General features: G+C 43.7%; 1 long non-coding RNA gene across 1 annotated transcript; it reads left to right on the top strand.

Moving 5' to 3' along the window:
• Positions 1 to 41,477: 41,477 nt before the first annotated feature.
• Positions 41,478 to 52,179, top strand: LOC137324182 (uncharacterized). The gene is made up of 3 exons (XR_010963539.1): positions 41,478 to 41,570; positions 45,525 to 45,580; positions 50,896 to 52,179. It is a non-coding gene; the product is annotated as an uncharacterized lncRNA (long non-coding RNA).
• The last annotated feature ends 19,910 nt before the right edge of the window (positions 52,180 to 72,089 follow it).

Consider the following 72,089-nt stretch of genomic DNA (forward strand, 5'->3'; position numbering starts at 1 on the left):
CTGGAATGTTTCACTATCAGGGTGTGAGGGAAAGAAAAAACTGCTCAGATCAGACTGCCTCACCTTTAGTCCCTTTGTTGAAGGAAGATGAGAGTTTAGAAATGGCTGCGATATTAGTGTACGAATGCTTAACACAATCACAAGGCATCCATTCGTTATGTTAATGAAGGCATTAATTTGAGTGAAGATAAATGGGTTAAAACAGTGGACAAATAAATGTCATATGAATTCTTATGATCTGGAATGCACTACCTGAAAAGCTGGAAGCAGATTCAGTCGTAACCTTCAAAAGGGAATTAGATATATACTAGAAAAGGTGAAATTTGCAGGGCTATGGGCAAAAAGCAAGGCAGTGGGAATAATTGGATAGCTCTTTTAAAGAGCAGGCACAGACACGATGGGCCAAATGGCCTCCTTCGGTACTGTATGATTCTATGAATGCATTTAATAAGTAATTTTGCAAGGCCTCATTTCCAGTGCAGAGCCTCGCTAACAGTGAGCACAAGTCAGAGAATTGAGACTCCATGTCCACGAGTGCACTCGCTGTTAGTGAGTCTACCTACCGGGGACCTAAGTTTGTAAGATCACTCACTGTGTTCAGACACTAATATCATAAATAGTAACTTTTTTCTCATGGTGGCAAACAAGAAGCTCAAATGAGATTACATTGTTCAGCTTGATCAGAAGGGAAATGTTTAAATCTATGTGACTTTAACGCAAGATGTGACACTTAGGACAGGATTCGTTGTTAACCTCAGATCAGTCAAAAGATACTGCACTATGATACTTATTGGATCATCTATTTGTTTCTTATTCTTGTTGAAGTTAAGACTGCAGCAGCCTAATGAAATATAAACAATGCTTGTGTTTCAGATTGGTGGACTAGTCCACATACAGGCTCATCATTGCTACTGTCTTTTAAGATGGAAGAGGGACAGTATTACAGCCCATACTTTAATCAGCTCAAGGTAGAATATTTGTGCTTAAAAGGTACTGAAACATTAATTATAAACATAGAAGATAAATGGGACAAAACAGATATGAGCCATTAGAGGCAGCTGAAGAATGCTAGCAGTCTCGTTTCAATCTGCTCATTTCTTTCTGAGACTACAGGCTTTTATCATGTATTGATACATGCTCTTTTGACCATTCAAATCATGTGATTGTAATACTTAATCTACTGGTGTGCTATAATCTATGGATGTCAAGAATTCATCACAAGCAACTCATCTGAAATAACTCCCAACCTAAAGCTCATCTAATTTACCTCCAATTTCCAAGAGAGGTGGATGTCAACTTAGCCCACACTCTGCCGTGTTGGGGAAAGGGGGCAGCACAGAGTTAAAGATGTGTGCTTTGATTTCTGCTTCTCTCTAGTCAGTGCCACGTAGCTTGGCCTCATTTGGCTCAAAAGGTCTGAACTACATTTGAAACCATCATTTTAATATGAATAAACTTTTATTTTTTTTAATCAACAGACAACTGGCAACCGAGCAGCAGCTGAAAAGTTTGTGGTGGCCCTAAGAGGTCGATTAACAACCAAAAAATAGAGTTTGCTCATCTCATTTGAGATGACAGACGCAGTACAAGAAAGTCTTTGTGAGTTTAGTGGAATTAGTGGATTGCAGTGAAACCTCAAGACAAGGTCACTGACACAAACAGGGAGCTTACTCAGCAATTGTCGATGTACCAATTCGGCACTTCTACCTTCAAAGATTTTAACTGGAGCTAAACCTGATTCTAATAAGCAACCACCTGCCCTTAGAAGCCAATTTAGCTGAGTCCAGCAAAAGGGTGCTTAACTATATGACTGCTTATGTGGTAGAAATGTACTTGGATTTGTAGAGTGACTGATTGAAATTAGTTCTTGTTATTTTGCTGCAAGTAAATATTCTGGACATGCCTTTATTATACCTACAGCATATGTATGAAGCCTGTGTGATTGCAAAATATTAATAAAAGAAGCAGAATCTCCTCACCTGAAGATTGAGCCTCTGAGCCCCAGGACTGTGTGTTACTCCAATTCACTGGGCTCATTTAAGGATATTTTATTAGTTTTAAGTATGACCACTAGATGGAGCACTATGTGGCAGCCAGGAGGAGGTGGGGGTCTGATATCTTTCAGCTCACCCTTCTTGAACTGCACCTCGTTTTGGCAAGCATGAATCATGAAGACATTTGCAGCCCAGGTTACCCCCCTTATCTTAGCTGGATGAAAACACATGGCGATGAACTACCTACAAATATAGAGAAAGAGGAAAGAAAGAAAATAAGATTTGCGAAAACTCTCACAAAGTCAGTGGTCAAATGGACACAAAATGTCATGTAATAAATAACAGATGAAGGCCATTCAGCCCATCTTAGTTGAACCAACAAGAAAAAAAAACCTTGCAGTCCACCCAAAGATCCCATGGTCACCACCACTACCATGGTTACCGTGGGCTTTGCCGTGTAGCCTGGAATAGCCGAATGGAACGGAAATGATCTCTTATGTATTTGTGAAAATAGAGGACAATGCAGGGTGCGTGGTCTCAAGTGTTCTGCTGTAATCTTGCAGACAGCTGAGGGCTCTATTATTTTCTGATTACAACACACGAGACTGTCATTTCTATTCAAGTCCAAGCAGCTATAAACATCCCCAGTGAATTAGTCATCATTGTTTGAAAAGGACTCTGGCTTTATGATTAATGGAAGGAGAAATACAGTACACTGATAGACATGGGCAATTGTTAAAGTCTTGACAGCTTTGATGTGGAAAACAGCCATGGCTCAAAACATTAGCTCTCTTGAGTGCTTGAGTTTTGGAAACTTAGCATTAAATTTAACATACTGTCTGTTCTTATTTTTCAGATCTAGGTCTGCCTTTGTAATATGTGTATGTGCAATGGCTTTTTCTAGGCGGCTGGTTCAAAAAAGTGCTGGCTCTATCTTTATTGCACAGTGTGCAGTGGACAGCTGAGCCAAGATTAAATCCACCAAGTGACTTTCACAGGAGTGGTCGTGTATGCAAATCTGGATTCTCCATTGTAAATACGATTTGTCATCAATGGCCTTCTGCTTTTTACATTATGGATTTATGGTTCTGTAAAATAAAGATCAGAAAAAATGATACTGTCCTGACGGTTAGTATTTTCATATTATTGTGTTGTATTCTGCAATCATTTTGTACATTTTTTATAATGGCATTACTACCGCTGCATAATAAAAAGCTAGAATGGACAGGTGGCAGTTAAAAAAAGTATTATAGCTATTAATTAATTAACAAGTGTTAAAGAATTCCCCACTGGCTTACAGGGTAAATGTCACACTCAGTGTGGTACTGAAACAGAGGAAATAATTGGACCCAAATGACCATTCTTCATGCCTAAGCCTAGACAGTGATGTTGGCAAGGTGGAGGCCCTAACTGCTCGGCCCAATCCTGATGTCACCTGATGTGTACACACACACACACACACACTATACACACACACACACACAATACACACACATGCTATACACACAATATGCACACTACACACACACTATACATACATTATACACAATGTACACACACACAAACGCACACTATATACACGCACTATATACACATACAAATACACACTACATACACACACTACACACACAAAACACATGTACGCACTACAAACACACTATACACAGACGTACATACACTATACATGCACACAACATACACTACACACACTATACACACACACCACACACTATACACACACACGGACTATACGCATGCACATACTACACCAGGAGTCGCTGCAAAGTGATGGGGGGTATATTTAGCTCTGCATTTAATATTAAATTGTCATTATAAACCTCCTCAGTTTAGTAAAAGAATTATTCTTTAACTTTACACACATATCATAGTATACCCCCAGGAATGGAAATTCTTTTCCTCCTTAGCCCAAAGTGGTGAAGCCAATTGTAAGATCCCAGCTGAGATCAGGGATTGAGTCTGGGACCTACCTGACCTGTATAACTCAATACAATTCGGAGAGTTTCAAGAGAAATATCCTACGAACACTGTGTATAAACATCATTCCCATTTATACCAGTCGGCATTTCTGTATCATAGGGAATTTGTTGTGTAAGACTACTGGTAAGCTATAAAATTGTAATGACAATCCAGTTCTCAATAGGTTAAAAAAGACCCATTGGCAGGAGAAGTTAACTTGGCTGCAGCTGTATAATGAGAAATCCAGATTTATTGTGTCCTTTGTGCAGCAGAACCTCATTCCGTGTTAAGTCTAGTACCTCTGGGTTCTTTTTTAAAGCACTGTAATGGCTTTTGAGCAGTTAGTGCAGTCAGCGGGGACATTTGCATTTATTATCGTAATGCAAAGAGTACTGACATGAACAAAAAAGGAAGTTGTTCCCTGTAGAGTTTATTGTATATCTGAGTGCTTGTAATATGAGGCCTCTTTATGAGCAACTTTTCTGCTTCTACTTTATTTTTGAGGCATTTTACATGTGTTATAATTCGACACATTATGGCACAAAAATTCAGTCTGCAAAAATATATTAAAGCACTGTGCCGTGCTTCTTGTGTTATGTTAATAAGTGCTAATGGAATCGCTCAGTGTAAGAATGTTAAATGCATGAAAATGAACTGTTTCTGTTTTGTTACATCTTCTATGAATGCACAGGGTAAGTATTTCCCAATGTTGATTGTACTTTTTAAAAAAAGTAGCTTCATTGAGACAACTGCTCTAATGCAGTGTGTAAAAACAATTCATTAGGATTTGGGAATAGAGCAGAATAAGTAAAAATATCACACAGTCAAAACTGCACCCAAGGGCATTTATGGAAGTATAAGCTTGCAACCATACTGCTGATTTGGATATTTAAAATTCACTCTTTCAAAAAAAGAAGAAATACTACGGCTGGCTGTTGATTATTTTTGATCAGGACCTTTGAGAACTCTCACATTTCTGGCAATGAAAGGTTCCCTTGTTAAAGCATTGTCCTGTAACTTGTTTTGAAAAGAATGACAGCGGAGCCCAAGCCATTAGTGCTTATAGAGAGAAACTTCATAATCTCTCCTCCATCTAACCTCTTTCAGATCTGCTCATAAATCATAATGTGAGTAAAATATGAATTGGGCATTCCTGCCCTCCAGAAACCCTTCCCTAAATACCAATCTGCCGTGCAGTACGGCACTCCCAGCTTGTCAAAAAGCTTTAAAATTATAGTTGGCACAAAACACAGGAATTCTTTGTTAATGTCAAACCTTTATACAGCTTTAATTTGCTGTTACATGAACCTTCTTTTACTATTATCTGCATTCTGCATCAAGAATGTTGCTAAGCCAGCAGTGCAGAATGGAAGCATATGCTTTTACAGTGTATGTACGTAAATAGCTTCTACTCTTTCTGGTGAAAGCAGTCATGGCAGGCTACTAGATTATGTTTCATTTATTATTGTCTCTGCACCTTAACCCCTTTTCCACCTAAACATTTTACAATGTACTCCCATGGATCTTTATTCCTCACCATTCTATTTTCTAACTGAACCTTCTTCAGGGCCAGCATTGTGAACAAGTGCCTGTTTTGACTTTTGAGCTCAGTGCTATAAAAATATTTTTAGAAGTTCACAACATTTATGTTCAGAAAATATCTGGAAAGAGGAGGTGGGGAGTTGAGGGGGAGTTAAGGTTTGCATATAAAAGCTTAAGCAGTAATTTGTGCATTCTAGAGTTATCAACAGAATAAATCTTACAGACAAGTAATAAGTCAATTTTACTGCACAGTTTATGTTGCTGTGAAACAGTTTTGGCTTCACAGTGATTCAAAATGTGCAGTCTAACTGAAGCCAAGTTGGTCTCAGTTTGGGCTTGGATTTTACGTATGAGATGACCTTGATGAGGTCACCTCACATTGCTTGGACTTCACATTAGCTGTACCGTAACTCAAACCAGTGTAAAGCAAATATTCAGTTTAAAGTTTTAAAAAGTTCTCCGGCAATGTGCTGGACCACCTTAAAGTTTTAATTAACCATCAGCTCTTTGTTAACATGAAAAATATCACTGGTATCAAACACTTAGATGACAAACTCTGCTTTCCACCATTTGTGAGCAAAGTGAGTGGGCAGTATAGCTCAGGGCTGACAGCTCACACTGCTCTAAAACAAATACTAGTGTCATATTAGCAGTATAAAGAAGGCATGAGATGTATGCTTTTTTTTCCCTGGAAATTCAGATGAAATTAGCTTGCATTTTTTTGGGCATATGTGTAACACCTCAAAATCTAGGTACAGTATAGTAGAATTGAAACAATTTTGAAATGTGGGGCTCTCTGCTCAAGAAGTGAACAGTCCACTTGCAAACGATTCCAAATAATGAGATAAACACAAGGTAAAGATACATAAAATAGTTTCCCATTTTTTCTTCAGACACCTGGCAAATATTGAATTAAAGCTAAATGATATGTAAGAACTCCTACAGCACGACTTCCACTGAGAGGAAGTGGAGAAGACACGCTCCATTTAATCGGTTGACTGTTTTGACAGTGGGGCCAATATGGGGAAGGGGTTGAAATGGGAGGGGGCTTAGAAATGAGATTAAACCTGAAGACCATATGCCCCATAGACAAACAAACTCTGCATTATACTCCACTGAACGTACAATTGTATTCATCCAAGAAAAACAGTGAAACTCTATCAGAGACTGACAGTTGCAACAACTGTGTGATTAGGTTGTAGCATTGATTATGTCAAATTATCACACTCGTGTGAGTTGGCAATTACGGAAATATTTTCCATATTTCTACGGTTGCAGGGGCTTAGCAACCTCAACCAAAGGTTTGTGAATGGGGCTTCAAAAATATTACAAGCCATTAAAAAATTAATGTTTTTAAGCCAAAAAAGCATATTGACTGTGATAAGTGGACTATTCAATGCCTCCTCATAAAATGTACCTTTATTTCCAGTCGTGTGACTCACTGTAAATCATTAGTTACATATGTGCATTGGTTGAATGTTATCCAGTTATCCAGTTGTTTTTGGAGATATTGAGATATATCAATATTATTACAGTTCAGTATGAGTTGAAATTTATGTTCCCTTGATGCTTAGTGGGCAAATCCCCTGTGTAGTGTGGTAAAGAGTCATTCAGACCAGGAGGTTCCAAGCTTTGATCCGCTGTCAATGCTGAGTTTGCCGATCTCAGCCAAGGCAACAGTTGAGGTGCTTGGCTTTAATGTCCATGGGCTAGCAAAAGGAAATATCAGCCAATGTTCTTGGCCATGACTGCAATCCAGTCGTCTCCCCCTCCCCCATTCTGGAAAATACAAGCATGTGGATGCCAAGTGAGAAGAATATCTGGCGCAGCTCTGATACACTCTATGTTTGAATATCCTGATAACACCAACTGACTAAGCTTACATATATAGAAAGGTTACAGGTAATGACAGCAAAATGGCAGAAATATTAAATAATTACTTTGCCTCAATGTTTATCAGGAAGGCTTACATGGTGGGCAAGACATCAGAAGAAAGATCAAAAAAGATATAAAGACATTTAAGAATTTAAAATTGAAAGGGGGGAGATAATTGATAAACTAATCAAACTTAGAGAGGATAAAACCCCTGGTCCGGATGGATTGCATCCACGCATATTAAAAGAAGTTAGGGAAGAGATAGCAGAGGCACTATTACATATATATAAAAAATTTATTAGAAATGGGAATAGTGTCAGAGAAATGGCGGAAAACTAATGCGATTCCTATATTTAAAAAGTGAGATGGAACTAGTCCAGGGAACTATAGACCAATTAACTTAACATTGGTGGTAGGAAAGATGATGGAATCCTTACTCAAAGACCAACCTTATGGAACTCTTTGAAGAAGTAAAAGAAAGAGCAGTCAAGGGTAAAGTAGCAGATATAATATATTTGGACTTTCAAAAAGTCTTCGATGAGGTACCTCATTATAGACTCATGACTAAGGACAGAGCATGTGGAGTCAGGGGACAGGTAACAGAATGAATAGCAAGCTGGCTACAAAACAGAAAACAGAGAGTAGGGGGTGATTTTAAACCCCAAGAACTGGTGAGTTGGGGCAGGTGGGAGCTGAAAAAAGTTGTTGTTTTGGATCATAACTGCAAAATTTTCAGACTTTGCATTCCCAATGTACTTTTCCGCTCCAACGTTAAACCTGGAAATAAAGCCGGGTTGAGGTCACGACCCAAAAAAAAACTATTTTCAACACCCACCTGCCCCTAACTCACCGTTCTTGGGGTTTAAAATCACCCCCTAGGTGTTAAAGGTAGTTACTCAGACTGGCAAAAGGTGGGAAGTGGTGTTCCACCATTTACATAATGATTTGGACTCGGGAATCGGAAGTACAATTTCAAAATTTGCGGACAACACCAAATTGGGGGGGAAAAGTTAATACTGAGGAGGACTGCGATAAAATACAGGATGACATTAATAAACTTGCAGAATGGGTGTGTAATTGGTAAATGAATTTCAATATAGATAAGTGTGAAATATTACATTTTGGTAGGAAGAATAAGGGGGCCACATACTGTTTGGATAATAAGAGTCTAAATGGGGTAGAGGAGCAGAGGGATCTGGGGGTACAGATACACAAATCACTAAAAGTAGCGATGCAGGGTAATAAGGCCATAAAACAAAGCAAACCAAGCACTGGGGTTCTTTTCTAGAGGGATAGAATTGAAAAGCAGAGAAATTATGTTAAACTTGAATGGAACCTTGGCTAGACCACACTTGGTTTACTGTGAACAGTTCTAGTCTCCATATTATAAAAAGGATATAGAGGCACTGGAGAAAATGCAAAATTATTTACTAGGATGATACCAGAACTGAGAGATTATACCTATCAGGAAAGATTGAGCAGGCTGGGGCTCTTTTCTCTAGAAAAGAAAAGACTGAGGGGTGACCTGATAGAGGTCTTTATGAAAGGGTTTGATAGGGTAGGCATAGAGAGGATGTTTCCACTTGCCGGAGAGATAAGTGCTAAGGGCCATAAATATAAGATAGTCACTAATAAATCCAATAGGGAATTCAGGAGAAACTTCTTTACTCATAGGGTGGTTAGGAACATAGGAACATAGGAACAGGAGTAGGCCATTTAGCCCTTCGAGCTTGTTCCGCAATTCAATGAGATCATGACCGATCTGTGACCTAACTCCATATACCCGCCTTAGCCCCATATCTCTTAATACCTTTGGTTAACAAAAATCTATCAATCTCAGATTTAAAATTAACAATTGAGCTAACATCAACTGCCGTTAGCGGAAGAGAGTTCCAATCTTCTACCACCCTTTGCGTGTAGAAGTGTTTCCTAACTTCACTCCTGAAAGTCCTGGCTCTAATTTTTAGGTTATGTCCCCTAGTCCTAGACTCCCCAACCAGCGGAAATAGTTTCTCTCTATCTACACTATCAGATCCCCTTAATGTCTTGAAAACTTCAATCAAATCACCCCTTAATCTTCTAAATTCCAGGGAATACAACCCTAGTTTGTGTAATCTCTCCTTGTAATTTAACCCTGGGAATCCATATTCAAGTTAGAATGTGGAACTCGTTGCCACAAGGAGTATTTGAGGCGACTAGCATAGATGCATTTAAAGGGAAGCCGGATAAACACAAAAGGGAGAAAGTAATAGAAGGTTATGCTGATAAGGTTAAATGAAGTAAGGAGAAAGGAGACTTGTGTGGAGCATAAACACCAGCATGGACTGTTGGGCCGAATGGCCTGTTTCCGTGCTGTACATTCTATGTAATTCTACATAGTTATTGTAGGGTCTTTTTCCATTGTGGAACCATATGAATGGGTCAGTGCTTCCAAGAGTAGAAGAGAAAATTAAGAAAACTAATTATCATATGCTATGAAAACATGAAAACCTTTTAAATTCTGGAGCAAAACCATAATGTGTGATTGCTGCAGTTTGAACCATCGCTGACACTCTTTTGTTGTTGCATACTCTCCCTTGCCTCAAGATGCAGCCAAAGAGTATTCCCACAATGCAAATGATCCCCACTCTCAAGCACTCCTTACAAAGCAGATCATTTACCATCATTACCTAATATATGCATCAGTTTGTGCTTTGACATTAAATAACACTCCCCTCCACCAAAAATACACAAAGGGATAACTTTTAAAAGAGCAATAATGTATAAAAATATTTGTATAATAGGACTAGCTTATGATAAAGTTGCCATATACGTGTGAGTTGTGTCTATGTAACTTGTATATAAAAACACTGTACCCTTCTTATTCCCATCAATTACTCTTGGTAAATCAAACAGAGGACTACATCTATTATTATTAGAGAGAAGCATGGAACTGAACCTGAAATGCAAGCTCAGACAGGTCTCTGGAGGTCACCTGAACCAAACCAAATCCCAACAGTTGCTGGCTCAGTTGAGATTTTACCGAAATGCAACTGCTTATGCATGGGAATTCATGAATTGTGAGCTATACCTTTTGTTGATCTTTTCAAAAAATTAATACTGAGTGTCAAACAAAGCATGGCTGTACGTGCAAAGATATGTGTCCTTGGAAGCAAGTTCTGCTTCTTTAGGACTTCAGGATTTTTGTTCTATAACTTTAGTTTAAGTTTGGCTGAATGGAAGATGTTTGAATCAAAGCGACCACTTGAATGAAGCCTAAGTCACTCATCCATAGTTATGAACAGTAGCAATATAATAATACGTTGTACCACAAAGTGAGCATAGTAATTGAAAGTTGAGACCACAGATTGAGTCCATCAATTAATTGGCTTGCGGTATAGTGCAAGTATGCAACTGCTGTTCAATCATATCTTGAAACCATTGAAGAAAACTGTTCCTTTGGTGAAGAAAACAGCCGCAGATTTTGCCATTCAAAAGTATTTCTCACCTCAGGCAGGAAACTGTGTAATGTAGTGGTGTAAACATCGAAGGAATGTTAGGAGTGAAATTAATTATAAACACAAAGATAGATCACAAATCCATTTATACACATGGAGCTGTGTGCAATTTTACATTTAACATCCATAAAAATAGTGTACATTTTTAAACCAAACTGAGTGAGTTTCACTCCAAGTGGGTGAGATGTAATAGCTCTGGCACAAGGAAGGGTGCAGCAGGAGCCATGCCCATGGGAACAGCCTCAGCTGAATGAGAAAGAATGGCCAGGAGCTAATCATAATGCCAGATTGCCTGTATGTATTTATTGACTATCATACTCATAACTCCCACAAGCGCAGTAACAGTTATCACCGGTATCTGGGATTCCAACACAACATAACTCTGAGATTTGAACACTCCCATATTGTAGTAAAAGCTGTTCTCCATGCTGTAAATACTGTAAAGCTGTAAATACTGTTCTCCATTTATGCAGTTCCCACAGGGCATTTTAAATGCTAAAACTATTCAACTAGCTCAATACACTCCTTTCGAAGAATGCAATCCAACAATAACTGTGATATTTTCAAAATTGTTATAGATTTTTTTCATATAATTACAGCCCTACAATATATTATTTTTCTTGTGCATATGTTCACAAGCCTGTACAAAGAGGCTTGCCCAGCAATCATAAACACATTTCTTCATGTTGATTATGAAGTCTTTGGCAGAACTCATGAACAATGTGGGCATAACATGCAATTACCAGCCTATGGGACTCTTTTAGTGTATCAGAAATAATGCAGTGTTCAAATTACTGGAGCTCACTTATCCTGAATATACCAAGACCGTGACATTGACCAAATTTTGAGAAGAAATGCAGATTTGCCTTCATTGCCAATATACACATGGGGCCAGAGCCCCTGACTTTTTAACATTCTAAAGTAAATTTGTTATGCATCAAATGTTCCTATAGCCAATGCCAAACAAACTTGGCATATGCCATACACATAATTCTGTGCCCAAGAAATTTTTACTTTTTTGCAATCGGGCCGTTAGTCCCTTGGAGTTTTTGCGCAATGAGTTGTGGCAGGTAAACAATTCTTTGATCTCAAAAGCTTCTATTTATTGCAGTATATTTCAAAGCTAAGTTTTTGGCCACCTTTTGATAGTTTCTGTCAAAAGAGCATTGTCACTGTACTGAGTATGGAGGAAGGTAGTTTGAAGCCAGCTAAATGCCTGAAAATAAACACGAACAGTCACTCTGAGAACTCAGCTGAAGCTCTGATATGTCGGCCACTGGGAAAAGTTTGCGGAGGGGCTTCTGGGCTTGGTAGAAGATGTTACAGGGTTGAAATTTAATGTATGGACACTTCTCACAATTCATTGAAATTTATTTACCTGATATCTTACATCATTTGAAAGAAACTGGTTAATAGCCATGTATTTCACACAAATATGTTAAGCATTTGTTTGCTCTCAGGATGTCCTGAGGATGCGATAAAGTGCTTTATAAATACAAGTTTTTACCTTCTTTTCTTCTTTCTTTATATACAGTGTAATTTCTCCCCAAAATTTGCTACAGTTGAATTTTTGTAATGTACGGTTTTTTTAACATGATGTTAAGTATGGGTAGGTGCAGAGACAGTGGCCCCAATATTTACAGGGAGGCAGGGAGGGAGTGGGGGAACTCGGTAGCAGGGGGGAGGGGAGACTGGAAATCCTTGGGACGTGGATTATAATTTTTAAAATTCCTTTTCCCGCCCGGAAGCCAGCCAGATTGACAGGGGGCAGGCAACTCAAGCTCGGGGGCTGGTGAGGGGGTGGGGGTCGGCCAATTGCAGCAGCAGGAGCAGCCATGACCGGCTGAAGATTTGCCTGAGGGGCCAGGGGGGAGCATTCCTGCTTCTCCTGGCTCACAAGGAGTGCTCTAAAAAGCACTTACCTTCTGCAGCTGGCTGCTCCCATCTCCATTTCGCTGCCAGGTTTCAAAAGCCCTGGGAAACCCGGCCGGCAACCATTAAATTTAAATTAGGCTCCTAATTGCACCGTGGGAGCCTGATTTAAATATTATAATGAAGTGGCCCACCTCTCCAAGATGGGACACTCGCACGGCTCGCAATTCACTGATGTAAAAATGGCTGAAAGTTCGTTTGTGGCAGGTTGTGGTCGAGTTTCACAATTTTTAATTTTTAATCAACCCCCACCAACCCTCTGCCACCCATTGTGGGGAGGTTAATATTGATCCCTATGGTCCTGGCACTCCCCTCCCACCAGAAGTGTGCTCTGCGTATACAGGCCTCAGAGAATGCAAGTTTGCTGGAACAGTTCAGTGGCATGGCCCAGTTGCACCTAAGCACAAGCATGCCCCCCAGGCAAGGACTTGTGCCAGGAAAAGGGGGTGGAAAACAGAACCATAGCTGCAGGCCTGAGAGGCCTATTGGAAAACAGAAGCGTGAAGGCACCCATGCCGGAAAATCTGATGGGAGGTTGCAAATGAGAGGTGTCACCTTCTCTTGTAGCCTCCCTTGCCTGCAATTACAACTTGGCGTTTGCACTCCCTCGCGGATTTGCAGGAGTTGTATGTTTAAATATAGAGCTGTTAAGACTGGAACAGTGTTTTCTCTCCTGTTGCTTTGAAATAATGTATTCTGGCCACATGTTTACTCCCTCTCTCAGGAAAGGAGGAGCTGTTATTAAACTGCTTCCAGAAGCAACAGAGTTCAGGGCAGTAAAATTATTCCATTGGCTCAGTCCGACAGTCTGAGAGCGATATTCTGATCGCTCTATGCAATTAGAGAAACCCTCTGCAGGGCTGAAGCAGGTTGAAAAAAAATCCCTCCCATAAGTTTTCAGATGGGTATCTGCTTTGTTCTACACACAGAAGCCAGCCTGTTAATTGAGCCTTTACTACTTCCCTGGTGAGTCCAAAGTAGAAGTCCAAAAAGAGTTAGGGGTCCATGTACGCAGATCACTAAAATGCAAAAAATAATCAAAAAGGCAAATGGAATGTTAGCCTTTATACCTAGAGGGCTAGAATATAAAAGGGAGGATGTTTTGCTGCAGCTATAGGTTAGACCACATCTGGAGTACTGTGTACAGTTCTTGACATCGCACCTCAGAAAGAATCCCTCGGCCCCCTCCTATCACCTCCAATAACAAATGCAAGGAGTTCATGGACTACTTTGTCACTAAGATTGAGATCATCCATTTAGTTGCCTCTGCCACCTCCATCCTTCCCCTAGCCCACCAAGCCAAACTTCCCCTAAGGTTTCCTCCCTGCCCTAGCCCTGAACTCGCATCTTTCTTTAATCTCTCTCCTATCTCCCCTTTTACACTCTCTGAGTTCATCTTGATCACGAGACCCACCGCCTGCTTCCTCGACCCTATTCCCACCAAACTGCTGACCATCCAACTTCTCTTCCTGGCCCCCATGTTAGATGATATTGTTAATGGTTCCCTCTCCTCAGGTGCTGTCCCCTTGCCTTTAAATCTGCCCTCATCACTCCCCTTCTCAAAAAAAAAACACCCTTGGCCCCTCTGTCCTTGCAAACTAGAGCCCTATCTCCAACCTTCCTTTCCTCTCCAAAGTCCTTGAACGTGTTGTCGCCTCCCAAATCCGTGCCCATCTTTCCTATAGCTCCATGTTTGAATCCCTTCAATCAGGTTTCCATCCCTGCCACAGTACTGAAACGGCCCTCATCAAAGCCACAAGTTACATCCTATGTGATTGTGACAGTGGTTAAACTATCCCTCCTCATCCTACTCGACCTGTCTGCAGCTTTTGACATGATTGACTGCACCATCCTCCTCCAACGCCTCTCCTCCGTTGTCCAGCTGAGTGGGACTGCGTTCGCCTGGTTCCATTTTTATCTATTCAATCGTAGCCAGAGAATCACTTGCAATGTTTTCTCTTCCCGCTCCCGCACCGTTACCTCTGGAGCACCCCAAGAATCTAGCCTGGCCCCCTCCTGTTTCTCATCTACGTGGCGACATCATCTGAAAACACAACATCAGGTTCCACATGTACGCTGACGACACCCAGCTCTACCTCACCACCATCTCTCTCGACCCCTCCATTTGTCACACTGCTTTTCCAATTAGATGAGCAAAAATTTCCTCCAACTACATATTTGGAATACCGAAGCCATTGTTCTCGGTCCCCACCGCAAACTCCGTTCCCTAGCCATTGACTCCATTCCTCTCCCTGGCCACTGTCTGAGTCTGAACCAGACTGTTCGCAACCTTGGCACCCTATTTGACCTTGAGATGAGCTTCCGACCACATATCCGCTCCATCACCAAGACCGTCTACTTCCACCTCCGTAACATCGCCCGTCTCCACCCCTGCCTCAGTTTATCTGCTGCCGAAACCCTCATCCATGCCTTTGTTACCTCTAGAATTGACTATTCCTGGCCAGCCTCCCACCTTCCACCCTTCGTAAACTTGAGTTCATCCAAAACTATGCTGCACGTATCCTAACTCACACTAAGACCCATTCACCCATCACCTCTGTGCTCGCTGACCTACATTGGCTCCCGGTCTGGGAACGCCTCCATTTTAAATTTCTCATCCTTGTTTTCAAATCGCTCCATGGCCTCACCCCTTCCTATCTCTGTAGCCTCCAGCCTTACAACCCTCTGAGATCTCTGTGCTTCTCCAATTCTTGCCTCTTGCGCATCCTCGATTTTAATCGCTCCACCATTGGCGGCCGAGCCTTCAGCTGCTTAAGCCCTAAGTTCTGGAATTCCTTCCCTAAATCTCTCCGCCTCTCTATCCTTCTTTAAGATGCTCCCTAAAACCTACCTCTTTGACCAAGCTTTTGGTCACCTGTTATAATGTGGCTCGGTATCAAATTTTGTTTGAAAATCGCTCCTGTGAAGTGCCTTGGGACCTTTTGCCACATTAAAGGCGCTATATAAATACAAGTTGTTGTTGTTGTATTTATTGCTATATTGGCCTTGGAAGGAGTGCAGTGCAGGTGCATCAGAATGTTACCAGGGCTCCAAGGGTTAAATTATGAGGAGAGATTACATAAAGTACGCTTGTATTCCCTGGAATACAAAAGATTAAGGGGTGATTTGATTGAAGTTTTTGTGGATTTTGAATGGCATTGAAAGGGTAGATAGAGAGGAACTTTTTCTGCTGGTGGGGGAGTCTAGGACAATGGGACACGACCTTAAAATCAGAGCCTGGCCATTCAGGAGAGAAGTTAGGAAACACTTCTTCACGTGAAGGGTGGTAGAAGTGTGGAACTCTCTCTCATAAAAAGCTCAATTAATAATTTTAAATTTGAGATTGATAGATTTTTGCTAGCCAAGGGTATTGAGGGATATGGAGCCAATGCGGGTAATTGCAGTTAGGATACAGATCAGCCATGATTGTATTGAATGGTGGAACAGGCTCGAGGGGCTGAATGGCCTACTCCTGTTCCTATGTTCCTATGAGTCCGTGCAGTTCTTGATTCACCGGGGATGAAGAATATTTGGGAAGGAAATACCAATATGGTTATTGTAAATAAATCTGATTCAGTTGTTTCAAGAAAATCCACATCTGAATTCTGTTACTTGTGTTGCGTCATCTAAAATTCAGAACCTTGTGTGAAGCTGGCCCTAACTGTAACTGGCCCCAATAAGTAGACCTCTTTCCCTTACAGTTTTTTGGCATAACTGGCAGATCAATGCATATCCAACAGCTTTTAGCACAGGTGTGGAAATATGATGTAGACTGAACAAAAAGAGGAGCACTAAATGCCACTGTACAGGTATCCTGCCAGGCATAGAAGCAGACAGCAAAAGCACCAGTTATAGCACAGAGCAGCATTGAGATACTTTGAGAGAATCCATGTCCAGTAAAGAGGGTATCTAGAGTGAATAGGAGCAGATGAGGCAGGGTCAGAAATGCTCTCTCATGTTATTCCTATCCTAAAGAAGTGGAGAATGCTGAATCTCCATCAGGAATCCCAGGATTTCAGAGTGGAAGTAATAATCACTCACCTGGAAAATGTGGCACTGAGGGAGCTCTGCTTATAATACCAGAAAACCTAAGCCCAAACGTGGAAGCTATCTTGGAAAAGTGGAATACCTTGACGTAGATAAAGTGCCCCTTCTTTAACTGAGTCCAAGGGCAACAGTAAACCATCTGAGCACTTGCACTGGCCCTGTAGGATTTGTGATTCTGATATTACCACAGAGATCCCACAGAGATGACCAAGGTTAATGGTGTGCTCAAAAGTCATTTCCTTAAAATGCTGTGGCACCATCACCTGTCACAAATCCTGAAAGATCAGATGTGGACTGACAATATGTTTCCCTTTGTGTCCATAAAAGAGGAGGCCGCCCACAAGACAGATAAAGAAGATGGGGACCATGAAGGACAGGTAGCTTACCACCAACAGGTTTTGGGCAGTCCAGCCTCCAAGCCAGAGGGAAACAGTTGTAGTCCATTTCTTACTCAGTGCCTGGCCCAGGAAGAGATGGGTTTGGAGAAGATTTTTAAAGGTGGAAAAAGAGATAGAGAGTTCTATGGAGAGAATTCAAAACAGCAACTGAAGGCTGTATAACCAATGGTGGACAAAGGGAGGGAGGGATAACTAGAAGGCTAGAATCAGATGAACAGTGTTCGAGAGGGATTATAGGGTGGAGGAACTTGCAGAAGAAAGGTGGGTCAATGCCCTGGAGGGATTTGTGGACAAGGATAAGGATATTAAATTTATCATATGTGGAGTGATGAAAAGGCCAATGACAGTCATCAAGAATGGGGACGATGGACAAATGTGAGAGTGCAAAACAGGACATGAGCAGTAGGATTCTGGACAAATTGGAGACCATAAAGGGAATTGGATGGGAGGTCAGCAACAAGGGCACCAAAGTAGTTGAATCTGGAAGTGACAAAGGCATGTATAAGGGTTTCCACGGTAGAGGGGCTGAGGTGAGGGCAAAGGTGGGCAATGTTGCAGAGGGAGAAGTAAGTGGTCTTGGTGATGGATAGATAGAATGTGGAGTTTAAAGCTCAGCTCAGGATCAAAAACTATGCCAACATTACGAATGATTTGGTTCAGCTTAAGAAAATGTTTAGGGAAGGGAATGGTATTAGTGTTAAGGGAGTCTGTGACAGGGCCAAAACAAACGGTTTGGTCTTTCCCATACTGACCAATGTTGAGCTAAGGATGTTGTGGGTCATGGGGGATGTCAAACAAGCAATGCAACTGCAGGGAGGCAGTCAAAGTCAAGGGAAGCAGTAAAGAGGAAGAGTTGGGCAGCCTGCTTGCTTTATAAATATTGCATTCAATAAGCTGATACCATGTTCTGTGTTATATCACAGTTATAAACAGGTAGTTAAATTGCCTAAAATATCTTCTAAAAATATCTTTTTTTAAAGTTAAGGTAAATGAAGACAGACCTACTACAGATGAATAATATTATAAAGGGATGATACCGTCCATATTATGTAGAAATTTTTCTCAATTAAAACAATAACATATTATTAAACTGTGGACATCTTTACTAAGCTGGAAGAAAATTGTTCTTGAGTGTACCTTCATAACCTAAACGATACAATAATTTTTAAGAAGGAAATCAAATAACAGCTTAGAAATTCTGATTTTTTTTTGGGGGGGGAGGGGGCAGAAATCTGGCACAGTGGTAGAGCAGAGGCAGGAAGTTTAGGCAAAACCTATTTCTGTTAGGTTCCTCCCCCCACCCACCCCGACCATTTCTGGCAGCCTTGACTATTTCCAACGGGAAGGGGGGCATTTCATCGACCTGCCTCCAGTCATCATCACCTTTGGCCAGTTGCATCCAGCGTGCAGCCTGCATGAAGCAAGCGGGACAGCATACAGGCCCATTAATGGGGCCCACAATGTCATCTCCAAACTGCAATCGATCCAAGAAAGATTGATTGCCTTTTGGAGTCAGGCAGACCGAGGAGGGAGCACCTTTGAAGAAATTTCTGTCACTTTCCAGACATAGGCCAGCCAACTTGCAGCCTTCCCCTGAATGGATTGGCAAAGTTCTGGTGTAAGATCCTCCCAGGTGTACAGGGGAGGTGCCCCTGATGTGCTGATAATGGCAGAGGCACTTGCCCCTCATTCAAATCACTCCATCCTTGAGATTTGGGACGGGGCCAAGTTGAGGACACACAAGTAGGAAAAAGTTCTGCTCTGCCACATTTCTGGCAGTGCAACACCCAGACCATAATTTCAGGCACCTGCAGACTATATTACTGTCATTCAAATCACATGGTATGATAGAACTCAGTTGACTGCAGAAGTCTGCCATCCGTTGCTGGCAGCTTGACCACTGAACCAGCGGGAAAAAGAAGCTCGACTTAAAGTAAAATCCAACTCTGCTCCCAAGTTCCGACTGTTTGGTGGGATTGTGTTCCAGCGAGCCTGGTTGAACAAGCTGAAGATTAAACACAGGGTGAACCATCACTTGGTGAACCAGCTTGTGCCCACTGATACCAAGTACAGTTTCTCTAATTGTGTGACATTAGTAACAAGCATTAAATGTGTCTGTCTGAGCCTTAGCCTGTTTATTTCAAAATGCATTAAGGTCTTTGCTAAAATATCGGACAGAGGGATTTAATGCAAATGTATTGATGTGTTTGTTACTAATATCACAAAGTGCAAATTCAATCCATAAGTGTACTCCATCAAGCACTGGAGGCAATGTTAAGTTTCAGACTTAAGTCAAACAGATGCCTAAGCCCTACTTTTGCATTATCCAACCAAATCTGCAAAAGGTATATAGAGACATAGAACATAAAAAAATTACGGCACAGAAAGGACCATACGGCACATCATGTCCATGCCAGTCAAAAAAGAGCTATCCGGCCTAAACCCACTTTCCAGCACTTGATCCGTAGCCTTGTAGGTTATGGCACTTCAAGTGCATGTCCAAGTACTTTTTAAATGTGATGAGGGTTTGTGCCTCTACCATCCTTTTAGGCAGTGAGTTCCAGACTCCGACCACCCTCTGGGTGAAAACATTTTTCCTCAGCTCCCCTCTAATCCTTCTGCCAATTACTTTAAATCTATGCCTCCTGGTTATTGACCTCTCTGCTAAGGGAAATAGATCCTTCCTGTCCACTCTATCTGGGCCCCTCTTAATTTTATACACCTCAATTAAATTTTCTCTCAGCCTCCTTTGTTCCAAAGAAAACAACCCCAGCCTATCCAATCTTTTCTCATGGCTAAAATTCCCCAGACCTGGCATCATCCTCATAAATCTCCTCTGTACCCTCTCTAGTGCAATCACATCTTTCCTGTAATGTAATGACCAGAACTGTATGCAGTACTCAAGCTGTGGCCTAACTAGTGTTTTATACAGTTCCAGCATAATCTACCTGCTTGTATATTCTATGCCTCAGCTAATAAAGGAAAGTATATCTTATCTACCTGACCTGTTACCTTCAGGGATATGTGGGCATGCACTCCAAGGTCCCTCTTTTTCTCTACACATCTCAGTATCCTCCCATTTATTGTGTATTCCCTTGCTTTATTTGACCTCCCCAAATGCATTATCTCACACTTCTCTGGATTGAATTCCATTTGTCACTTTTCTGCCCACCTGACCAGTCCATTGATATCTTCCTGCAGTCTACAACTTTCCTCCTCACCATCAATCACACAGCCAATTTTTGTATCATCTGCAAACTTCTTAATCATGCCCCCTACATTTAAGTCTTAATCATTTATTTATACCACAAAAAGCAAGGGACCTAGTACTGAGCCCCGTGGAACCCCAGTGGAAACAGCCTTCCAGTCACAAAAACCCCCGTCGACCATTACACTTTGCTTCCTGCCACTGAGCCAATTTTGGATCCAATTTGCCACTTTCCCTTGCATCCCATGGGCTTTTACTTTTTTGATCAGCCTGCCATGTGGGACCTTGTCAAAAGCCTTGCTAAAATCCATGTAGACTACATCAAACGTGTTACCCTCATCGACCCTCCTTGTTACCTCCTCAAAGAATCCAAGCAAGTTAGTCAGACACGACCTTCCTTTAATAAATCCATGTTGACCTTTTCTCCCTTTTTAAATAACGGTACAACATTAGGAGTTCTCCAATCCTCTGGCACCATGCCTGTAGCCGGGAAGGATTGGAAAATGATGGTCAGAGCCTCTGCTATTTCCTCCCTTGCTTCTTTTAGCAAGAGAGGAAATAGCAGGGCCGGCGATTTATCTACTTTCAAAGATACTAAACCCCTAATACTTCCTCTCTCACTATGTTTATCCCATCCAATATTCACACTCCTCCTTCTTAACTACAATGTCTTCATTATCCCCCTCTTTTGTGAAGAGATTAAGAACCATGCCCACATCTCCTGCCTCCACACATAGTTTACCTTTTTGGTCTCTAATAGGCCCTACTCTTCCCTTAGTTATCTTCTTGCTCTTTATGTATTTATAAAACATCTTTGGGTTTTCCTTAATTCCTAAATATTTGCCGGTATTTTTTCATGCCCACTCTTTGCTTTCCTAATTTCCTTTTTAATTTCACCCCTGCACTTTCTATACTCCTCTAGGCTTTCTGCAGTATTGAGCTCTCGGTGTCTGACATTTTACTTCTGTTCTATCTTTGCCATTTTCTATAACTATGCTAAATCTAACTGAATTATGATCACTACCACCAAAATGCTCTCCCATACCCCTTCCACCTGCCCAGCTTCATTCCCTAAAACTAAATCCAGAACTGCCCCCACCTCTTGCTATGTACTGGCTAAAAAAGTTCTCCTGAATGCAATTTAAGAATTCTGCATCCTTTATACCTTTTGCACTGATTGTATCCCAGTTAATATTAGTGTAGTTGAAATCCCCTACTATTACTGCCCTATTGTTTTTGCACGTCTCAGAAATTTGCCTACATATTTGCTCTTCTATCTCCCTCTGACTGTCTGGGGGTCTATAGTACACTCCCAGCAGTGTGATTGCCCCTTTTTTTGTTCTTTAGCTCAACCCATATGGCCTCATTTGATGATCCTTCTAACATATCATCCCTCCTCACAGCCGTAGTTGTTTCTTTAATCAATATTGCCACCCCCCTCCTTTTTTATCCCCCTCTCTATCTCGTCTGAAAACCCTGTAACCAGGAATGTTGAGCTGCCATTCCTGCCCCTGTTTAAGCCCTGTTTCTGTAATAGCTAAGATATCATACTTCCACGTGTCTATCCGTACCCTCAGCTCATCTGCCTTATTCACTAGACTCCTTGCATTGAGGTATATACCATTAAGAACTGTCAAACTCCTTTGTTGTCTAGTTTCTAACCATTGTTTCCTCTGCCTTCCAAACTCACTTACTAATTTTCTGCCTTCCATTTCCAGCTCTGCTTCTCTCCCTTCTGAATTTATGTTCAGGTTCCCATCCCCCTGCCAAGCTAGTTTATACCCTCCCCAACTGCACTAGCAAACCTCCCCATGAGGATATTGGTCCCGGCCCTGTTGAGGTGCAACCCGTTCGGCCTGTACAGGTCCCGCCTCCCCCAGAATCAGTCCCAATACCCTCGGAATCTAAAGCCCTCCCTCCTGCATCATCTCTCCAGTCACGCATTCATCTGCACCATCCTCCTATTTCCATGCTCTTTAGCACTTGGCACCGGGAGTAATCTGGAGATTACTACCTTTGAGGTCCTGCTTACTAATTTCTTTCCTAGCTCCTTAAAATCTGCCTGCAGGACCTCATCCCTCTTTCTACCTATGTCATTGGTTCCAATATGGACCACGACCTCTGGCTGTTCATCCTCCCCCCCTCAGAATGTTCTGCAGACGCTCAGTGACATCCTTGACCCTGGTACCAGAAATGCAACATACCATCCTGGAATCACGTCTGCGGCTGCAAAAACACCTGTCTGTTCTCCTAACTATTGAATCCCCTATCACTATTGCTCTCCTGACCTTTCTTCTCCCCCTCCTCGTACAGCTGAGCCACCCATGGTGCTGTGGACTTGGCTCTGGCTGCACTCCCCAGAGGAATCCTCTCTCTCACCAATATTCATACTGGTTAGAGAGTAAGATGCACTCAGGGGACTCCTGCACGACCTGCCTGGTCCTCCTTGGCTGTCTGGTGGTCACCCAATGCCTCTCTGCCTGCATTCTCTTAAGCTGCAGGGTGACCACCTCCTGAAACGTGCTATCCACGTAGCTCCCAGCCTCATGGATGCACTGCAACGACCTGGAAGTATCCTGGAGTTCCCACATGGCACAAGATGTGCATTCAACAGGACCGAGGTGCCCTGCCATGTCTCTAATTATTATATTATGAACTAAACTTAACAAAAATAACCTTAAAGACTTAAAAAAATACTTACCAGAAAAAAAACACTCACCAGCTACTCACCAATCAGCTTCTTCTCTTGTGCTGACGAACCTTTAGTTGTTTTCTCACCTCTCTCCCGCGCTCCGCTCTCTCTCTCTCTCTCTCACTCCTCCTTTTATCGCTGATCCCGCGCTCCGCTCTCTCTCTCTCTCTCTCGCTCCTCCTTTTATCGCTGATCCTGCGTCCCACTCTATCTCTTCTCTCTCGCTGCTCCATTTATCGCCGATCCCACGCCCCGCTCTCTCTCTCTCCTCCTTTTATCGTTGATCCCGCGCTCCGCTCTCTCTCTCCTCTCACGCTCCTCCTTTTATCGCTGATCCTGCGCTCCACTCTCTCTCTCTCCTCTCTCGCTCCTCCTTTTATCGCTGATCCCGCGCTCCGCTCTCTCTCTCTCTCTCACGCTCCTCCTTTTATCGCTGATCCTGCGCTCCACTCTCTCTCTCTCCTCTCTCGCTCCTCCTTTTATCGCTGATCCTGCTCTCCGCTCTCTCTCTCTCTCTCGCTCCTCCTTTTATTGCTGATCCTGCGCTCCGCTCTCTCTCTCTCTCTCACTCCTCCTTTTATCGCTGATCCCGCGCTCCGCTCTCTCTCTCTCTCTCACTCCTCCTTTTATCGCTGATCCTGCGCTCCGCTCTCTCTCTCTCTCTCACGCTCCTCCTTTTATCGCTGATCCTGCGCTCCACTCTCTCTCTCTCTCTCTCCTCCTTTTATCGCTGATCCCGCGCTCCGCTCTCTCTCTCTCTCTCTCTCACTCCTCCTTTTATCGCTGATCCCGCGCTCCGCTCTCTCTCTCTCTCCTCTCACGCTCCTCCTTTTATCGTTGATCCCGCGCTCCGCTCTCTCTCTCTCCTCTCACGCTCCTCCTTTTATCGTTGATCCCGCGCTCCGCTCTCTCTCTCTCTCTCCTCCTTTTATCGTTGATCCCGCGCTCCGCTCTATCTCTTCTCTCTCTCTCCTCCTTTTATCGCCGATCCCACGCCCCGCTCTCTCTCTCTCTCACTCCTCCTTTTATCGCTGATCCCGCGCTCCGCTCTCTCTCACTCCTCCTTTTATCGCTGATCCCACGCCCCGCTCTCTCTCTCTCCTCCTTTTATCGCTGATCCTGCGCTCCGCTCTCTCTCTCTCTCTCTCTCCTCCTTTTATCGCTGATCCCGCGCTCCGCTCTCTCTCTCTCTCTCACTCCTCCTTTTATCGCTGATCCTGCGCTCCGCTCTCTCTCTCTCTCTCTCTCCTCCTTTTATCGCTGATCCCGCGCTCCGCTCTCTCTCTCTCTCTCTCTCCTCCTTTTATCGCTGATCCCGCGCTCCGCTCTCTCTCTCTCACTCTCTCCTCCTTTTATCGTTGATCCCGCGCTCCGCTCTCTCTCTCTCTCTCTCCTCCTTTTATCGCTGATCCCGCGCTCCGCTCTATCTCTTCTCTCTCGCTGCTCCATTTATCGCCGATCCCACGCCCCGCTCTCTCTCTCTCCTCCTTTTATCGCTGATCCCACGCCCCGCTCTCTCTCTCTCCTCCTTTTATCGCTGATCCCACGCCCCGCTCTCTCTCTCTCCTCCTTTTATCGCTGATCCCACGCCCCGCTCTCTCTCTCTCCTCCTTTTATCGCTGATCCTGCGCTCCGCTCTCTCTCTCTCTCTCTCTCACTCCTCCTTTTATCGCTGATCCTGCGCTCCGCTCTCTGTCTCTCTCACTCCTCCTTTTATCGCTGATCCTGCGCTCCGCTCTCTCTCTCTCTCTCTCCTCCTTTTATCGTTGATCCCGCGCTCCGCTCTCTCTCTCTCTCCTCCTTTTATCGCTGATCCTGCGCTCCGCTCTCTCTCTCTCTCTCTCTCCTCCTTTTATCGCTGATCCTGCGCTCCGCTCTCTCTCTCTCTCTCTCACTCCTCCTTTTATCGCTGATCCCGCGCTCCGCTCTCTCTCTCGCTCCTCCTTTTATCGCTGATCCTGCGCTCCGCTCTCTCTCTCTCTCTCTCACTCCTCCTTTTATCGCTGATCCCGCGCTCCGCTCTCTCTCTCTCTCTCTCACGCTCCTCCTTTTATCGCTGATCCCGCGCTCCGCTCTCTCTCTCTCTCTCTCTCACTCCTCCTTTTATCGCTGATCCCGCGCTCCGCTCTCTCTCTCTCTCTCTCACGCTCCTCCTTTTATCGCTGATCCTGCGCTCCGCTCTCTCTCTCTCTCTCTCTCTCACTCCTCCTTTTATCGCTGATCCCGCGCTCCGCTCTCTCTCTCTCTCTCTCTCTCTCACTCCTCCTTTTATCGCTGATCCCGCGCTCCGCTCTCTCTCTCTCTCTCTCACGCTCCTCCTTTTATCGCTGATCCTGCGCTCCGCTCTCTCTCTCTCTCTCACGCTCCTCCTTTTATCGCTGATCCTGCGCTCCACTCTCTCTCTCTCCTCTCTCGCTCCTCCTTTTATCGCTGATCCCGCGCTCCGCTCTCTCTCTCTCTCTCACGCTCCTCCTTTTATCGCTGATCCTGCGCTCCACTCTCTCTCTCTCCTCTCTCGCTCCTCCTTTTATCGCTGATCCTGCGCTCCGCTCTCTCTCTCTCTCTCTCTCCTCCTTTTATCGCTGATCCTGCGCTCCGCTCTCTCTCTCTCTCTCTCTCCTCCTTTTATCGCTGATCCTGCGCTCCGCTCTCTCTCTCTCTCTCACTCCTCCTTTTATCGCTGATCCTGCGCTCCGCTCTCTCTCTCTCTCACTCCTCCTTTTATCGCTGATCCCGCGCTCCACTCTCTCTCTCTCTCTCCTCCTTTTATCACTGATCCTGCGCTCCGCTCTCTCTCTCTCTCTCTCACTCCTCCTTTTATCACTGATCCCGCGCTCCGCTCTCTCTCTCTCTCTCTCACTCCTCCTTTTATCACTGATCCCGCGCTCCGCTCTCTCTCTCTCTCTCTCACTCCTCCTTTTATCGCTGATCCCGCGCTCCGCTCTCTCTCTCTCTCTCTCACTCCTCCTTTTATCGCTGATCCTGCGCTCCGCTCTCTCTCTCTCTCACTCCTCCTTTTATCGCTGATCCTGCGCTCCGCTCTCTCTCTCTCTCTCTCTCCTCCTTTTATCGTTGATCCCGCGCTCCGCTCTCTCTCTCTCCTCTCACGCTCCTCCTTTTATCGCTGATCCTGCGCTCCGCTCTCTCTCTCTCTCACTCCTCCTTTTATCGCCGATCCCGCGCCCCGCTCTCTCTCTCTCCTCCTTTTATCGCTGATCCCGCGCTCCGCTCTCTCTCTCTCTCTCTCCTCCTTTTATCGCTGATCCTGCGCTCCGCTCTCTCTCTCTCTCTCTCCTCCTTTTATCGCTGATCCTGCGCTCCGCTCTCTCTCTCTCTCTCCTCCTTTTATCGCTGATCCTGCGCTCCGCTCTCTCTCTCTCTCTCACTCCTCCTTTTATCGCTGATCCCACGCTCCGCTCTCTCCCTCGCTCCTCCTTTTATTGCTGATCCCGCGCTCCGCTCTCTCTCTCTCTCTCTCTCACTCCTCCTTTTATCGCTGATCCCGCGCTCCGCTCTCTCTCTCTCACGCTCCTCCTTTTATCGCTGATCCTGCGCTCCGCTCTCTCTCTCTCTCTCTCACTCCTCCTTTTATCGCTGATCCTGCGCTCCGCTCTCTCTCTCTCTCTCTCTCCTCCTTTTATCGTTGATCCTGCGCTCCGCTCTCTCTCTCTCCTCTCACGCTCCTCCTTTTATCGCTGATCCCGCGCTCCGCTCTCTCTCTCTCTCCTCTCACGCTCCTCCTTTTATCGCTGATCCCGCGCTCCGCTCTCTCTCTCCACTCTCTCTCCTCCTTTTATCGCTGATCCCGCGCTCCGCTCTCTCTCTCTCTCCTCCTTTTATCGCTGATCCTGCGCTCCGCTCTCTCTCTCTCTCCTCCTTTTATCGCTGATCCTGCGCTCCGCTCTCTCTCTCTCTCTCTCTCCTCCTTTTATCGCTGATCCTGCGCTCCGCTCTCTCTCTCTCTCTCTCGCTCCTCCTTTTATCGCTGATCCCACGCTCCGCTCTCTCTCTCTCCACTCTCGCTCATCCTTTTATCGCTGATCCCGCGCTCCGCTCTCTCTCTCTCCTCTCTCGCTCCTCCTTTTATCGCTGATCCCGCGCTCCGCTCTCTCTCTCTCTCTCTCACTCCTCCTTTTATCGCTGATCCCGCGCTCCGCTCTCTCTCTCTCTCTCGCTCCTCCTTTTATCGCTGATCCCGCGCTCCGCTCTCTCTCTCTCTCTCTCTCTCTCGCTCCTCCTTTTATCGCTGTTCCCGCGCTCCGCTCTCTCTCTCTCTCTCTCTCTCGCTCCTCCTTTTATCGTTGATCCTGCGCTCCGCTCTCTCTCTCTCTCTCTCGCTCCTCCTTTTATCGCTGATCCCGCGCTCCGCTCTCTCTCTCTCTCTCTCTCCTCCTTTTATCGTTGATCCCGCGCCCCGCTCTCTCTCTCTCCTCTCTCGCTCCTCCTTTTATCGTTGATCCCGCGCTCCGCTCTCTCTCTCTCTCTCCTCCTTTTATCGTTGATCCCGCGCCCCGCTCTCTCTCTCTCCTCTCTCGCTCCTCCTTTTATCGCTGATCCCGCGCTCCGCTCTCTCTCTCTCACTCCTCCTTTTATCGTTGATCCCGCGCTCCGCTCTCTCTCTCTCTCTCTCTCGCTCCTCCTTTTATCGCTGATCCTGCGCTCCGCTCTCTCTCTCTCTCTCTCGCTCCTCCTTTTATCGTTGATCCCGCGCTCCGCTCTCTCTCTCTCTCTCTCTCGCTCCTCCTTTTATCGCTGATCCTGCGCTCCGCTCTCTCTCTTCTCTCTCTCGCTCCCCCTTTTATCGCTGATCCCGCGCTCCGCTCTCTCTCTTCTCTCTCGCTCTTCCTTTTATCGCTGATCCCGCGCTCCGCTCTCTCTCTCTCCTCTCTCGCTCCTCCTTTTATCGTTGATCCCGCGCTCCGCTCTCTCTCTCTCTCTCGCTCCTCCTTTTATCGCTGATCCCGCGCTCCGCTCTCTCTCTCTCCTCTCTCACTCCTCCTTTTATCATTGATCCCGCGCTCCGCTCTCTCTCTCTCTCTCTCGCTCCTCCTTTTATCGCTGATCCTGCGCTCCGCTCTCTCTCTCTCCTCTCTCTCTCCTCCTTTTATCGCTGATCCTGCGCTCCGCTCTCTCTCCTCTCTTGCTCCTCCTTTTATCGTTGATCCCGCGCTCCGCTCTCGGTCTCCTCTCTCTCTCCTCCTTTTATCGCTGATCCCGCGCTCAGCTCTCTCTCTCTCCTCTCTCTCTCCTCCTTTTATCGCTGATCCCGCGCTCCGCTCTCGGTCTTCTCTCTCTCTCCTCCTTTTATCGCTGATCCCGCGCTCAGCTCTCTCTCTCTCCTCTCTCTCTCCTCCTTTTATCGCTGATCCCGCGCTCCGCTCTCTCTCTTCTCTCTCGCTCCTCCTTTTATCGCTGATCCCGCGCTCCGCTCTCGGTCTCCTCTCTCGCTCCTCCTTTTATCGCTGATCCTGCGCTCCGCTCTCTCTCCCTTCTCTCTCGCTCCTCCTTTTATCGCTGATCCTGCGCTCCATCTCTCTCTCCTCTCTCTCTCCTCCTTTTATCGCTGATCCCGCGCTCCGCTCTCTCTCTTCTCTCTCGCTCTTCCTTTTATCGCTGATCCTGCGCTCCGCTCTCTCTCTTCTCTCTTGCTCCTCCTTTTATCGCTGATCCTGCGCTCCGCTCTCTCTCTCTCCTCTCTCTTGCTCCTCCTTTTATCGCTGATCCTGCGCTCCGCTCTCTCTCTTCTCTCTCGCTCCTCCTTTTATCGCTGATCCTGCCCTCCGCTCTCGGTCTCCTCTCTTGCTCCTATATAACAATAAAGAATCACAGGTTTCACTGATCTGATATTTCATGAGACTAAGATGACTCTAATAAATTACTCAATGTCCCACCGTCAATGAGGCCATCTAAATGGAGCCATGATCCAGGATTTGTATAGGCTGAAATGAATGGATAATATTGATTGAAGTGGGCTATTTAACATGGACTATGAGTCCAAGCTAGAGGACACAAATATAAAATGAAAAAGCTTGAAGTAAGTCTTAACATTACAGGGTCAGTTTTGCTTCATGCTCCCAGCATGGAACCTCACTCAGTTTTTATTTTGGAATATTTAATAGGATGACAACAGATTGTCCAATTTGTGACATTCCCAATTTTCCGGTTGTTAAAACTAATCACCGGTAAATTGGGAGTGCTGCGAATCAGGGGCACTGACATCACCCCCACCCCCACCCCTGATTGTCTAATTTGTGCTCCCATCAAATGAGATTGCACGCTAGAAGTGGAGCATAACAAAACTTACCCTTAGGGAGAGAATGTTCCTCCCTAAGGTAGTGGTTATGTGGAATAGAATCTAGTTAGAATAATTAATGCTGTATTGATTAAGATTTTTTTTAAAAAGAACTGGATACATAGCAACTGAATTGAGGATAGAAGGATAAGTGCAGCTGGAAACGATTTAAATGCTGTGTAGACTGTGATGGTTCCTAAGCTAAACCCTTGATGTAGTTGCTACCTTATAACCCACAGCTCTATGTGTTACCCTCTGTGTATTGAGCGAGTGCTTAGGTGAAATCATCTATACAAGCACAATACTACAGTGTGCATTCTTTCACATTTGTTTTCATATCGATCTTTTTTTTTGCTGAGTTGTTCAAAAGCTTTTGAAAGTTCACAAAAAAACTTTGCAAAACTCAAATCTGCACAACATTACCTTATGAACATTTGCCAATGTTGTTTAAATTGAGCACGTTCTCCTTTTTAAAAATTTCAGCCGAATAATATGGTTTAACTTTTATGGTCCAATAAAATAAGACGGTAGCCTTTATCCAGGGCTGCCGTCATCTTCTTTGAGTTAATTTATTTCAAACACATTGTGAGTTTTACGAGAAGCCTCTACTTTGGTAGCATTTTTTGTATATGATCACAATCAACAGACCTTACCTGCCAGCCGGCTGTGTGCATTAGCCGGGCGATTTTCCTCCCCACCAGAATGGCAAGCTGCAGCATGGTGCCCGCAGCATGGGGTGCCCATTCTTGACTGCCATGGTGGACGGGCGTCGCAGGTTCACCGCCAATGTCACGCTCATTCGGCGCCAAACCCAAAAACCTCTCCCATCGAGGCTCCAAAATAATAAATGATTGAATGAGTAGATACTCTGTTTGTGGTGATACTGAATGAGGGAAGAATGTTGGCATGATATCGGGAGAACTCAAGTATTACCATCTTTTGCATTTATCTCAACCAACAGAACAGGTAGATAGGATCTCAGTTTAACATCTCATCTGAAAGAGGATACCTCCTCAGTATTGCACTGATGTGAAGTGCAGAGCATTCTGAAGGGTGAGGATCCTCCCTGGATACAGGCGTGGTGCCAGAGGATTGGAGGACTGGTAACATTGTACTGTTGTTTAAAAAGGGAGAAAAGGATAGACCGAGTAATTATAGGCCAATCAGTCTAACCTCGGTGGTGGGCAAATTATTGGAATCGATTCTGAGGGACAGCATAAATCGTCATTTAGAAAGGCACAGGTTAATCAAGGACAGTCAGCATGGATTTGTTATGGAAAGGTCGTGTCTGACTAACTTGATTGAATTTTTTGAGGCGGTAACAAGGAGGGTCGATGAGGGTAACGCGTTTGATATAGTCTACATGGATTTTAGCAAGGCTTTTGACAAGGTCCCACATGGCAGGCTGGTCAAAAAAGTAAAAGCCAATGGGATGTAAGGGAAAATGACAAATTGGATCCAAAATTGGCTCAGTGGCAGGAACCCAAGGGTAATGGTCGATGGGTGTTTTTGTGACTGGAAGACTGTTTCCAGTGAAGTTCTGCAGGGCTCAGTAGTAGGTCCCTTGCTTTTTGTGGTATACGTTAACGATTCAGACTTGAACATAGGGGGCATGATCAAGAAGTTTGTAAATGATACAAAAATTGGCCATGTGGTTGATAGTGAGGAAGAAAGCTGTAGACTGCAGGAAGATATCAATGGATTGGTCAGGTGGGCAGAAAAGTGGCAAATGGAATTCAATCTGGAGACGTGTGAGGTGAAGCATGCTGGGAGGGCAAACAAGGCAAGGGAATACATAATAAATGGGAGGATGCTGAGAGGTGTAGAGGAACAGGGGGACCTTGGAGTGCATGTCCACAGATCCCTGAAGGTAGCAGGACAGGTAGATAAGGTGGTTAAGAAGATGTATGGTATACTTTCCTTTATTAGATGAGGCACAGAATATAAGACCAGGGAGGTTATGCTAGAACTGTATAAAACACGAGTTAAGCCACAGCTTGAGTATTGCGTACAGTTCTGGTCACCACATTACAGGAAAGATGTGATTGCACTAGCGAGGGTACAGAGGTGATTTATGAGGATGTTGCTAGGGCTGGAGAATTTTAGCTATGAGAAAAGATTAGATCGGCTGGGGTTGTTTTCTTTGGAACAAAGGAGTCTGAGGGTAGATTTAACTGAGGTGTATAAAATTATGAGGGGCCTAGATAGAGTGGATAGGAAGGACCTATTTCCTTTAGCAGCGGGATCAGTGACCAGGGGCATAGATTAAAGTAATTGGTAAAAGGATTAGAGGGGAGCTGAGGAGAATTTTTTTCACTCAGAGAGTGGTGGGGGTCTGGAACTCACTGCCTGAAAGGGTGGTAGAGGCAGAAACCTTCAACTCATTGAAAAAGTACATGGCTGTGCACTTGAAGAGTCGTAACCTACAGGATTACGGACCAAGTGCTGGAAAGTGGGATTAAGCTGGATAGCTCTTTATGACCGGCACAGACACGTTGGGCCGAATTGACTCCTTCTGTGCCGTAACTTTCTTTGATTCTATGTGTCCTCTTAGATATTGTGCTCAAATCCTACAGTGGGAATTATAGCCATATTACCCATCATATTTATTCATTATTCTATTAATCATAACAGTAACAGTGTTACTACCGCCCTCCCTCAGCTGACGAATCAGTACTCCTTCATGTTGAGCACCACTTGGAGGAGGCACTGAGGGTAGCCGGGGCACAGAATGTACTCTGGGTGGGGGACTTCAATGTCCATCACCAAGATTGACTCGGTAGCACCTACTGACCGAGCTGGCTGAGCCCTGAAGGACACAACTGCCAGACTGGGCCTGCAGCAGGTGGTGAGAGAACCAACATGAGGGAAAAACCTACTTGACCTCGTCCTCACCAATCTACCTGTCGCAGGTGCATCTGTCCACGACAGTATTGGTAGGAGTGACCACCGCACAGTTCTTGTGGAGACAAAGTCCCATCTTCACACTGAGGACACCAGTGGAATTAATTCAGAACAGATCTGGAAGCTCAAAACTGGGTATCCATGAGGTGCTGTGGGCCATCAGCAGCAGCAGAATTGTATTCCACCACAATCTGTAACCTCATGGTCTGGCATATCCCTCACTCTACCATTACCAACAAGCCAGGGTATCAACCCTGGTTCAATGAGGAGTGTAGACGAGCATGCTTGGAGCAGCACCAGGCGTACCTAAAAATGATGTGCCAACCTGGTGAAGCAACGACAGCATGCTAAACATCAGAAGCAGTATGCTATAGACAGAGCTAAGTGATCCCACAACCAACGGATCAGATCAAAGCTCTGCAGTTGTGAATGGTGGTGGACAATTAAACAATTAACTGGAGGTGGAGGCTCTGTGAACATCCCCGTCCTCAATGATGGCAGAGTCCAGCACGTGAGTGCAAAAAACAAGGCTGAAGCATTTGCAACCATCTTCAGCCAGAAGTGCCGAGTGGATGATCCAACTTGGCCTCCTCCCGATATCCCCACCATCACAGAAGCCAGTCTTCAGCCAATTTAATTCACTCCACATGATATCAAGAAAAGGCTGAGTGCACTGGATACAAAGAGTGCAAAGGCTATAGGCCCCGACAACATCCCGGCTGTAGTGCTGAAAAGTTGTGCTCCAGAACTAGCCGTGCCTCTAGCCAAACTGTTCCAGTACAGCTACAACACTGGCATCTACCCAACAAAGTGGAAAATTGCCCAGGTATGTCCTGCCCACAAAAAGCAGGACAAATCAAATCCGGCCAATTACCGCCCCATCAGTCTACTCTCAATCATCAGCAAAGTGATGGAAGGTGTCGTCGACAGTGCTATCAAGTGGCACTTACTCACCAATAACCTGCTCACCGATGCTCAGTTTGGGTTCCGCCAGGACCACTCGGCTCCAGACCTCATTACAGCCTTGGTCCAAACATGGACAAAAGAGCTGAATTCCAGAGGTGAGGTGAGAGTGACCGCCCTTGACATCAAGGCAGCATTTGACCGAGTGTGGCATCAAGGAGCCCGAATAAAATTGAAGTCAATGGGAATCAGGGGGAAAACTCTCCAGTGGCTGGAGTCATACCTAGCACAAAGGAAGATGGTCGTGGTTGTTGGTGGCCAACTATCTCGGTCCCAGGACATTGCTGCAGGAGTTCCTCAGGGCAGTGTCCTAGGCCCAAGCATCTTCAGCAGCTTCATCAATAACCCTCTCTCCATCATAAGGCCAGACGTGGGGATGTTTGCTGATGATTGCACAGTGTTCAGTTCCATTCGCAATCCCTCAGATAATGAAGCAGTCCGTGCCCGCATGCAGCAAGACATGCACAACATCCAGGCTTGGGCTGATAAGTGGCAAGTAACATTCGCGCCAGACAAGTGCCAGGCAATGACCATCACCAACAAGAGAGAGTCTAACCACCTTCCCTTGACATTCAACGGCATTACCATCACCGAATCCCTCACCATCAGCATCCTTGGGGTCACCATTGACCTTAAGTAAATTGAACCAGCCACATAAATACTATGGCTACAAGAGCAGATAAGAGGCTAGGTATTCTGCGGCGAGTGACTCACCCCCTGACTACTCAAAGCCTTTCCACCATCTACAAGGCATAAGTCAGGAGTGTGATGGAATACTCTCCATTTGCCTGGATGAATGCAACTTCAACAACACTCAAGAAGCTCGACACCATCCAGGACAAAGCATCCCACTTGATTGGCACCCCATTCACCACCCTAAACATTCACTCCCTCCACCACTGACGCACCATGGCTGCAGTGTGTACCATCTACAAGATGCAGTGCAGCAACTCGCCAAGACTTCTTCAACAGCACCTCCCAAATCTGCAACCTCTACCACCTAGAAGGACAAGGGCAGCAGACGCAAGGGAACACTACTACCTGCACATTCCCCTCCAAGTCACACACCATCCCGACTTGGAAATATATCGCCGTTCCTTCATTGTCACTGGTTCAAAATCCTGGAACTTCCTACCTAACAGCATTGTGGGAGAACCTTCACCACATGGACGGCAGCAGTTCAAGAAGGCGGCTCACCACCACCTTCTCAAGGGCAATTAGGGATGGGTAATAAATGCTGGCCTTGCCAGCGACGCCCACACCCCTTGAATGAATTTTTAAAAAGTCTTCCTATGTTAAAACAGCTCTCGAGAACATGGCCAAGATTCTCCTCCTTGGGAGGAGGTCGCTTCTGATGCACAATGAGTTCCCAGTGAGATTCCTGCTGCCAAGTAGGAGTCAGCCAGTGTGAAGAGGACCATCACAATAGTGCTGCAGTGAGAACACAAGTGCAGCAACAGAAAAGGCAGTGAAGGCAGAGTCACACTGACGATGACATCAAGACTCTCATGGAAGGGAAATCATCTGGGGACTTGGCCCCCGCTTCCCACCACCTCCACTACCATTTGTATGTGGTAAGCAGAAAAAGTGCAGCCAATAGCAGTCCCAGTGGAGGTAGGAAATCACAGTTGGGGCAATGGGGCTGTGGAAGGCCTCACCACGCAAATTTTCTGTCATTCTTTGCCACAAACCATCTGACTTTGGGCGGGATGGTGCAGGAGATTTCAGCCCTTTAACTCTTCATGATGGTTGTTCTCACTGACGGCATTGACAAGAATGAAGAATTCTCTTTGTTGTTGGTGAGCTCCTAAACTCATAAACTGAAAAAAAATGACTTAAGTATTCCACAAGCTTTCATTCCAAAAGTGAATCATAATTCCATGCACCACTATAAATATTGTAATATTTCCTGTTTTTAGGTCTCTTTATGTAATACACCTGTCCAAATGCATGTTATTGCTCACCATCTCTGTTAAAAGGTTCTTTTCCCCCCAAATGCTTATTAAATCTAAAGATGGGCTGGAATTTCCTTGTTCCGACTGGTCTCCTGCAGAAGGTGGAGCTATGTTAATGAGCTAAGTAGGATTTTGGTGGATATAACTCTTGAGCAGCACAATTGATCGAGGAAATTCGTGCAGACCAATGTTTCAATGTAAAACCGTCATAAATCATTTACACGTGAATTTCCTTGGAAAAAAACCATCGCAACTCTGCTCTGACACAGCAGTCATGCCAAAACTTTCCATGAAATTCTGGGCTATTATATTAAAAATCTTGTGTATGTTCACAATTCCTATCCACAAACTTCACTTCCTGTTGTCATAATTTTGATCACGCTTTTTACGTCGATGTTTAACATTAAGTATGACTATTTAATCAGTTACAATGGGAATTTCCAATGTAAGGAAGTTCCAGTGATGCTGTAGTTACAGGCTGTAGCCATTAGATCGTATTGTAGCTCTAAAGTATCGTGTACCATTCTAGCCTCTGACGTCATGAGCAATGCCATGGGATATCCACTAGTATTAAACTCGAAGTATGGAATTGCTCTTAATTTGTGTGCTTTCGTTAGTTTGCACAGTACAGTTTGTAGTGCACTGGCACTAGCATTGGCACAGAATCTTAATCTTAAAGCACACCATACAGATTTGTTGGACATGCCGATGATCCCCAGTGTTGTAGCTGTTCCAGTACAGCTACAACACTGGCATCTACCCGAAAATGTGGAAAATTGCCCAGGTATGTCCTGTCCACAAAAAGCAGGACAAATCCAATCCGGCCAATTACCGCCCCATCAGTCTACTCTCAAACATCAGCAAAATGATGGAAGGTGTCATCGACAATGCTATCAAGCGGCACTTACTCACCAATAACCTGCTCACCGATGCTCAGTTTGGGTTCCGCCAGGACCACTCGGCTCCAGATCTCATTACAGCCTTGGTCCAAACATGGACAAAAGAGCTGAATTCCAGAGGTGAGGTGAGAGTGACTGCCCTTGACAACAATGCAGCATTTGACCGAGTGTGGCACCAAGGAGCCCTAGTAAAATTGAAGTCAATGGGAATCAGGGGGAAAACTCTCCAGTGGCTGGAGTCATACTTAGCACAAAGGAAGATGGTAGTGGTTGTTGGTGGCCAATCATCTCAGCCCCAGGACATTGCTGCAGGAGTTCCTCAGGGCAGTGTCCGAGGCCAAACCATCTTCAGCTGCTTCATCAATGACCTTCCCTCCATCATAAGGTCAGAAATGGGGATGTTCGCTGATGACTGCACAGTGTTCAGTTCCATTCGCAACCCCTCAAATAATGAAGCAGTCCGAGCCCGCATGCAGCAAGACCTGGACAACATCCAGGCTTGGGCTCATAAGTGGCAAGTAACATTCATGCCAGACAAGTGCCAGGCAATGACCATCTCTAACAAGAGAGAGTCTAACCACCTCCCCTTGACATTCAATGGCATTACCATCACCGAATCCCCCACCATCAACTTCCTGGGGGTCACATTGACCGGAAACTTAACTGGACCAGCCATATAAATACTGTGGCTACAAAAGCAGATCAGAGGCTGGGTATTCTGTGGCGAGTGACTCACCTCCTCACTCCCCAAAGCCATTCCACCATCTACAAGGCACAAGTCAGGAGTGTGATGGAATACTCTCCACTTGCCTGGATGAGTGCAGCTCCAACAACACTCAAGAAGCTCGACACCATCCAGGACAAAGCAGCCCGCTTGATTGGCACCCTATCCACCACCCTAAACATTCACTCCCTTCACCACCGGCGCACAGTGGCTGCAGTGTGTACCATCCACAGGATGCACTGCAGCAACTCGCCAAGGCTTCTTCAACAGCACCTCCCAAACCCGCGACCTCTACCACCTAGAAGGACAAGAGCAGCACGTACATGGGAATAACACCACCTGCACGTTCCCCTCCAAGTCACACACCATTATGACTTGGAAATATATCGCCGTTCCTTCATTGTCGCTGGGTCAAAATCCTGGAACTCCCTTCCTAACAGCACTGTGGGAGAACCTTCACCACACGGACTGCAGCGGTTCAAGAAGGCGGCTCACCACCACCTTCTAAAGGGCAATTAGGGATGGGCAATAAATGCTGGCCTTGCCAGCGATGCCCAGATCCCATGAACGAATAAAAAAAAAAGCACGTTCCTGATTTCAACCCTGCTGTGGAGTTAGGCAGTGAATGGGAGCCAAGTGTTTCTGCCCAGATAGGAGGGGAAGAATCAGAGAGTGAGTGACCTGGACCTTATCTCACATGCATCCTAATAACTTACTTCAGAATAGCATAAGCAGAGGCCTGAGAGAATGTTACCTGGCCTCAGCAGGCCTAAAGCAGTATAAAAATATATTTAAAAAATGAGAAGAAAAAGAGAAAAATTCCCTTGGTTCACAGTCTTTGATACCAATTAACAAGCATGTACTTGATTCAGATGCCACATGTATTTCTTAATGTGGACTGCCTTGTGCCAAGTGACACAATCGTTTACAGCTTATTTTGTGTCTCTGCCATTATATTGGAATCTTATTGCAGATTTTTCTCCAGGACCGTGGGCCAGTTCTTATACACTGTCTCTAGAACATTGAGGACAGGGAGGACAAAAATGAGCCATGTTCTGTCTGCTTCCTGGTCACAAAATTCACTGCCAGCAAATCAAAGAATTTGCTTTCTTGGCATTTGTAGTTTTGTGTTGAGTGGTGGGGTACACAGACAAGAGTCTCGGAATATAAAGTCCTGACTCACACTTTTACCAACTCTTCTGATATTTCGCCATAGACTTCCAGCAAGTTCAGCTACTCCTTTCCCAGAATATTTCCTTTTTTTCCCAGAAGCTGGAATAAATTTTCCTTTTAAAAGTAGCTTTCCGTTGCAGATTATTATTCTTAAACATTTTGTTTCTAAATAGCTTTCTTATGCATGAGATTCTGCTTCAAATAATAATCTTCAAAGCTAAGACTTTTTAATTCGATGGGTCATAATTTGCTATGGCAGGGCATCTAACGGCATCTGCCGTTCTTTAGACTTGCCCTTGCACGTTAAAGTTTAAAACGTTTTTTTTGCGTGGCAAGTTGCTGAAAGTGTGAGCTGATAACGTCGCAGCGAGAGAATCCGAGACCTGAGTGAACGGGCAAGCAGCTGTGCATCTCCTTAACCAATCAGACTGAAGGATTGTGAAATTAACAGCACAAGGACTGAGAAGGAAGTGTAAATTACAGTGGGTGAATTCAACGTCAAATCAGGTACAGAAAGAGAAATAAAGAGAGGGAAAGAAAGATTGGATTAAGAGAGAGAAAAAAGAGACAGAAAGGAAAAGTAAAAAAAAATAATTTTAAATTTTACATTTTTAAAATCTTCAGCAGCAATTAAAATCTGAAGGGATGAGACTCCACATTTGTAATAGCTAATTTTCAGTGCCAGAGAGGGTGACTGGCAGTAATTAACACGTACCGCATTGTTATAAGGCTGCTTAGGCTGAAATGGACAAGACTTAACTTCCTGCGGCAGGTTTAGTGCATATCTACATGAAAATACAGCCACTTCACTCCATTCAATGCATTTCAATGGTGAGGCAGACAGCGAGATCCCGTTTTCGTGAAGCTAACAGCAGAGCAGTGCATCTCGGACAGCAACTTTTGGAATTCCGTGTTTAACCGCGCATCTGCCCTCGTCTGAAGTTGCTGTAGCATTTGCGCATAAGTAACGGTGAGCGCCATTAACCTCACCGTTATTTTGACAGCAAATTCTAGCTCATTATCTTTTATTGTTCTAAGTTCCAACCTAGGCCTATTTCAGACCAAAGGACATAATAGGACTGCTTTAATAAATGTCAGTTTGTTTTATAGTCTAATGTAAACTCAACTGAATAAAGTATGTTGATCATAGCCTCAGTTTTTAATATTTGGCTTGATTTTATATTCATCATGAGGATGATGCCAACAGTGTGTTTTTACAATCATTCAGAAGCTGGTATTAAATCTGCCTGTTGCTGTTATTTCATTTGATGGGATAAATGAAGTTGTGCTTTCTACCACACTGTGCACTAAAGCTGCCTTGTTTTTTCAGAGTTTGAGAAGAATGCCTTGCCGTAATGCAGGTAAGTTTGCAGTTTGCCCAGCTCCCAGTGTTTTGTATATTTTTCTTACTGTGATGTATTTTTATATTTGTTATGAAAGGTGGCACAGTACAGCGATTATAACATACCAGAATAGTAATTGAGATAGTGGGTCACAAATTTTCTCAAGGCCAGAGGCACACTCCCGGCGTTAGTCAACCGGGAGCACAGTGTAGTCGGAGGAAATTCTGGCAGGACCTGGATAAGCGAGAACCCAGCCCAGGCAACCAGTTCCTGGGTTGATGAGGCCTAGGGCAGGGGTAGTCTCCATCCCTCCCAAACATGGCTAATAACGTTGGAGAGGGTGGGATTGAGGGGGGGAATTTCCCATGCCCCAAACTCAACACCACCCAGCGACGCGAATGCCGGGATGAACCTGGCATACAAGTCAGCTAAGAAGTAAATGTGTGGCCCAACTTGGTCTCCAGACTGAGCTCATGGCCTGGAAGTCCCTGGAAGTCTTTGTTGCCACTGGTTGGATCAGCTATCCTATAAAGGAGGCTGATCCGCTTCTCTGCCAGCACTTCTTTGGGAGGCCCATCAGTGACCACCCAAGTAGTCACCTGGCACTGCATTTCCCACCCCCTCTCTTACAGCAGGTCCCAAAGATGCACTCACAGTGGTATGGGTTCTCGCCAATTTCATTATAATTATCTGACTCCACCGGGACCCCAGATAGTCTGGTGGGGCCAGGAGAGGAAGTCAGCGGCACCCACTCTGCTGCACTTATGCTGGCAGAGTGGGGCTAAGAAATTCGGGTCTAGTGAACATAAAAATATTAGCGCCAAGTCTCCCCACCCATAAAATTAATATTGTGCTGTAATGTTATCAATAGCTTCTCTTCGGCAATTCAAATAGTAAACTGCCTCTTCTGAGTGCTCAGTGCCAATGTCCTTTGCCTCCGCACTGAAAACTATAACATAGGTTGTTTCTTTATGGTGATGCTGCACTGAGTGTAATGGTATGAAGCCATTTTGGTATCAAAGTTCCTTCACATCATTATATTCAGTGCAGCATTGCCACAAAGGCTAAGTCTGGGAGTTATCCCAATGGTTCTGTGGGGAAATTCTCCATCTACTGTGGCACTGAGTCATACAGGCTACTAAAGTTACAGTTTCAATCCCTGGCCTGTATTAAGTTACTTCCCTCAGCTGGGTCAGCATTGGAGCTGCTATATTCGGGCCTCAGTGTCCCTTATCGAGGGAGATAAATCATCCAGGGCTGTTGCTCCTGATTGCTAGCCAGTGACCCAGCTGGAAGTGTACATCTGTGGGCATGGGGTGAAGACGGGTCAGGCTCAGCTGTATTCCCCTGCCACTTCCCACCATCATTGAATAGCCTGCCAACATTCACTGCCCAAGCTCACTCATGTTGATTGAGATACCGGATGGCTGACAGTGCAAGCAGAACCATACGCCAGCATGATAGAAATGAAAAATTAGCATCACCCTTATCTTGCCATCCAAAGCCAACAAGTTAAGTCTGTCTCACTCTTCTTGTACGATTGTCAGCTGAGAACATCCAGATAGATCAGCTCTTGTTTTCTCAGTGGTGTAAAAATGAATGTTCAGAAGGGTGAAATAGTTCCTGTAGTAATTAATATTGGAGCGTAAAATTTTCTGTGGTTTGGGACAGGATTTTTATTTTTAATTTTTTCATGGTTTTTCAAGCATTTGTTATTTGGGGCAAAAACAAGTCTGCTGAGGTGAGTTGAGGCGAGTGCATTGCGAGCTCTTTGTCCATTAGCTGCCTTTGTGCATAAGTGCACAGACTTTTTTCTTCTTGATGTGTCTTCTGGAGCTCTGACCACAAGTGAGTATTTTTCTTTTTGTGTGAACTGGCAGCCAAGTTTTTTTTCTATGAGCTTGATCAGTGCCAATGTTTTTTTGGGCTTGTTTTGTGTATGAGTTTGGCTGCTGTTGGGTTTTCTGTTCTTGTGAGTGAAGTCTGGAGGAGGGAGCAGGGAGGGAGGGGAAACTTACCCATGATCCTTAGAGAAGGTGCAACCAGGCAGTTTCTCCAATGCTAAGACATCTTACTGCACTTGGGATAATTCCACTGTCTCTTCTGGGGAAAGTGAGAATGAGGCAACCAACAGCTGCAGGGAAAACCAGAAAAGGTAGGAAAATGATCAAGAAGTTAAGAAAAAGAGCGAAACCACAAAAGAAAATGAGAAGTAGAGGGAAGCCAGGAAAGAGAACCAATTTAACGGGGAACCATGAAATACCCACTTTGAAAAGAAGAGAATCTTACAGCTGAGAGCATTAGCATGGTATGTAGCCAGGGAAACTTCACAGCCGGCAGTCAAGCACAACTTTCAGTTGAAGTATATATTGTGGAGACATCAGTATAGGTAAACAAAATTTTCTTCCTCCTATCGGAGGATTTTTTAAGTTCATGGTTTCAATGATATACTCCTTGAATCACATACATTGCCGACCAGCAAGACCATGTAAAATGCCAGGGAGGGAGAAAGATGATAGGCTCACCAGCCTGATTATAGCCGGAACACACTAATACTTTCATTTCCTGTAGTTTGTGAGCATCTCTGGGATCCTTATTGACTTAACTAGTGAATTTAAATAAATCAGAAACCTATGATGTGAGTAGCAAGTCTCAGGGATGAATTTCACTGAGGTTATAGGTCAAGATAGATGAAACCCTAGCATGGAATTTCCAATGCAAGCCAGCTACTGTTGCGGGGTCCAGTTTTGGAAAACGTACATTCCACTTCACCTGAAATATATTGAGTTTGCATCCCAACACATTTCCTAGTGAGTGGGACGAGCAGCGGCTGAAGTGACCTCCTCATTCTATATCCTCACAACCTTTTGCATGAAGAAAAGTTTTGTGGATTCAATTTTCTTCTTTAATTTAAATATCTGTCAGGTCATCCTTTAAACTCTTCATCTCAAAGAAATTCAACCCAAGTTTAGAAAGAAAGAACTTGCCTTTATGTAGTTTACGACAACCTGCAATAAGCAGAGGAGTTTTGTGGATTTAATATAAGTAGGAATATGGTAGTGGAGAAAATAATGCAACATACCATGGGAACATAGGAACAGGAGGAGACGAGAATCAGAAGCGGTGGGCAAGCCGCTCAGGTAAGTTAAAAAATCTTTCTAATTACTTAATCTGTCGCAGGTAAAGTTCCTTAAGTACCTCAATGAGGTACATTTGGCTCTTTAACTGTCATCCCGCCGGCTTTAATTGCCGGTGGGACTTCCATTTTCAGGTCGCCCGCGCGCACACAAGAGGGTCCCTGGGAAACTTGGAAGTCGGCGGGTTGGAGCCGGTTTCCGAACCCGAACGGGATTTCTGTGATCTTCGGAGCCCCCCCCCCCAACGCACCCACAATTGCCTCCTAAAATCACCCCCTCGGACTCTAAGGGAATCAAGGGATATGGCGATCGGGCAGGAAAGTGGAGTTGATGTCGAAGATCAGCCATGGTCTTATTGAATGGCGGAGTAGGCTCGAGGGGCCGTATGGCCCGCTCCTGCTCTTATTTCTTATGTTCTTACGTTTTCATGTGTAATCTTAAAATCAGAGCTAAGCCAGTTAGGGATGAAATCAGGAAGCAATTTTTCACACAAAGGGTAGCAGAAATCTGGAACTCTCTCCCCCTAAAAGCTGTGGGTGCTGAGTCAATTGAAGTTTTCAAGACTGAGATGGATAGATTTTTGTTAGGTAAGGGTATCAAGAGACGTGGAGTTAAGGTATCGACCAGCCATGATCTATTGGACTGCAGAATAGGTTCGAGGGGCTGAATGGCCTCCTCCTGTTCCTATGTTCCTAAATATATATACTGTTCATTTTCCCAGCAATCAGGAATAAGACTGCTGGCTGATTTTTTTGCTCCTTCTTTTACTTATTGCAGTAGCTCCTGTGCGGAGAAAAGCACAAACCAAGAATTGGCCAATACCACACCTTGGTGATTTTACTGTCTAAGCCTATCTAAGCATCCGTATATATTTCATAAGATTGATTATTCTGGATATCTGCAGTGTAGTTTGTAACTGAGAAGCACTCTTCAGTGTAAGCATGTGCAGAGACTCCAGTCAGATCCAATAGCAGGAATTTGATAAATACATACTATGAAGTCTGAGCTGATGACTGGTATTATGCATGTTAAAGTTTGTCTGTCATCACTTCCCACAAACGTGGTTTAATAATTTGTTGTGTAATTATAAATCTAACACTTCTGGCAGGCAGACAAAAGCAGGACAGATATGACAGGAGTACTCCAGGCAAAAAAAATGTTAAATGGCATCTCCGACCATGTGAAAATGGGACATCTGGGCAGATTTGGCTCATTCACTCAGCCAGAATAAATGATCTTTCACACTGGCTAACCAGCATACCATGTAAACTCACATTGTATGAGTCAGAGCGAAAGCCAGGGTTTAAGGTACCTTCTTCACCCTACACTCCTTGTAGGTTTGAGCCCCAGCAGCAGATACCACCGTATCCAGGCAACTAAAGTGTACAGTTAGTGTCATCCATTTCCAAATGGGTTTCTAAACATTTTAGGCAATCTGTTCCACCATTGGGGAGCAGATGTCAGTTGACTGTGAACTCTGACCTCCATCTGCTGGCTGATTTGGGCCCCACTGATACTGACAACCCATGAAAGACAGCGATGTGTAGGTGAATTGTTGTGAAATGTTGAGAAAAGCTTAATATTTTCCATTTTTAAAGGGAAAATATAATTTTTTGTCCTCTAATGACATTTATGGATCGTTATGCAGATGTGCCACAGATGCAATAGATCTAAACTTCACCCATTAATCAGGAAATATCTGACTGAGCACAAGTGAGACTGGCAGATGCCTGTCACACACGTTCGGGTTGTTGTTGATCTTCTGAATGATAATGGGTATTTTATTTGTAGATTCCAATCAGGTAGAGGTATGGTTCTGATTGCTGATGGGTGTCAAAGAATGCAAGCTTACAGACAAATTCATTATCTCCTATCTGACCCATCAGGGATCATCTCATAAGGAAGACAAGAATTATCTCAAGTTTTAACACCTGTGACATAAAAGGTTCCTATTAGCATAAAGGCACCTTATCGTTAGCTATCCTCAGTTCATTTTCGGTTGGGTGCATATAGTGACACCCATCAATTCCGCTAATTCCCCCGTCAATCATGCCTGGAGACCGCACTGCAGTAAGTGACTGGGATTGATTTTGCACACATGAGTTCTGTTGGTTGTAGTTTATAGACTCTTTTTAAATAGACTGTAAATAGACTTTGTTTGCTTTGCTTTAACGACATGGTCCTTCACAAGCTCCATGGTCTCTACTTGATCCACATTGAGACCAGCTTCTGCAGTCCCTCCCAATCCTGTAACCCGGCAATAAAGTCTGTAGAGAGGTACAGCAGCCTACAACATGCCAATCTTACCAATTGCTGTTGCCGCTATATACATGAGCACAGTTTTATTCCTTGCTGAATAAATAAACTTTGTTTGCTTTGCTGCTTGCTTTGTTTGCTGTAAGGTACACTGTTTGGCTGCAAATTCATAAGTCCCACCCCACTTCCAACTCATTGGCTGACACAGTGGTGTCAATAGGCCGTTTTCAGTTGAGTCTAAAATGATGGCTTGATGCCTTGCAGTGGGTGGAAACGTTGCATCGACCAGATAAAACAAAGTTGTCGATTTTAACTGTTCTCGCCGGGCGGGAATCAGATGGCAGCGGGTCGGCCTCACGTTTTACACCCCGCAAAATTTCCCTCTCTATTGACAATGGTCGGCCAGCTCTCTGTTGTCCATTTCTCACCCGACAGAAACAGTTAAAATAGACACAAATTGTCGGGAAATGTACAAAAGTCTGTTTTCTCCATAAGTCATGCTGATTATTGGACTATGTAACAGATAAATTTTGAAAAAAGACAAATAAACTCTCATGGACTGATTCAATCTTTGTTGTTTTATAAATTTTCATACTATCATTAACTTGCTGCATTCTTCTGCTTCTGTTTATTTATAAATTCTTGTAAATAAATTTGACTGCTAGTTTTAGTCTGACCAATATGATCCGACTGATGTGGTGTTTACTGCTTTTCAGAGTGGACAGGAATGCACAGTGGACAGCCCCCGAGATCTCTAGTGCGAGATATCTTGGTAAATATTGTTCATCCTGTTGCATGCTACTGCCTTCACATCACATGCAAAATTGCAAGTTTCAGATTATAGGAGATTGGATATGCTTAGGGCCACTGCCTCTTTCTCTGAACACTAGTCAAGAGAGTTGGGAGTTAGCCCAAATTGTAACATACTCGTCTAGTATCTAGTCCTCAACACCAATTGGTTTTGATCATTTAATCTTCACATGAAAAGCAAGTTTCAAAGTGAACGTTTTCCACTTTCCTGAGTTCAGCCATTTACTAATTGGAGCAACTGTTACAGCCGCCTTTTGTCAGCAGATAATGATGTCACACTGCTTGCTGCTGCTGGCGAAAATACAGAGGGAAACTATAAATGTCAACATAGGAGGCCATTTTAATTAGGAGATTTCATAAACACAGGTTTTTACCAGTGACTAAACAGAAAAGGAGTTTACTGAGTGTTAATGGCTATCCTGCGTGCTGGTGGAAGAAAAAAAAATAATTTAAAACACACAAAACTCCTACATTTCCATGCAGATTCAGCCAGAAGCAAGCAGTGCTCTTTGCTGCTGGCTGAACTTATGTGGAAATGTAGGAGTACAGTGTGTTTTAAATTATATATTTTTTCTTTCACAGCATGCAGGATAGACATTGTGATCCCTAGATAAAAGGTCGCTAACAATCTCTCCATGGCAATTACTGGCTGCTCACATTAAGTGGAAAACACTGACTACTTTGAAACTCACTTTTAACTGTGTGTTTGAAATTCTAAAAAAAGAATTACCATAGTACCTGGTGTACAGGTCACATCTTTATTAGGTTGTCGTGATCTGCAGTCCTGGATAGAAGGTTTTAACTTATGTACCAACATGATCCATAAATGTTATCACTTGGTCAGTTAATTGTGTCTCCAACTTTTACTGAGGATATGTGAGATCTAACAGTAACTAGCTGTGGAGGAGCTGTCTGTGCATTAAATATAAGTTGCTCCCTTAAATGCATTTTTGATTTTTGATTTCTCATTTTCTCTCCTCCTCTCCTGAAGACACTGACTCATATTGGAATACAGAGCTGGCAATAATGTGTAAGCTTAGACAGTGAGCATTAACAGGCTATTTGACTGTGGGGGAACGTTGTCCAACATCTACATGCTCAAACTTTCCAGCACAGATTTCTCGATAGTGATCAGGAGCTGGAACTTGGTTGAATTTTCCCTCCCTCCCCGGCCTAGGAGCACTGAAGCCAATTGCATGTCTTTACCACTAGTGCAGATGAACTAACTTAGCAAAGAGCAGACTTTGATTTGGGGACCTTTCAGATGTGTGTGGTTAAGTACCACATCAGGTGGTATATTTTGCCCACCATCTCGCAGAGGAATCGAGATGCATTTTTTTAAAATTGAGAAACCTAGATGAAGAGCCAAATCCTATCATGCAGGACATTGCCAAAGTTGAAAGGAGTAGGAAAATAAATGAAATAATTCAAGGGAGTTGAGTTTAGGTGACACTAAACTTGGGTATTAAAACCTGAAGATTATAGAAGGAAAGGGAGATTGAAGTAGGTAAGGAGTTACACAGTTTTGAGATTGTGCATGTGATGGGTCTTCAGTTCAATACACTGAGGATGTAGGTAATAGGAAGACAATAGAATGGCATATTTGGAGCTCTGGAGGAAGAAAAGAGGAGACTTCACTGACCACTGGCAACATTGACCATAATAGTATCACTGAAATAGGAAAAGGTTAGAAAGCTTGTGACAGAGAGATTGGAGGCCAGAGATGGAAGGCATTGTGAAAGAGGAGTGTGAGAACGGTACTAGAAGAGCCTCCCTGAATATGGGAGCGATATTCAAGTCCTTACTTTCTTAAAAAAACAGGTTAATCTGGGTATCTACAACACAGTTTACTGAGCTTATAACTGAGAAGCACTCTTCAGTGTAAGTATGTGCAGTGACTCCAGTCAGATCCAATAGCAGGAATTAGATAAATGTGTGCTATGAAGTCCGAGCTGATGACTGTTTGGTATTATGCATGTTACAATTTGTCTGTCATCGCTTCCCACAAATGTGGTTTAATAATTTGTTACGTAATTATAAATCTAATACTTCTGGCAGGCAGACAAAAGCAGGACAGATATGACAGAGGCACTCCAGGCAAAATTGTAAAAAAAGAAATGGTGTCTCGACAAAATGATTAAAAAGTAATTTAAAATATATACATGAAAGAAAAATAAAACAGCTGATCCTAATCAGTCTGCCCTATACAATGTTCACATTCTCTTATATCCAAGCTTGTCCCACTGTTACCATTACCATTCCCAGGGCACTGCTAACTTCCATTACACGCTCATTCAAATAAAATTGATAATAAAAAAAAGCCTCTGTGTCTATGAAGATGCTGTAAAATGCTGAAAGTGCACCTGTGCATAATGAGAAATACATCAGCTATAATCTAGCGATGTGCTTATTTAAGTCAAAAACATTGCCGTTAAACCTCACAAGTCTGCATTAATAGCACAAGTTTTACTCTTGTGGTCTATAAGATAATTATATCTGTTTTATTAAATTCCAGCCTTGCAACTTACTGCCAATGAATTAATTGTGCTATGTATAATTGACTACAAATGTAATTATTTATAGTTGATTAATCAAAAGTAATTTTTTTACCTAAACAGTCCTACGAGCTCATGTCTTAGCCCAAACATTATGTGGCCATGCTTTTAAGAAGTATTTTTATAAACTCTACTATTTCTATTGAAAACAAAACAGAAATGAAGCAAGGGAGAAAAAAACAGAAAATATAGGCCTGATTTTAACCCCCGGCCTGGCGGGAACGGTGCAGGCAGGGGATTAAGATGACGGGGAATTGGACTTGCTCAAACTTATTTTACTGAGGACCTTTACAGGCACCAAACAACTTTCATCACATCAGTCTGAACTGGAATCAAACCAGACCCTACAGGTAAAAGGACAGTGTTCTGACCTGCTCTCCCATCAAATTCCCTTTATAAAAACATATACCTTTTTATTTTAGCAGGCTGTTAGTGGGAGAATTATACAATTACCAATTCACTAACTCATTTTTTTTTGGGGGGGTGGTGGTAAATCTACAACCACAAGCAAAGTTTTTCTAAAATTGGAAAATTCATGAGTCTTTCTTTGCTGCCCATTAATTTTCTACTACACTTCATCAAGGAGTGACTCGATGTAGGTCTGCAACCACAATTCTCCACTGTGCTTAATAAGCAACAACATTAGAAATGTTGGTGGGGTGGGTGTTGAGGGTGAAGGCAAGATTAGATTGGAAATTACCCATGGCCCCATGCTTGTATCTTATGATGGTTTATTATACAGTAGCATCAATGGAATATGTCTGCAATCCTTCCACTCTGATGAAGAAAATGCATATCAGAGAAAATGTAGAGGCATAATATATTAGCAAGGGGCCATGGGTACTTTCCTACTTAATCTTCCTCCCACCCCACCCCCAGTCAATGAGATATGGCTGGTTTCCACTTGGCAACACCCCACATCAATAATGTTGAGATCAAAGGCTTACAATGGGGGAAGATTTCCTCTGTGCACTACTTGTAGCAAAATTGCAAGTACTTTCTTTACAAATGGTTTCTAATGTTGTTACTCATTGAGCACAGTGGAGATCTGTGGTCACAAACCTACATCGAGTCACTCCTGGATGAAGTGTGGTGAAAAATGCGTAGCAAAGAAAGACTCATTAGTTGTCCAATTTTAGAAAAACACTGGTTGTAGATTCGTCCCAAAAAAATAACGAGTTAGTGAATTGGTAATTGTACAATTCTCCTACTAACTGCCTGCTAAAATAAAAGGTATATATTTTTATAAAGGGAACTGGGTGGGACATCAGGTCAGAACATTGTCGTTTTGCCTGTAGGGTCCGGTTTGATTCCAGCTCAGACTGATGTGATGAAAATTCTTTGGTGCCTGTAAAGGTCCTCAGTAAAAAAAAGTTTAAGCAAGTCCAATTCCTACTGAATGCAATTCCACAGTGCTAAACTATCTATAATTCAGGATTAATCACCATTCAAATTGGCAGCCTCACTCAAAGCATAAAAATGGCTGGCGTGGGAAGTGGAAAAATTCACACTGATGCAGTAGGGTTTGGTGTTCTGAGGTTATAGTTAAAGGAACAGTTTGGAGAAGAATACTGCAGAGGGAGCTTTATTCTACATCTGGTCATATTATACCTGACCTGGCAGGACGTGATGCTGACAGTAGGTGCCAAAAGTGGAAAAGTATTCCATTCTCCAGTACTGACATTCCTTGTCTTGATGACCACAAAAATGCATACAAGACAGTTTAAACCAAATATTTTATATATATATATAATGAAATGAGGGTAAAATAACGTTTTCTTGACTGCAAATGAGTTACCATATGTGCACTTGTGTTGCTAGTGCTTTCGATCGACTTACTTGTCCAGCAGTAATGCATCTCCATTTGGAAGCTTCAAATTGACATCAAAGATTTACCTGTCCAACCCGCTGTGACTATATTAAACATCAGAGGTTTACATATTAATTGGCTGGAAAAACTGGTCTGTCAAAGCCAGTTTCTAGCCTATCAGAGGCCAATTTTCTCATTGTTGCCATCATCTCCAAAATGGATGTTAGGAGCCAGGAGGCAGAGGAAGACAGATGAAGAAAGCATTTTGAACTTTTATGTTTTTAGGAAAAATAAGTTACGCAATAGGTAAAATTATACTAGAGAGATAAAGTAAAAGTGAAGTTAAAATAATAAAAATAGAAGGGAGAGAGATTTTAAAAAAGAGACTAAGGGGAAAAGGAAAGACGTGGGAAGAAGTGGTTTGCTTCCCATGTGAAGCAACATTGTAAATTGTATTCAAAGAGAACATGTTTACAGTGTCATAGTGACCACAGCAATTCTTCCCCAGGATGATCCAGAAATAACATTTTTAAAAGAAATAAATTTTATTCTAATAAATGAGTATTTTAGTATTGTAGGCTTAAATATTACTGTCATAAATATGTGAATTCATGTCTTCGCAGATTTATGTAAAGGCAAGAATTTCATCCTCAAAGTCAATACTGACTCTAAGTAGCATTAATACTGTCGAATTAGAATTAGTTTCAACCACACAGTGTATGAATGGAAAACTTAAAATCTGTCCAGTCCTGGGAGGCCTGGTATTTTCCGGATCTTGCCAGCCGTCTAAGGGTTAAAATTATAGTTAAAGAAATGCAGAATCTGACTCTTTTAAGCTCCTTGTCAGTCTTACTATTATTTACTGAGGGGCAGTGGAGTCGGGAGACTGATTTTTTTATTTGTTCACACCAGCTGATTCATCATGGTGAATCCGACCACAGACCACCAGAAGGAGACAAGACATGGTTTATTTTTTCACGAGCAGTTACTCAGAAAGAAAATACCCCATGGAAATAGAACTCCTCAAACCCCATTCATCTGCCTTTTCATGTTGGATGCTATTGATTGTCGAGGAAGCCGCTGAAACATACTCAAAGCCCTTGAACGAAAGCTTTGTGCTGCACTCCTGTGACTGTGGAACCCTAGCAAGCTACAGTGAATCATATTTCTGTGTCGACACCTGTGCTTCCACTAGTCAAACTCAACTTACAGAATGAAAGCCATTTAAATATCTGTGACTGAGCTGTGTACCAAAAATTTGGGATCTGACATGGACAGATGTTCCAGTGTGGGATTTTAAGGAATAGGACCATATCTCATTATTTTATGCGCATGGAAAGTGTTCTTTTTTAATCAGAGGAAACTGAGTCATCTCCACAAGCATGCTGTTACTGTTTTCAAACTACAAGGCGTGGGGTGGTGTGGGAGGGAGGGGGCTTGACACTTGGTCCTGCTCCCAATCCCCCTCAGTGCTCTGATTTATTTTTTCAGTTTGATTATAATCTCCTTTTGAAATTCATCAGATAGGTCAGTTCCATTCATCAGTTGTAGTAAAAGTCATGGTGTACTATATCAGGGCTGAGATAAAGATTACTTTCGTAACCCTTTGACCTCTAACAGAAACAGTCGCACCTTATTACCAATTCCCTCATAATGCAACTTCTCTTCTCACAAGCACCTCATGCATACTTTTTCCCACTGAACAAAATCATATTTGAATGGGGGTTACATTTCCGATGGATCAATATGCCAGAGCATTAGGACACAGCACTGAAATAGTGCAAGATTTGTGAAAGCAAAGAAAGTGAACATTAGCTTCTGATGATGTTCACATGACGGGAAAAACAAATGATCTTTCCAGGTTTATATCACCCTAGGCTTTATTCCAGAACTTTTTTGAAATGTTTCAAATTCATAGTCTGTTATCTCTGCTCCAAATTCTACCTCCAGGCAAGATTTTGTGAAAGTAAATATGCTATTGCTGAGGTGAAGGGATGTTAAAATAATGTATTTCCACAAACTTAGTGGTTTAAATGAGAACTAACTAAATTCATCACCCAGACTGGCAGATATATTTGAGTATTGTCTTGAGCCAATAATCTAAGTCGCTGTAACCAATTGGCTTCTGGCCTATTCCATTCTTTAAATAATGGATCATACAGATCATATCTAATTGTTATCAATTAAAGTATAATAAATGGGTATTTACCTTCACATTCATTTTTTCCCTCGCTGAAAGAACAAAATGCCTGCATTCAATCATCTCTATTTGCTGGCCACTTAGATCTAACAATTTGAGGGCAACCGAGACAATTAAGAGAACTCCAGGGGAGATTATGTAGGCAACAGAGAGAGGAATTCTTGTGTGGGTGCAATGGAATGAATGTGGTAAATGGAGCAGAGGTGATGTGTGGAATGGAAGACTTTAAAAGCTTGCATCTCTTCAAATATTGTTACATTCCTAACAATTTTTCTCCCCACTTTGTAATGTTCCTTTGTATCACATACCATTCCTTGACCAGGTGAGTGATCAAGCATCCTGTTTCCAAACCCCTGCCTCTGTACAATGCAACTGGTCAGAATCATGTGCATGGGTTGTAAACTTAGTTTAATGTTCTGGAGTTTCATTTGATCACCTCTGAGGGTTGGGGAGAAATTTCAATAGAGTTTTACTTCCATGCAGGTTATTGCCTCTGGTCCATCACCCTGCCTCTCTCAGGAGATTGAGAGGGTTAGGTACAGTACACAATAGAGCAATCTATACCTCGTCAGTAAAGTGAACAGGCCTGATAGAGTGAGTAAATAGAAATAATTCAATAAAGAATAACTTGAAGAGAATTTCTATTGGCTTAAATATATAAATAGATATTTCAGGATTAGAGTATGGAGCAAAGTGTGTGGCATTTGCATGCCATGCAGGATGAATACACATGTATGAACTATGCTAAAGTTGCACTTCTCAAGCAGAAAGTTGTACAGCTTGAGAGTCAGCTGGAAACACTCCGCAACATTCTGAAGGGGAGAAAGTTTTCTGGAGCAGACGTTCCAGAGGGTGGTCACAGGTGAGGGTAGAAAGGGGATCATCTGTGGAGATCAATTTGCCTAATAGGTACATCTGTTTAGGTACTAGTGATGTGAATAAAAAGGGTAACACAGAGAAGGGTAACCATATGCGACCATAAGGCACTGAGGAGCAAGTGGCTACCCATGGGGATAAAGGGGGAAGGGGGGATTGAGGACTGGCACAGGACAAAGACATCATGACATCTGCCAGGAAACCAGAGACAGACCTGCATTATTCGCTGCCTGTGGTCACACACCAGCTGAACACTCGAGGAGTGGAAGCCCCTCCTGCTCACAAATAGTCCCGGGTCTTCATATGGAGCATGCAGGGCAATGTGTGTGCAATTAACAATGCCCTGGACCTTGGGAAGCTTGCAATTCTGATGAAGACCAGAGGCCTTTCCTCTTGTTCAGCTGCATCCATCGGAAAGGCGATATTGCTAATGTCAAATGTTGCAGCCTGGAATTCCCCGGAGACATAGAAATTTAGGGCCACAGTGACCTTAACAGCCATAAGCAGTGATGTACATGACCTGGTGCTGGGCTGCAGCTGGTGCAGGTGAAGTGGAGCTGTCGGACACCCCGTTGCTCACTGAAATTGAGGTAGGATATTCTGTTGTGGAAGATCCATGTGGTGTAAGACCTCCTGTGTCCTCCCCTTCTTTACCCTCTTCTATCAGCTGCTGCCAGTTTCTGCTCTCTCCTTTGCTGTTCCTCCTCATCTTCCAGCCCTAATGGCAGATCAAGCAACACACCCATTTTTCACTAACCTGCACTGAAATAGTGCTGAAGCTCCCAAAAGTTAGGAACATAGGAACAGGAATAGGCCATTCAGCCCCTCAAGCCTGTTCCTCCATTCAATTAGATCATGGCTGATCTGTATCGGAGCTCCATTTACCCACCTTGGTTCCGTAACACTTAATAGCCTTGCCTAACAAAAATCTAGCAATCTCTGTTCTGAAAGTTGGTTTTCCTCAGGTTTTGCAAACAGATATGGCGGCCAACACAGCCAAAAAAGGCCTCCAAGCCCACTAGCAGCCTAAAAAGGGTAACCAGAGACTTACCTAAGTGCAGCTGAGGAAGCCTTTAAATGTCGCTGATTCAGCCTGCCTGCTGACTGTTAGGGCTAAGAATTACTCAGCACATTTAGGAATCCGCGAATCCAGCAGTTGCACATTTCAATTTGGGAAAAGGATCCTTCAGTATGTCTTATTTTAATATTTAATGAGGCCCCCCATTTGGGTCAAGTGACTTTTAGTCATCCCTGGCAGCTGGCACACTTCCAGGGGAGATCAAGCATGGGAGATCATGACCTAAAGTTCAACCTCTCAAAGTTGATTTTATGCCCCAAAAACCGCATGCAACATTGTTGAATTTCTCCCCCAATATGTTTTAGAACCGACAAGAGAACTAGATTTAGTGATGAGTAAAGAACCAGAATCTGACGGTAAGGGAACATAGTGAGAATAGTGATCATAATATGATTGAATTTGATATTAGGTTTGAAAGGGAGAAGAGAGAGAGTAACAAAGCAGGGTTTTAAATTTAAGTAAGACAAACTTTAAAGGGATGAACAATTAATTGACCATGGTAAACTGGGCTGAGCTGTTAATGGGTAAACTTATAAGCAAACAATGGGAAGTACTTAAAGAAGTACTTGATGCAATGCAAAAACCAGTACATACCCATTAAAAATAAAATAAAGTAAAATAAAATACACCTCACCATATCCACTACCTGGTCAGAGGGTGGGAACGGGAATTTGGCGGCAGGAGACCAGAGCCAGGGATCCATGCGAACAGTCCCCGGAAGTCAGTGGGAGGAAGGGTCTGGGATTGACACGGGGGAGGGGGGCAGCTTCCACCACGCTCGGGATGGCCGGGGATTGGGAGGCCCAAGGACTTCTTGCAAGGCCTTGTGGGGGGGATAGGGTGGGAGCACGCCTGCTCCTCTTGGCTCACGAGGAGTTCTGACAGAAGTAATTTTTTACAACTTACCTTGGCCTTTTCTGGCCAGTCGGTATCTCTCACCGTGGTTCTGCTGCCGGGGTGCAGACAACGAGGGATTCCCTCTGACTTTTAGTTACGATTACATCATTGGGCCATGACATTGAACGTAAAGTAGGCCCATGCCTGCCTGTAGCAGGAGCCTCAGCTGACTTAAAGATCGTTAAAGGTAAGATGGCGCCGGGCAGCAATGGAGTGGCCTCAGGCTGGTAAAATGACTCGGCCTAATTTGAACCCCTCCCAGGCTCCATACTCCATACTCCCTCGACGTGGGGGGTTAAAATTGAGGCCACAATGGCACATAGCATTGCTTATATACAGAGAGATTTTTCATTAAAATGATGTATGTTTGCAATGGGTAGCAAAAACTGTATTTTTTTAAGTTCCCCACCAATTTATGTTGGCAAACGAGAGATTTTGCTGCTCTCTGCTTTGGCAGCCATGTTACTGTCTGCTCCACTAAAAATTCCAACATTGGGTGCAGCTTGAAAGATAAGTGCTTGAATGTCCTTAATATTTGTTGCACAAGAAAGCAAAGTCCTCCTGGACTCCTGCCGTTCCAGAATAGGAGGCTGCGAGGTCCTTTTTTGTTAAATTTCCATGGGGATATTGGCTGTTGCACTGGCACCAAGAGCATTTATGTCTTTTCACCAAGGCAAAACTTCCGCTGATTTCAGCTAGATGAATTAATGATTAATTTAGCAAACTGACTTTTACTTCCATACTTCTATGTGGGTTTATGGAATAGTATAATTTCTTTTGTGTTGTCCCAGACAACCTTGAAGATTTATAGTAACTAATACAGAGTATAACAAAGGTTAAAATGCCCTGCCTTAATGCAATGCTTTAATTAGCTATTATGTTATAAATTATATGTATTACATACTAATGGAAACTACTGGAAACAGTTATTAGGGAGCTGGCATTTGGTGAATGCTCATACCAGTAACTCTATAATTTGTGACCTGTGTCATTTAATTCTGGTAAAGTTTCAATTCACTTAGTTCCACTTAGCTTATTACATTCTTTTTCTCCCCTTTAATCAAGGAAGTTAACAACGATAACGATATTACATTTATATAGTGCCTTTAACTCAGTAAACGTTTCACGGAGATGGAATGGCAGCAACAGAAGAATTAGGAGAAATGACTGTAGACATGCTGGCAAACGAAGGGAATTCCCGGGAGTAGAGCAGAGTCAGCTGAATCGCCAGTGGTGGAGTGGAGAGAGGGGAATTACACAGGAGGACAGAGTGGGAGGATCAAAAGGCACAGCCTGGGACGTGGACCTGGAGGAGATTGTAAAAGTAAGGTGGGATGATGCCATTGGGGGGATTTGTATATTAAGATGAAGATTTTGATTTCAATGTATTGGGAGACGGGGAGCCAATGGAGATTCCCAAGAATAGGGGTAAAGGGCAAACATTAGTGCAGGACAGGATGCAAGCGACAAAGTTTTGGAAAAGTTGAAGTTTACATAAGATGGAGATCAGGAGGCCAGTGAGGAGAGCTTTGGAGAAGTTGAATCTGGACATAACAAAAGCATGGATAATGGTTTCAACTGCAGTGGGAGTGAGGTAAGATCAGAAGAAGGTAATATTATAAAGGTAGAGGAAGTGGTTGTGATGCATGGAATATGTGATAGCCAGGAACTGCCTCTACAGAGAGCGACAGAACATGAAAGAGAGGCTCACCTTAGCATCCCTTGAGTACCTCCGCAGAGTTAGTGACACACTAATACTGGCAGAGACCTAGGGGATGAAATTCAACTTTGCAGAGCACAAAATGGGCAGCAGTTAATCAGTCGCCAGTTATACACAGTACCTAATTTTCCTTTCTATTGAGCTCAATAAGAAGAACCTTGGCTTTTATCCCTGCCTCCTCTCAAAGGCTGTGCAGCGCCTGTTTTTCAGGTGCTAAATGGCCTCCTAAGCCTCCAATATGGCGGGCAGGAAATTGCCCACCCATCCAGCCACCGATCGCTCCCGCCAGCCACCACTACCTCCCAACCTGATCGCCCAATCCCCTTCCCACCCACTTGCCACCCTTCTGATTTGGTCGCCCTCCTTCCGACTCCATCACCCATCCTTTCGACCCTGTCAACCAGTTCCTCATTTACCTGAGGTCTGTTGTTAGTGACACAGCGGCCCGATCTTAGTTCGCCAGTTGCCTCTTACTCTCTGCAGCTTGCTAACTCAATGGAAATGAAGCCCGAGGCCCAAAATTGGGCGTGCTTGAATTTCTAAGCCCTCGAATCCAATCTCATACGCTATGTTCAGCACAATTATCAAACGTGGGTCAGATTTAATTCTCCTTTCAAATGCCTAGTGCTGTTGTAAGTTTGTAACACTTACACATTAATCACATTTTATATTGGTGCTGACCATTAATAAAATTGTGCAATTTGACATTTTATAATACATATATCTATCCATATCTAGTGATTGCAGAGTATTTGAAAATATTTAACTGACTATTCAATAATGCAGCTGTGAGACGCCTGTTGATTTATATTGTACCTTTTCTTTATAATGGAAATAGCTATCCAACAAAGTGCAGCATGAATGATTATTAGCTGTGCAAACCAAGCATTCACTGTGACAGATATCTTTATGAAACAATGATTACAATGTTAGCAAATTAAACAGGGCAATAAATTAAAAGTAAACATAAATAAATACAATAAAAATATCAAAGAAAAGAGAAAAATTGATAACAACTATTATTTACAGGAGTTTAGTGGAATAAGAAAATGGTAAGCATGGAGATGAAAAGGGACTTTCAATGTACATATTTTCACCACAGCTCAGGGGGCAAGCATTTAATGCTACAGAGCCATTTGGCAGAACAATTTACAATTATTAATGAGGGTTGCTTTCAAACCATCCCAATTGCAATCTGTTATCACTGAAGTGGTACAAAATGAATGAAGGTATGCCAAGGAGATTAGCTGGCACCACAGCCAGACTGGCTGCACCCACTGTTAAGGCACCAACTATATATGTAAGGTCTGGCGCACCTCCTTGCCAATTACCAAGGAAAACTGCCTTTGGGTTGGCACCAAGCCAATTGCACAGCTGTGCCATCATCTACGCCAACACCTGATGCCAAGATGCTCTCGAGGGACAGTACTGCCAGTGGCACCACCACACTCAATGTTTCTGTCTCCATCTCCTTTTAGGCTAGCATTGGGATCATCTGCATTATCAACCAATTATGCAGCCCACATATGTATTAAAGTAGTGACCGATGCATCCGTCAGCTAGAAAGATCTCCTTTCCTACTGAACAGCAACAGGAGCAAGACATGGCTTTCCACTTTCATGTGCTGCATTTCCCAGGAGATCATAAATGGCATCCATGTGGCTATTTGTGCAGCAGATTCTTTCTCCTCCTCACCTGTGCACTGTGACTCATTCAGTGCTACCCCTTCAAGTTCATTCTCTGTAATGTATGTGGGTGTTCTGGTGCTTACAAATGATGCAGAGAGGGTGCTTTGTGGTGCTGACATATCGGCACCTGTTTTTTAGCACGGTGGGGGGGCCTCCATTATAAAAAGAACAGGGGGATATGTTAGAATGCTGGCTGCATGGCAATATACTGTGTGACATTGTGTTGTGCTTTGGTGTATGTCTGGAAGACTGAGTGAGCAAGTAAGTGAGTAAATGAAGACAAAGAACTTAAGAAAGATAATACTAGTACTAGCCAGCATCTTAAGTTGAGGGATGCCTCCGACTTCACCTTCTCTCACTCTCCTCTATACTCTGTCTGAAGGATTTGTAAAGTACCCTCTCAAAGGCACTCAGGAGCAATTAATTTTAGGAGCATCCTTCAGGTCTGGCCTGTCCCAGCTGTTATATGTCACTTTGACCTGCAAGCAGAAAGGTAGTTTTGAGATATTATGAGTGTCATCAGCAGATAAAGTGACACCCAAGTGTCCATGCTACAGCCCATCATATGTATAAGTCCATGAGCACGCATGATGTAGATAGGTTTTGTTCTAAGGATTGGTTTTGTGAAGCCCTTTTACAATGTCAATGTGCCAAGAGTTTCAGTGATAATTTGCAGCTAGAATTGATATCCTGCTGCAATATGGACATGAGTGGTATGCATTCAAATGGCTATAAAGTATATGGGGCTACTGTCAATGTATAACAAAATGTATGGAAACACCTTGTGTCATGCATACGTTGCCCATCTACTTGATTTAAAGTACTGGTGGGTAACTTTACCTTGGTTAATTTCTTTTCAGTTCCAAAGTTTACACCATTGTCTGCCAGGCACACTGTACCACTCTTCTCTAAGGAGGGTGCCCTAGAGTATCAAAGAAGGCTACCGTGCCGTCCTCATTTCTTATAGCATCAGTAAATCTAGTTGCTCCATCTGGTTGGTGCTCCATTATAAGTCTGCAAACTCCAAATAAGTTACTAAACCTTCTTCTAAAGGTTTCCATTTAAAAATTGACTGCTACCCCTTTAAATGGCTGCAATTGGATTGGATATCCCCCCCTTGAATCTGCAGCCTTCTTTAACCGGTGAATTATATATCAGGAGATTGCAGGAATATATAATTAGGCTCAACCCCCCCCCCCCCCCCCCCCCGAAAGATTCACTGGGATTGGGAATGGATTGCTTGGGCAGGCACAAAGTCTACACCACAATGATCCACCACAATTTGCAAATATTATGGAAAATGGGGCCTTTAGTAATTATATCATTTATGGTCCCAGGCCTACAACTCACATAACCTACAATGCCTGTCATTACTCAACCCAACATACTTAACAGTTCATCCTATATATACCATCTGTAAATCTCATGTATCCTCACTATACCACAGTATGAATACTGAAATATCCAAGATCCAATTATGCGTGTAATAAAATTGGACTTTTTCATAAGTTGATGTTCAAAAGGGAATTGGATATATACATGAAAATAAAAAAATTGTAGGGCTATGGGGAAGAGCAGGGGGTTGGGACTAAATCGATAGCTCTTTCAAAGAGCCGGCACAGGCACGGTGGGCCGAATGGCCTCCTTTTGTGCTGTGTGATTCTATGTTCAGTTGACACATAACGTATCAGGTCCAACTTAACCCATGCCATTGTGTGCAGGCAAAATTGAACCGAAATCACTGCTTTTTAAAGATCATTGTGTCTACCTTTATTCCTTTCCAGATTATCATTTCAGCAATAAATGTTCTAACTTGTTGATTCTCAATTTCTCAGCCAAAAGCTGACCAATGAATGATGGCATTGCCTCCACAAGTAGACTCCATCTGTTGGATAAATGTGCAATGACATACTTCCAAAGTGCATCCTTTTACAATTTAACGGAGCACCGAACAGATAGAACAACTAGATTTACTGATGCTATAAGAAATGAGGACGGCACGGTTGCCTTGTTTGATACTCGATGGCACCCTCCTTACAGGCGAGTCGTACAGGCTTCCTTTGCAGTTAAACAAATCCAGAAGTAGAATCTATGAAGGATCTGTGTCTATGATTCTCATGTTTAAACAGAATTTGGCACAAGTAATTATCAATGGATATTCCCTTCCTGAAGTAATCAAATCCCATGCAATGGTGCACACATCATATTATTCACAAAGGTCCAATACCGTTGTTTTTTCTTTCTCTAAGGAGAATTAAAAATCATCAATAATCTTGACAGCTTCCTGTAGTGTTTCAGTTATAGCCAATTCCAGATGAAGCATACGTTCAGTGTCATGAAAATATTATCCAGCGAATCCAACCTCAGAACTTTGTTTGAATTTCACTGGCTTCTTCAGTTCCTGTCTAGTTAATAACGCTATAACGACTGCCCTACCCCCACACCCCCACTCCCCCTGCCACCTACAGCAAAATAAAATGAAGATTATTTTAGTAAAGAGTTACATTTTGGCAGAAAACTTTTAGAACAGGTAACTGATGCTTACTTTATTGTCACCTTTAACTTTTGCCACATCAGTTAAACATACAAGTCATGACATCACATCCACCCCGCAGGATATTAGCTTTATTTGTGTGAGATACACATTGTTTTTGCTGAGCAGTTGATTTTTCCAAACTACTCTTTAAGAAATTATAAAGTTACTTGCTGACAAGGACAAAGGACATAGTTGGGTATGTTCGAGATTTGTTGGATAACCTTTCAGAATACGTAACTGTTGTACCCAACTCAGAAATATCCCAGCATGCACCTTTGTGATAGGCAACAGTTGTTCCAGATGCAGAGTGCAATGTGAATGTGGCATGAAGTGATCATAAACCATTGTGATTTATTTCCATTTGTTCATGTGCTCTATCTGATTTATCATTGCAGTTGACTCCTGTTTATTGAATCACCTAGTGGAAATGAAGCAATCTCATCTATCAGATCATTCAATTAAAGCAAAAACCATTCCTGTTACTTTAAAATACAGTATTCCTCTCTAATTCTCCTTTTAGGAGTCAATAAAAGTTCCATGATGGACAATGTCTTAAAGAGATGGGCCTATAAAATTCGACTGCGCAGCACCAGTTTATTGGGCTACCAATTGTTCCCTCCTAGTCCAAGGCCCGATCTCTCTCCCCCACCTCAGTTGCCACCCCCCTCCGCCCCACCTTGCTGGCATTGCAGCAGCCTGATCTTCAATGACATCTCATCGGTCAAGCTCACCCGATTCATGGAAATGAGGCCTTAGGCCCGAGACCCTCGGTCCTCACATTCAAACACAGGGATCATGCCCTGTGCAACCCCCCGCACCCTGAAATGAGTGCGCCTGAACTTCTAGACCAAGGTGCCTGGTCTACGTTTATTCATCATGGAGCAATAAACAACATGAATTACATCAATGGCCGTGGTATTGTACGTCAAAGGATCTTAAGATCAGTGGTTGCAGAACACAGAGAGGAAATTAGGCTTGAACAAATATCACTAGTAAAAGAATCTTCTCATGAATGATATCCCAATTAATTTATTGTACTTGTATTGCAATAAACAGTAGTTAATGGACAACTGGTTAACAGAATATTCACTTGTAGTGAATGGTAGACTTACACTCATTAATTCCTTATATTATGATAAAAAAACCTGCTGGATTAGCAAGCAGTTTAAACTGGATTCATTGCCTTATATACATAATTCTTCATCCATGTTTATTTTTATTCTTCACTTCCTTTTTTTCTTTGGAGGGGCCAAACCACATGCAGTTTACTATCCAAGGAGTCAGGTAGATAACCTACATCTTGAAAATACAATTTTAAAAATAGCATAATTGAAGCTAAAGTGTTAAATAATACAGGACATACTATGCCCTTAATTATTTGCAAACTTAATGTTAATGTTCTTGGCTTACTAAAAACAATTGGACAAAAGGGACATTTTCTTTCCATAGAATTGCTGCTATTTAGAACCTTCTTTCACTCTATTACTCATTACCAAAAGAGTGATTTTGGATAAATAGCTTGCCCCATGGCATCTGTGCCAATGAAGTCCTTTGATGTGCAGCATTCACAAGAACAAATTACAATTGACACTAATAAAGTGGCCAAAGAAAATGTTCTTTTTTATTGTTGCCAAGGAGCATTCAGTGCTCAAAGAGCATAATGATCATGGGAGAGTGTTTGGCAAATAACTTCTCTCATTTTTACAAACACACAGCATGATGATGTAAATCATGTTGAAACACATTTATTTGCTCATGAAGCTACTATAATGAGCATGGCAGGAAATTCTTCTGGTTCTTCTTCCTTCCCAAGAATAAACAGGTCTGTCCAACTCTTGTTAAAATGGGGCTCCTTTAAGAAAATGTTTTGTTACCACTGGACTATTGATCGCCTCGTGTGCATTCGATTGGAACAAGGACAATCCTATTACCATTTGTCCACCTCCACTACTTAGGTGCATTGGGCCACTGTACTCTTCCAGCCAGTTCAACCTTTACAGACTTCTATTCCATCCTCCAAGTTCGTGTTGCACTCATCAAGATCTTAATCAACTATTTGTTTCCATATGGTTTTCCATTACAGACCAAAGTAAATGTCTGTTTTTGGAAATTTACTATTCTTCATTCACAGTATGCCTTCTGCTATCTCTATCTTTTGTCACGTGGTAATGTTGCTTCCTTTTATAATTCTTTAACCTAATCTTGTTTGGAACAGTCATTTGATTTGATTTTTCAGAATTTTCTCACACGACCAAGAAGGAAACTATTTGGGGGCATATACTGCTCTTTTCTGAATATTTTATGGTAAATAGTGAATGCAAATCAAAATGGTGGATATGCAATGCGAAATCAGAAAAGGGAAAGCAAGCCAACTAATCATGATCTGCTTTAATAATGCTGTATTCATGAGGTTTTCAATCATCTAAGTTGCTATTTTGCTGGTATAAATGCTAAATATATCATCCACCCAGCTCTGCATGTGCAAAGATTTGTAAAAAGTCAAAAAGGTTGTTTCATTGATGCGTCACCAAGGTACTGATTCACGTCATTTTAGAAAAAAACATACTAAACTTCTCAGGGCAGAGGAATAGCCCATAGACTTGAACCAGATCTGAAGAGTTTGGCAGGAGTTCACTGGCCAGGTCAGCTCAGGATCATCCATAAGAATGACTGGGGTGGAGGTCTAGAAGAGATTCTATGACTTCAAGAGTACACATAGGAAAGGTAAAAGTATCACCATGTGTCAGTATGGAACTGAAGGACATATGTAAGGAATTATTTTCAGTGGGCTTTGTTAAAGTTCTGCATGAAATAAATGCGATCCACACAGAGTTAAATTAATTAATGTAATAACAGTTGGCATACCAGATTCAATTGTTCATTCACACAACTCTTTTGTTTAAAGGAGCTTACAATATATGGTAGGAAAAGAACAATGGTGGACTATCCAGGAGAAGCCTTTGAGAGAACCGTGTTAATCATGTATTCCATGCAACGTACCATCAGTTCCGCCAATGTATTTATAAAAGAAAAAACAATACACAAGATATGCTTAGATACTAAATGATATCCCATGTGTTCTTTCACACTGCTGTTATGTTTGTTTTGAGTCACCAAATCCAAGAAACAAAGATGAACAGCTACAACTCTTGGACAATGCTTAAAGACAACCATCAAGGAAGGAACTTAAAAGCCTTGCAGAGGGCTCATTATTCTATGCTTAGGCAAATCATTTTGATTTAGCATACTAATAGCCAATGTTGTTATTCAGAAAATAGCAATTTATGGTGATGTATTAGCACAACATAATGGACAACCAATAGAAAGAAAGAACTTGCATTTATATAGTGCCTTTTATGACCCCAGGACATCCAAAAACACTTTACAGCTAATCAAGTACTTTTGAAATGTTAGCCACTGTTGTAATGTAGGGAAATGGGGCAGACAATTTGCGCACAGCTAGGTCCTACAAACAGCAATGAGATAAATGACCAGGTAATCTGACAGGCCCATGTTTGGGAATAATGTCGCTCATGGATCAAATGCCTGACGATTTTCGCTGCCAAGGCTCTCACATAATGACCATTTGGGTGGGGCATCAAAAGATGACTGGCTCCCAATGAGCCATACTTCTGCAAAGAATCAACAACTGTAGGAGAGGAAGGCAGGGAAGAGAATTGCTGGAGAAAAATCAGTGAAAGAGAATTTTTTTAAATCACCCATTGTTCGGGGCTACGTGATACAGGGGATTAGCACACTGCCCTTTTACATTAAGTTCAAATCCAACCCAGGTGCAAGTCTCCTCCTCTGTTTGCTGTAAGGGCTTGGGTAGTCTCAACTCAGTTTGTGGTTGTGGTCCCACAGCACAAAATGTCCATAATTCAGCACAATTTGGCATTCAAATCGCTGTCTCATGTCAAAGGATTGCTGGTATGGGAAGTGGAAAAATTCACACTGGTGCAGAAGAGGTGCTTTTCTGAGATTAGGTCTACGGCACATTGTTGGAACTGCTGTATATATTGGTTAGTACAAAGCCATTTGAATTTCTTTTTGACTTTAGGAAGTATGCTAAGTTGACAGAAATTTCTATACAATGTTGCGGTTGTGTAAAGGGCAGCAAGTGTCATTTAAAGCACTGTATTCTGAACTGAGAGGAAAACTTAGGTGCTTAAAGATAATGGGGTAGAAATTTGTATGCATTGCTTAAAATGGGTGCAAAGCATACCAATTTAGCGGTGGGATGGACCCTGCGCCCAACTGGCGCAGGCTTTGTGTTCCTCCGCTAAATTCATGGGGCCCATTTATTTGGCGTCCCAGACACCTAAAACAGGCGTTAGGCTTCTTGAATATGTTAATGAAGGGCCTAAAGACTGTTGTAGGACCCCTTTTCAAAATACTTTCCTGTTGAGCGGGGCAGGCATTGGACCGGCCACACTCAGGATTCTTCAGTGGCACCCCGCGGCTGATAATGAAAGGAGCACTCCACCAAAGCTCTTACACATTCTGTTATCAATGCAATTGTAAACAATTTTACAACACCAAGTTATAGTCCAACAAATTTATTTTAAATTCCACATGCGAAGGATTCGAAAATTTCATTTCCACACCACCTGAGGAAGGAGGAAGCCTCCGAAAGCTTGTGGAATTTAAAATAAATTTGTTGGACTATAACTTGGTGTTGTAAAATTGTTTACAATTGTCAACCCCAGTCCATCACCGGCATCTCCACATCATGTTATCAATGCAGACAGGAAATAAGGAGGGGATGTGATGAGGGCACACTTTGTTGAGGGATTCCTGTTTATATATGTGTGTGATGTCATTGCAAATGTCAGGTTTTCACTCTGTTCATATTATGTTTTTATTAATATCTCTATTGCTATTACAAAAACATTTTTGCCTAGAAATTCCTACCAATTAGGAAGTTTTTGCTTTTGGGAACTGCGCAGATGAGAGCTGGGGGAAAATAACATTTTGGCTGGCAGGAATTTCTGAACTAAAATGTTTCTGTACTATCAATATGACTATCAACAAAAATTTCACAGGTATAGAGTGAAAAGTTGATACAATTACATCACAGACGCATAGTTATGCAAGTGTCCCTCAGCAAAATGTATATTCCCCACTCCCTTCCCATTTCTTGCTTTCATCAATGACCTGGTGGATATCATCCCAACTGACATTGTTTTCTTTGCCGATGACACCACTCTCTACAGCATGATTAATACCCCATCCTGAAAGATAACCAGCAACCAAAACACTGTAGCAGATATAAACAGAATTAGATAGTGGGCAGACAAATGACGTGTTATCTTTAGGACTGAGAAGGTCATGTCAATAGCTGTTGAGAAGGATTGACCATGACATTGGCCACCTGCCTCTGCTCTTTAACAGTTCCAAACGTTCAGCTCTTTGGCTTGGTAAAAATATCTGACCCATGCTGGAAGAAAAAAATGGTGAAGTTAGATCTAAAGTTAAATCTAATCTCATCATCAACAAGAACTTCAGTATTTTACAGAACCTATATCTGGTCACTGGTGCGATACTGTAACCCTATCTGGCAGGTTTAAACAATAACCCATCTCTTGATCTTGTACTCGGCACAAAGTTATACAGAACAATGAACTGGATGATGGCCCACTCCTTGCCACAGTCCATTATCAATAACACTGAAGCTTCCTCTCTTTTGCCACACTAATATGTGTTAACCATACACCTGATACTGTATGATTGTGAATTTCCCACTTCTCAAACCAACCATCCTTGTGACTTCTTGGATTGAAATTGACCAATGCCATGCAGTACTCCCGAACTGAAAGGTTGGATGGAACATTACAAATACTGTTCTTGAGACAGCCCACTTAAGGTGTCCGGGGAATTTTATTTTTAATATTACTACAGTCAATACTTGTGTTACTGGGCTGTGAAGTGATCGTTAGGCCCTCTGAATAGTGTGGTATGTGTTCTTACCTCTCTTATTGGATGAGTGTTACTTTGATTACCATTACATTTTGATAGTTGCAGAAAAATATTATTTTATATTTATTGTGATTTCAAATTTTGCTCTTTTCCATTAATTGTTATAGAATCAGAGGGCGCTGAATTGGGCTGTGTAGCGCCTGTTGTTTCGACGCTACACAGACTCTCTGACATCCAAGATGGCGTCTTGGATGCGCATGCACATTTCCAGCATGATGTGCGCTGGACGCCATCTTGGTATAGGAGTTAGCGCATGCGCAAATACCGAACTCCGGAAGCACGTAAAGTAGGGAGAAAATGCGTGCAATCGGTGTGCAACACTGATTTAAAGTGATAGACACCATTTTGGACTTTAACGCTTAACTCAATGTACAGTCTTAACCCCGACCATTTGAAAGTGTTTCACAGTGCCTGGAAGACCCCCCACCAGTGCTATGTAAAGGTGCCATGCAGGATTTGCAGGTTAGTTGCTGGATTATTGTTTCTGGCTGCTGGTGGAGTAGGAAGTGTTTTTTGAAGCTCGCCATTCTTACTGAGAGCTCATAGAGTACATTTGAGAGTGGTTTGGCAGGTACTACCTTACGGTTCGGAAAGTTACAACCGTGGTTGAACAACATTCCTGGCAACCATGGGCGGTCTGCTAGGGCTGCCACTGGGCATTGAGCATGACTGGGAGCATGCAGAGAGGCCATGCATAGCAGGTCAAGCTGCAAGGAGACGGAGGACGAGGAGGCGCAGGGCACTGAGCAGGAGGCCCTATCCAAATGAGGGCCTTCCGGTACCAATACTCTTACTTCAACATGACCAAGGAGCATTGCATCCGACACCTGAGGTTCACCAAGGAAGCTGTGACCGAGATCTGTCAACTGGTGCAGCCACAACTGCAGCCTCAGAGCAGGGCAAGGGCAACATTGCCTGTGGCTGTGAAGGTCACCGTGGTGCTGAATTTCTACGGCTCAGGATCATTTCAGGCCCCTGCTGGCGACATGTGCAACATCTCGCAGTATGCAGTGCACCGCTGCATAAGGGAGGTCACAGACGCACTGTACCAGATGAGGAACAGGTTCATCACCTTCTGTTTTGACAGAGACAAGCAGAACGAGCGAGCACGGGGGTTCACTCGCATTGCTGGCTTGTCCAAGGGGCAGGGTGCCATTGACTGCACGCATATTGCCCTGCGCGCCCCGCATATCAACTCAGCCGTCTTCGTCAACCTTAAGGGCTTCCACTCCCTCAACGTGCAGCCGGTGTGTGACCACATGTATCAAATCATGGAGGTTGATGCCCGCTTCCCTGGGAACAGTCACGATTCCTTCGTCATGCGGCAGTCCAACGTGCCAACTATCTTGCACCCGACTCGGTGAGTCAAAGGCTGGCTACTGGGTAACAGGGGCTATCCCCTCACGCCGTGGCTGATGACACTGGTCAGGAACCCAGGCACACGTGGACAGTAGGCCTATAATGAGAGCCATGCTGCCACACGCAACATCGTGGAGCACACCATAGTCCTCAAACAATGCTTCTGCTGCCTGGATCGGTCTGGAGGAACCCTGCAGTACTCCCCTGAGTGGGTGGGCAGATTCGTGGTGGTATACTACATGCTGCACACCCTCGCCATCATGAAGGACCAGCCTTTGCCATTAATGATTGGAGAAGACCCTGAGCCGGAGGTGGAGGAGGAGGAGGCTGAGGAGGAGGATGAGGAAGAGGCTGAGGAGGAGGAAGAGGGGGTGGAGCCGGAAGAGGAAGTGGAGGAAAATTCAAGGATGCAACTGGAACCACATGCCTTATCTGCAAGGGCTCTGCGTGCTCGCCTGACCTGTGCCTACTATCAATAATATCAACTACATCCCCCAACTCACCAACAGTCCTACACTCCCCACCTTTCTGTTCCCACAAGACAATTAATTCACCCTCCATCTGATTACACATTGGTTTCCCTCTCAGCTCATTGCATAAATAAAAACCACCACCAAATGCAAAATCAAAGTCTCATTTATCAATGAATAAATGAAATTATGCAAACATAACAGAACTATTCACCCTTGTGCGTTCCCTTAGTGCCTTTAGTTCGTGTGCCTTTACAGAAATTAGTGCTCCTACGAAGTGCTTCCCCAGTGGCTGGAGCATGGGTGGTGGGAGGCTGCTGACTTTCAATGGAGGAGCGTGCAGATGGCCTTGGAGGACAACCTTGAGCAGCTCTGGGCCGGGAGAGCTCGGCTTCACCATCTCAGCATGGGCTGCAGCAGTCTGGCCTGGCTGGCCGATAGGCAACAACAGGGGCACTGGCGGTGTGGCAGGGGTGGGAGCAGGAAAGCTGTCGTCCTGAGAGAGGACAGCAGGTCTGACTGCCATGGCACCACTGCCACTCGCACGGGTGGCGCCTCAGCAATCCTGATCAGCTGGAGAACGGATTGCTGGAGTGCTGTGACATCCTGGAAGCGCCGTTCCCCAGTGGTCCCCAGATCCACGATAGCAGCAGTCTGAGCTTCCAAGGCAGCAGTCAAACCTTGGATGGCAAATATTTGAGCTGCAATCGAAGCCGCGACATCAGTCATCAGATGCTGCATCATGGTGAGTTCCACAGGTGCGCTGATGGAGGTGACCACCCCATGTTGGAAAGGATGGGCTCCAACCTCTGCGCAAAACCCTGTGCCAAGTTGGAGCTGGACTCCTCCATGCCCCTTCTCATTGTGCGCAGGCTTTCCAGTGCCCCAGGCATTTGGTGATGTACGCCCATCAGCCATCTTCTGTAGCCTGGCCCATCAAAGTCCTCATCTGACTCCTCTACAGCAGAACTAGTGTGCGACCTCGCCCTCCGGCGAGCTGGCACCTGTGGTATCTGTGCCCCCCACTCCGGCTCCTGCACACATGTGCTCGGTGTCTCACCACATGCAGATCCCTCTTCTAACCTAACCTCTAAACAACGCACAGTGTCAGTCTCTGAGCTGGTGGAAGCCAGTGTCAGATCAAGTGACAGTGCGACTTCAGTGTCCTCCTCCTCCTTCTCCTCGGATGGTGCCACCACGTGTTCTTGGGTATCTGCAATAACAAAGGGAAACAGGTTGAGTTGTGGGGTGGGGAGAGGAAACAAGTAAGACGTGCATGCTGACAGCATGTGCAGCGCATGAATCAGAAAAGATTATGGGAGGAGGGAGATGTGGAAAAGGAGAAGGAGCATTAGATATGCAGAGACCCCCTTCATCGGGACCTCCAGCGCGACATGATGTCCCGGCTGCAGCGACGGCCTGCCCAATGATCCGAAGCACTGTCTCCTCTAGCGGGGGTGAGGATGTGTAAGCTTCCCCGTCCACCCTCAGGTCTCTCCTGCTGCCGGCTGCTTTGCGCCACCTTCTCCTGCAAGACAGAGGACAGTGTGTCAGTGAGTGCCCTGCAAGGTGTGTGGGTGATGTGCCTGTCGTGGTAGAATAGCTGCCAGTTTGTGTGACCTGTGAGTGGTGGTTGTGTGGCCTGCAAGTGTGCTACTATGTGCGGGTGAGATGCAGCATGCCGAGTGCAGCATTGCGTACAGATGGGCAGCGTTTGTTGGTGGGTGGGTGACGGGGAGTGTGATGCGTGGAGCAGTGATGCAGTTGGTAGGATGTACCACTTGACACTTGCATTCACTCACCTTGACCACTCGTGTCAAATCATCGAATTTCTTTCAGCACTGCACCCACGTGCATGGTACAATGCTCCTGGCGTTGACTTCCTATGCCACAGCCTGCCAATGCCTGCGGAGCTGCAGTCTGGAGGGACTCCTGCCACCCTGCGGGTACACGTTGACCCTCCTTTCATCCACCCCTTCCACCAGGGCCTCCAGTGCATCATCAGAGAAGCGTGGAGCCCTCTCTCATGTCGGTCCTACTATCCTCGTGGCCATCTATTCCTTCTCCTAGTAAGCTGTGTACCTGCCATTGAAATGTGCACCTGCACCTTTAAGAGATGCAGGCTGCTGATGACATGCGCTGTGCACGCCCGATTTCCAACTTCCTCATTCTCCGTGCAGCCTCTCAGCAGCGCGGGTAGCGCTGGCTGCACGGAGATATCATGGTAAGTAGCAGGCAGCACGAAGTTCACGTGCTGCCGGCATAGGTGCCATCGGGCGCGGGGTACTAGCGCATCACACTACCCCCGCCCGAAAACAGCCCTTATCTAATTTTTCCCCCATAGAATTTTAGAGAACAGAAGGTGGCCATTTGGCTCATCGTGCCTGTTCCAGCTCTTTGAAATAGCTTTCCAATTAGTCCCACTCCCCCACTCTTTCCCCACAGCCCTGTTAAATTTTTCCTTATGCAAGGTGAATATATATCAGATAAGTCTGGCAATTTTGCATAAAGTTACTGTAACTTAACTTCCTGTAACTCAGGAATAGTCTGAGAAACTGAAGGCTGTCTGGACAGATGCTATACTAACACTTTATTTTCTGTTATTGTTCAGTCTTTTCAAACTCACGGAGATTTTTGTTAGTTAGGTGGAAGGGAGGCATTCTGTGATCTTTTTCTGGCATTTAATAGTGTTCCAATGGAGACCAGAGAAGGGATTTGTTCTAATAGAGTTTGTTGAAACGGAATCTGCCGTTTAAAAGTCTCATTATTCCATATTTCAACAAAAATTCACAAGGGAGAATTATTCAAACAAAATCCATATTTTGTGTTACAGTATTTTTCATTTATTAAAAAAGTTCTATTTTGTCCCATTTGAAATTTGGCTTGAGCATTAATGGTTATATCTCCAATCATTATTAGCGTGTTTTTCCATAGTTTAAAGAGATGGCCATGTTCTTATGTAATAACTCAGCTGTGGTACACTGACATTCCAATCTTTGCAGCAGTCCTTTGAGTCACCATCACAGACTTAATGGAAAATTATCTACAGCTCTTATAACTTGAGAATTAGACAACGAGGAAGCCCATGATCATTTTTATGTACGTTGTTTCTTGCTGACATCATAGGAGTATAAATATTTTCCTGTGATTTCACATAGGACCATCTGCTTATTATTCTCTGAGGTTGTGTGTATGTGTGTCTGGAGGAGGGAATCTATATATGTTTTTGTAGCATACGTGCCCTCACGTATAACACCCTGCTGTAACAAAGAGTCAATTGTCGCTTTTACATAAGGGTGGCTC

The sequence above is a fragment of the Heptranchias perlo genome, chromosome 8, assembly GCF_035084215.1.
Source record: "Heptranchias perlo isolate sHepPer1 chromosome 8, sHepPer1.hap1, whole genome shotgun sequence".
Lineage (NCBI taxonomy): Eukaryota > Metazoa > Chordata > Chondrichthyes > Hexanchiformes > Hexanchidae > Heptranchias > Heptranchias perlo.